The sequence below is a fragment of the Heptranchias perlo genome, unplaced genomic scaffold (genome assembly GCF_035084215.1).
Source record: "Heptranchias perlo isolate sHepPer1 unplaced genomic scaffold, sHepPer1.hap1 HAP1_SCAFFOLD_138, whole genome shotgun sequence".
Classification (NCBI taxonomy): Eukaryota; Metazoa; Chordata; class Chondrichthyes; order Hexanchiformes; family Hexanchidae; genus Heptranchias; species Heptranchias perlo.
Window position 1 is genome coordinate 867,450 of NW_027138624.1, and position 72,089 is coordinate 939,538.

Sequence of the window (72,089 nt, forward strand, 5' to 3'; positions counted from 1 at the left end):
ATTAAAACAGGCATCTGACCCTGTTTTTCTCCCCCCTCCTCCTCTTACTTCAAAATCACGTCTCGGGGGAACATAGGGTGGGCCGTAATTAGGAGCGGTTGGTCCGTTAGGGTGTGTAATATACCCATTCCCTTCTTCGTCAAACCATCCTGGGACACAATACTGAGGCTCCATCTGATATCCTGTTCTGTCTGGGGTGTGTTTTGGCTCTTCCTTTTTTACCACATACTCAGTTTTGACTCTAACCTGGGCTTGACCTTCGTGGTGCTTATTTTCCGTCCAGTAGTATTTCACTGCCCTATCCATCTGATTGGGAGTATTCTCTGACCAGTTCATATTATTAGTCTTAATTGCTTGAGCAACCTGAGTCGGCAGGCAGTTCAGTAGTGTAGCGCAGTACAGTGGTGAGTTTCTTCCCTCACGGTATGCTACATCTCCTGACTGATTCTGGTATATTTCAGAGAATCTTTCCAAATATTCGTCTGCTCCCTCGCCCTTTTTAGGCCTGGTGTCTAAGATCTTATTTAGGTCAATTGGTTTTTGTAGGGTGGTGGTCAAGGCGTTGAGTATAGACTGTTCGCGATCACCATTCTGTGCCTGAGCGTTTGCCAATTCAGTATAATTCGCATACTGTATGTGACCCAAAAACCGAATGCGTTCAGCAGGGGTTAAAATTTGCTGCACTAATGCCCACAAGTCTCTTGGTTCTGCATTATAAACGGAAATGGTAGTCCGAAGAAAGTCTACAAACCGGGTAGGTGATTTCTTTCTATCCGGCATCCCGGCGAGAATGGCCATCATCTCGTGAGGTCTCCAGGGACAGTACACATTTATCAATTGGGGGTTGCCGGGTGCTCCGAATTTAGCCAGGTCATAGGCGGGATTAAGCACCTGTTTCATCGGTAACTGATGAGGGGTCGATTCACACCTAACTAGTGTCTCAGTACGATGTTCTGAGTTTAGCAATGTCAAGTCGTCTCCTGCTGCTCCACTGTCTGTGTCTCTAAGTTCCTGACTGTCCAGTCTCTGATCTCTCTGCTTTCTAAAACTAAGTGGGCTGGCTGAGAATTGAAATGTTGGAGCCAATAATTCCGTAGTTTTACTTCTGGTACGGGAGGAGACCGGGGAGACAATTTGAGGTCTTATCGCAGGGGTTTGAACAGCCAGTTCCGTCGGCACCGAAGGATAGAGATTCCCGTACACAGGAGGAGCACTAGGACCCTGGGGAGCTACACGGGACCAACAATTCCACTCATCCAAATCATCATCGTCTTCCTCAGCCAAGCAAAGGCCAATCATTGCATTACGTAATCCACTTTTATCAAGCCCTTTTGGCTCACCCGAAGTCTTTTCAGACTTCTGTTTAGAGTGTCTCTCATTTTTACATTCTCCTTTTAGAACCTCTACAGACTGCTCCCTCAGTGAGTGTTATTCCGAACTTCAACGCGTTATCTTGCCAACTTGCTAATACCGAAGCTTCTTTCAATTCTTGACAGGACTGTCTCCATAAAGCAATTAACCCTTTGGCTGGTTTAGCTGCATTATTTTTCCAAATTACTTCCTCTGCTTTTATGGCAGTATCTAGGTCTTTAGTTCCTCCCAATGGCCATTGAACATTTCCCAGTCTTTTATTCAACCCGCCTGACAATTGTCTAAATTGTTTTGCCTTGTCTGGATATTTTTCACACAAAATCTGTAAGGCACTGCCGGGTTCTGCAGTGACATCCAGACAATTACCCATTTTATCTCTCGTTTCCCTTACGCTTAATCAACTAGTTAACACAACCGTATTATCGCCCCCCAGTCGCTTCCTGGATTTAATTATGGTCCTGACCGCTTGTGCGTCACAATCCGAAGTGCCCTTGGTGTCTGCGCCCACTTCAGGGTCCTGACCTTCGCGTGGGGGATCTCCTATCTTAACAACCAGTCTAAGGCTGAGCGTGTGACATCGGCACTTCCTTCTGTAGTCGGTCAGCACAAGCAATCAGCTCCTGTTTATATCCACTCCCCAAGTATTCGACGTTCTGGTTTATACCCAATCACCAGAGACTCGAACACTAACTCTTAGTGATATTGATCACTGACCCACCGTGTTCCAAGGTCCTGTTTATATCCAATTATCAGGAACTCGAGCCTAGTGATATTTTGATCACTAACGCACCGTATTCGAAATTCCTGTTTATATCCAGTTACCAGGAACTCGAACCTTGAATTTCAGTGATAATTTTGATCACCGACCTAAGTTTAATTACTCCCTCAGCACGTATGCTGACCCTCAGCCGAAGCTGACCCTCAGCACTTATGCTGACCCTCAGCCGAAGCTGACCCTCAGCACTTCTGCTGACCCTCAGCCGAAGCTGACCCTCAGCACTTATGCTGACCCTCAGCCGAAGCTGACCCTCAGCCGAAGCTGACACTCAGTGATGTCGAATCACTGACCTATCTCGGTGAGGGGCACAGATAGGATGGATACTAACGAGCTCTTTCCCTTCGTTGAGGGTTCTATAACAAGGGGGCATAGATTCAAGGTAAAAGGCGGGAGGTTTAGAGGGGATTTGAGAAAGAACTTTTTCACCCAGAGGGTGGTTGGAGTCTGGAACTCACTGTCTGAAAGGGTTGTGGAGGCAGGAACCCTCACAACATTCAAGAAGCATTTGGATCAGCACTTGAAATGCCATAGCATACAAGGCTACGGACCAAATGCTGGAATATGGGATTAGAGTAGACAGGGCTGATGGCTGGCGCGGACACGATGGGCCGAAGGGCCTCTATCCGTGCTGTATAACTCTATGACTCTATGACTCTATTCGCCAGACTGACCTGAATCTCGTAAGGACGCCACACGAGTGCTAGCGAGTGGACGATTCGTCGTCAGACTTAACAGATTCAGGAAATGGGAAGTGGTAAAAGAAAGCTTTACTCACCCCGGGGGCGCCTGCTCCTTCATCCGTGTCCGAGACAATCCGCCTCTTACTCCGCGAACTCTCGGTGATCGACCGTTGAGATCCTGCCGACTACGCCAAATGATGAACTCGATTCTTTTCCCTCAGTCTGGTTCAGCAAATTCGGAGTCGAACACACCGTTGCGGTTCAACAATAACTTTATTAGAGTCGAACTTGGAACTTGGTCTGCAGCATTGATCTGGACTCCCGATAGAGTCCCACCTATGCTGGCAGAACAAGACAAAGAACATACAGAAAATACATACGTTTATACAGCTCAATCGGGGTTGGAACATTGTTACCAATCATAAGCCTGGCAAAGGTTGGCCATGAGGGGTTACCTCACTACAGGCCAATCATGGACAATACAGTCAGCTGATCACGCCGCAGTGACAGACATAGATGAATGTCTCTTCATCTCCTAGCTTGGAATGTTTTCCCCCAATCATCCCACATCCTTATCAGCTAACCTGGAATGGTCTCTGGCTTCACTAAGCTCATTATTTCTATTGATCACCCAGCTGCACAGAGACACCTACACCAAACTCCCTACTCCCGAATGGCAACATGTCAATGATGAGCATAAGCAGACCCCAACATCTAACGAGTTACTCATCTCACTATTAACCTTGAAGGGGCCCATTGTTCTAACCTAGGCAGCTTCTAATTAACCCTTGCTTGTCCTATTACTATTTTTCTACTTTGCCACTGAGACATTCTCATTCTATACTTTGCCACTTATACATTCTCATACTTTTGCCACTTAGACGTCCTCATTCGTTAGACATTCTCAAACACACAGCCTTTTGATCTGGAGTCAGACCTTTGCGCCACGCACTCTGAAGACAGGATCCGAGATGCTATTATCTATATGAATGCTTCTCAAACACCGTTTCATTTATCCCACCTTGGTCAAATCTCCGCCAGGTCTCACCAGGTGTGAGACAGTATTGGAAGCAGCCTTCACCCCCAATATCACGCTGGCATTCATCGCCTGCTCTCAGCGGACTGCAATAACAGGGCTGGGAGAAATGGACTTTGTTCACATTATTCAGCAATGTGAATCGTTAAATATTTAATCATTTTTAATTGGATCAAGGTTTACAAAATGCTTTCGCCCGGTTTCGAACCGGAGACATTTTATGTATTAGGCGAATGCAATTACCACTATAGTAGAGAAACGTGATGATTGAAGTTCCGTGTTAGGGACATAACCCCTCAGCCAAACTAATTTCCGTATTACTGTCCAGGAGCTCATTTCACAGGGATACATTTACTGCGCTGTATTTAGGAAGGCTGCAGATGGCGATGGTCAGGCAGGGAATCCCAGAGCATCGCGCTCACACAAACATTTCACTGTTTTTTTTTATGTGCCTGATATCCGACGGCAGTGTAAATTATGGCGAATCAGGCATGCTCAGATCACATTGTTCACAGAGTGTTTTCTTGCAGCCAAATCACACATTAGAAAACTTGAAATGAGATTAAGAGATCGGAGCCATTTAAAGTGCTCCCAGTTACTGCAGATCAGGAATTAAAACATGGCACCGGCTTCAGGGCGATCAGAATGAGGCAATGAATTGTAAAGTGGGAAAAAAGGCGCAACATTCGTCTTTGGGTGGGCTCAAACCTCCAACTTTTACGATCAATCAGCCAAACGCTTGAACCGATTGCACCACAAAGACCGTCCGCTTCCTTGCCTTGCAAGATACACTAAAGCAGCGTATCACCTGGCCAATGTTTCATGTTGCAGTCAGAGAGAATGCAATTGACCACTATCAGTGTTACTTTTCCAGAAATATAGGATGGGACATTGTTTGTGGAAACAGGGAAACGGTCTGGTCTCGTTCATAGCATCGATATCACCGCCAACCAGCTTTTGCTGTAACCGGCGCGCCCACCGATGCTTTATTTGTTACCAAGTTGCACTGTGGGAGAGCCTTCACCACACTTACTGCAGCGGTTCAAGAAGGAATCTCACCACCACCTTCTCAAGGGCAATTGGGGATGGGCAATAAATGCCGGCCTCGCCAGCGACACCCACAGCCCATGAACGAATAAAAAAATATTAGTTTCAGGTTCTGTATCAGTTTGAGGTGCTGTATTAGATTAAGCTGTTGTATTAGTTTGAGGTACTGTATTAGTTTGAGGTACTTTATTAGTTTGATATGATGTATTACCTTGAGGAATTATATTAGTTTCAGATTCTCTATCCGTTTGTGGTACTGTATTAGTTTGAGATACTGTTTTAATTTGAGAAGCTCTATCAGTTTGAGGTGTTATATTAGGTTGGGGTATCTGTATTGTAAGGAAAGAGTTAGTCTTTACATTGAAGTAATATTAACGTTTAGCTTTTGCCTCTTAAGTAAGGAACTATAAATCTCTGTTGGGAGAATGAAACTACAATCATAAGACAGATTTGCTTCATTTTATATGCATGCATATGTTTAATATGGAGACTGGTAGATTCTGAAATCCAAAAAATCTTAGTTTGTAGCTGATATCATAATACTCGTAAGTTTAATTATCCTTTTTATATAAACAATTCTCTGACAATCATAACAAGGCCTTTAAATCATTCAGAGCTGGTGTGTATGTGTGTCAGACAGCATTGTGTGCTATTCGTCTTACCAGCTTCACAGGGAAGCAGGAGAGGTGTGACATCTGTATGATTGCTACGTATCGTTCCAAGCTGACGCAGCGGGAAAGGGCTGTACTGGTGAGAGATAAACACCATTCTGCTTTCTGGTCAATGGGCAAGACCATATGTTTTAACTATCAAGTTCAAAAGTTATAGTTATAATTAATGCCTAAAGCAGAACACCTGGCTGTGCGGAAGGAGCCTGTTTGCACCACAAGGCGACATCTAGTGGAGGAGTGGAGTTAGGTGATGAGGGAAGTGATACTCTGATAACATGGAAAATGCTGGAAACCCTCAGCAGGTCAGGCAACAGCTGTGGAGAGAGAAACAGAGTGAAGGTTTCAGGTCAATGACCTTTCATCAGAACCAAGTTGGGCAGTTGTGTTAGGTAATAGTATGAAACATGGGAATTGTTTCACTCATGTGGGCTGATTTGGGTACTTTTCTGTCTTTGGAATTTGAAGATCCAAAGCAAATTCGATCAAATCCGGGACCTCTCACATATTTGGACTAACAATCGCCAAAGCGAAAATCATACCCATTGACCAACGAGCCCACTGATAAAGACCAGTGCACTCAAGAGCCAGCCATCGGAAAACCCTTTTTGGTGGCTATCCTTGATCAGCAATTATGAGGACAGGTTGCATGGACGAGACTTGCATTCCCTTGAGTATAGAATATTAAGGGGTGATCTAATTGAGGTGTTTAAGATGATTAAAGGATTTGACAGGACAGATAGAGACTATTTCCACTGGTGGGGAGAGTCCAGAACAAGGGGGCGTAACCTTAAAATTAGAGCTTGGCCGTTCAGGGGTGATGTCAGGAAGCACTTCTTCACACAAAGGGGAGTGGAAATCTGGAACTCTCTCCCCTAAAAAGCTGTTGAGGCTGGGCATCAATTGAAAATTTCAAAACTGAGATTGATAGATTTTGGGGCTAATTCGGGAGTTTAATGACTGTGACATTTTTTCCCTGTTACTTGTGTAGTTTCGATCGATGAAATGTTCGTGAAAAGAGTCAGTGTAAAGAGAGTCAGCAGTTCATGTTTTCCTGAGACACTTCCTTCAGCCCTGAGACCGAAAAGTTTGTCGTTTCCGTAGTGTAGCGGTTATCATGTTCACCAGTTACATGCAGAAAGTCCCCGATTTGATCTCGGAGGGAAGCATTTTGTTGGGATTTGCTCCCCATAAACCTCCAGGGTCGAGTTTCTTCAAGTGTGAAAGGGGATACAAACCTTTTTAAATTTAACAGCGGCTGCACCAGATTCCTTGTATAATAAGCACTAAACATTTTTAAGCAGACTCCTAAAATACAGTATGTAAAATGGGAAGAGATAAAAGTTCATGAAATGCAAAGCGCAAATATTCATTAACGTTTCAATTGTCAGTTCGCAAACAAGTTAGCATTCCCTTCAGTGTGTAACAGAACGTATTAATGGTGATTGAAAAGAACAATAAGTGACTCACAGACTGGAATTATTTTTGCGCAATGAACTATTCCCAACCACAAGGGAACACTGCATCAATCATATATATTTAAGTAAGTAATAAGTATATATACATATATAATCTATGCCTTCAGTTAACCTCGTGGCGCAACTGTAGCGCATCTAACGCCAAATCAGAAAGCTGCGTGTCCAAATCACGTCGAAGTTACTATTTATCTTACCATTCATAGGAGCCTGGATAATTTCGGAATTAATGCTTTTTAACAATAAACGGAACTTTGGTCACTAGTTCTGCGGTGCCAGGGAGGGAAGCGTCATTTCAAAATAAACTACTGGTAGCGGTGAGCAAGTTAAGGCACAGCAGGTGTTGGGACAAGTGAGTGAACCGTCTTAGTTCAGTTGGTTGTTGCTTAAACGCCCGGGTGCTTGATTCTGACACATTGATGGGCCCGACAGACAAGGAAGTAGCAGTTTCCTCAGGCTTGGCGAGCTCAGTCGGTAGAGGCATTAACCACAGGATTGTGGGTGCGAGTTTCAACTTTTATGCTGCACTCATGAGCGGACCCCAGCGCTCCATTTTCGCTGAAATGGAGAATTTCTACGCCACCTTTTTCTTGATATCACAGTTGCTGGCGTGCGAGTGAAAAGGGCCCTCCTCTTCACTGTGAGTGCAAGAGACAAGTCTGTAGGTACCGCGTGTCGTCCAATGAATGTCAAAACTTTGAAAGAAGAGTTAGCGATTCAGGTACACAAACCTCGCTGGTGGATAATCATTTTTTTTGTCAGAGTTTCCAGCCTTGCCTTCATCTCTTGCCCTTTGCAAGGCACTTTTTCCGGTTTAAATGTACACACTGGGTGAGTTGGTGATCGGGGGGACTGCAGGAGACTCAGCGGCCCCAGGTGAGACACAGAAAAATCCGCCCTAGCCCTGTCCCAATGTAAGTTTGTGGAAGTAAACACGGGATGGGACGGTGTGACGTTCCAGTCAAACCTCCTGTCCGGGAACGCATCGATTTTAAAATTCTCATCCTTGCTTTCAAATCCCACCATGGCCCTCGCCCCACCCAACCTCTGTAACCTACAACCCTCCCAGATCATGTGGCGACAAGGGCAGGTCAGAGCATGGGTATTCAGCGGCGAGTGACTCAGCTCCTGACTCCCCAAAGCCTTTCCACCATTCACAAGGCACAAGTCAGGAGTGGATGAGTGCAGCTCCAACAACACTCAAGAAGCTCGACACCATCCAAGACAAAGCAGCCCGCTTGATTGGCACCCCATCCACCACCCTAAACATTCATTCCCTTCACCACTGGCGCACTGTGGCTGCAGTGTGTACCATCCACAGGATGCACTGCAGCTGCAGCAACTCGCCAAGGCTTCTTCGACAGCACCTCCCAAACCCGCGACCTCTACCACCTAGAAGGACAAGGGCAGCAGACACATGGGAACAACACCACCTGCACGTTCCCCTCCAAGTCACACACCATCCAGACTTCGAAATATATCGGCCGTTCCTTCATCGTCGCTGGGTCAAAATCCTGGAACTCCCTACTTAACAACACTGTGGGAGAACCGTCACCACACGGACTGCAGCAGTTCAAGAAGGCGGCTCACCACCACCTTCTCAAGGGCAATTAGGGATGGGCAATAAATGCTGGCCTTACCAGCGACGCCCACATCCCATGAACGAATTAAAAAAATCTCTGTGCTCCTCCAATTCTGGCCTCTTGCGCATCCCCGATTTTTATCGCTCCACCATTAGCGGCTGTGCCTTCGGCTGCCTCGGCCCTAAGCTCTGGAATTCCATCCTTAAACCTCTCCGCCTCTCTCTCCTTCAACACATACCTTAAAACCTACCTCTTCGACTATGCTTTTGGTCACCTGTCCCAATATCTCCATCTGTGGCTTAGTGTCAAGTTTTGTTTAAAAACGCTCCTGTGAAGCACCTTGTGACGTTTTACGACGTTAAAGGCGCTATATGAATGCAGGTTGTCTCCTCTGGTTATCGACCCTCCTGCCAATGGAAACAGCTTCTCCACATCCATTCTATCAAAATCCCCTCATAAATTTTAACACCTCTATTAAATCTCCCCTTAACCTTTTTTTCCTCCAAGGAGAACAACCCCAGCTTCTCCAGTCTCTCCACATAACCCATCCCTGGACACGATGCAAGGCGGAGGGTTGCAACCAGGTTTGCAAATTATTGCCATCGGGAGCTGGACAAATCGAAAGGAACCGAAATGACAAACAGCTTTGTGAATCTGCAGATATGCTTTGGGAAACGGAATTGGAGGCGAAGAAAGGACTGACCAGACAGGCGGCCAAGACGTAGCTGAGTCGGCATGTCCCCCTGGAACAGTTACTCTGATGTTGTGGGTGAAATTTAGAGGTCGGAGCCATTTAAAGCGCTCCCAGTTACTGCAGATCAGGGATCAAAACCTGACATCAGCATCCAGACGCTCCGAATGATTTTTCTTTATTCGTTCATGGGATGTGGGTGTCGCTGGCGAGGCCAGCATTTATTGCCCATCCAGAATTGCCCTTGAGAAGGTGGTGGTGAGCCGCCTTCTTGAACCGCTGCAGTCCATGTGGTGAAGGTTCTCCCACAGTGCTACTCAATAACAGACAAAGCACCGGTGGGCGCGCCGGTTGCAGGAGAGCTGGTTGTCGGTGATATCGATGCTGTGAGCGAGACCAGACCGTTTCCATGTTTCCACAAACAATGTCCCATCCTTTATTTCTGGAGAAGGAACACTGACAATGGACAATTGCATTTCTGTGGCTGCAACATGGAACTTTGGCTAGGTGACACGCTGCCTTAGTGTATCTTGCAAAACAAAACACCGGATGGTCTGTGGCGCAATCGGTTAGCGCGTTCGTCTGTTAATCGAAAAGTTGGTGATTCGAGCCCACCCAGTGGACGAAAATTGCACCTTTTTTCCACACTTTCGGATTCATTGCTTCATTCTGATAGCCCTGAAGCCGGTGCCAGGTATTAATTCCTGATCTGCAGTGACTGGGAGCACTTTAAATGGCTCCGATCTCTTCATCTCTTTTCAAGTTTTCAAATGTGTGATTTGGCTGCAAGAAAACACTCTGTGATCAATGTCATCTGAACATGCCTGATTCGCCATAATTTACACTGCCGTCGGATATCAGGCACATGAACAAAAACCAGTGAAATGTTTGTGTGGGCGCGATGCTCTGGGATTCCCTCCCTGACCATCGCCACCGATCCTTCTCTGCAGCCTTCCGAAATACAGCGCAGTAAATGTATCTCTGTGAAATCAGCTCCGCGACAGCAATGCGGAAATTAGTTTGGCTGAGGGGTTATGTCCCTAACACGGCGACTGCAACAACAGGTTTCTGTAGTGTAGTGGTTATCACGTTCGCCTCACACGCGAAAAGTCCCTGGTTCGAAACCAGGCAGAAACATTTTGAAACCTTGTCCCCATTAAAAATGAGTAAATATTTTACGATTCACACTGCTGATTAAATGTGAACAAAGTCCATATCTCACAACCCTGTTATTGCAGTCCGCTGGGAGCAGGCGATGAAAGCCAGCGTGATATTGGGGGTGAAGGCTGCTTCCAATACTGTCTCACACCCGGTGGGATCTGGCGGAGATTTGATCAGCCCCATCCATTCAACCAATAAATGAAACGGTGTTTGAGAAACATTCATTTCTATAATAACATCCAGGATCCTGTCTTCAGAGTGCGTGGCGCAAAGGTCTGACTCCAGATCAAAAGGCTGCGTGTTCACATCACATCGGGGTCACTGTATCTTTCACCGCTCACTTGAGACTGGATAATTCCCGAATAAAGGTTATAATTGCCTTTTCACAAAAAAAACAGATGTTTGGTCTAAACCCTGACTCAGTACCTACCCAGTGACAGGGAGGGGAGCGCCTGATACCCTCATTTATTTCATGCAACAAACTGACAAGAAAACTAGTATTGATTCAAAATCGACCTGCAGATGGACACACACAGAAAAGAGACAACAGAAACAGACAGCAATTACTTGCATATATACATATATATATATATATATATCGCCTTTAACGTGGTCAGACGATTTAAGCTCGGTGAACTTGCTTCAGCTTTCTGAAATGTACTTGTCCATCCTTCAGAGATCACGGGAAATATATTTTTTGCCTTTCGAAAAAAGACGCGAAAAGCAGAGAAATGTTATGTTTTCAATACGGCTGGTGAAATGGCCGGGCTATTATAAATTAGTAGTCGCATTTGATTCATTTAAAGGCGACTACCTAAAAATCACTTAGTGGAAATTTGAAATCACGGTTACTATTTATTTAGGTCTGAAAGAAATAACAATCAACATGTCAGTCAGTGCCCGCGGTGAGACGGTGATGAACTTGTTTGCTGCGAAGTTCACCGCTGGGCTAAAGCTGACGCCGTTTAAAAGACGCGAACCCACTCAATGTAAAGGATGAGCTCATAACCAACAGGTCCCGTCAACGTCAAACACCTTCTTTCTTGTTCAATAGAGGGAGCAGAGGCGTGTACATCATCAGACGCCAGCAACTTTAAGAAATGGAACAGATAAAGGCACAGATGCAATTTCCAAATCTTTTCAATGCAAAGTCATTTCACTTTACTTAAAGTACCGTGAGGCTGAAAACGGGTCCCAGATGATTTGCGTTCACTCGTGACTTGTTTTCCAGTGTTTGTCCATCAGGTTTGCAATTCAATTTGTATTGGATATTGAAGATATTTCAGGATGATTGCACAACATACCACGTGTAAAGCAACCATCTTGATAACTTCAATCATCACACACTCTACATCGACGCTGCAGAGGCCCCAGCACCCCTTTCAATATTGTTTCTCTTAACTCACAGTTTTCAAAAGGGAATTGGATAAACGCTTGGATGGAAACATTTTCAGGGCAATGGAGAAACAGCAGGCGAGTGGGACTAACTGGACAGCTCTTTCAGAGAGCTGGCACAGGCACGACGGGCCGAATGGCGCTGTCTTATTCTATGATTCTATTAATAGATCAATTTCCGCCTTTCACTGAACCTCCCTAAATGGAGCGCAGTAATCGTGTCCCTGTGAAATGAGCTCCTGAACAGTTATACGGAAATTAGCGTGGCTGAGCGGTTTGAAACTCTGGTTCGGCTCCTAACAGGAAATTTCCTCTCTAAGTTAAATTAGTTTATCAATTATCTCCCCCCCTTTCGATCTTAAATGACTTTACACATTTTATGATCTCTTCTTCTACTGTCATGCCCACAATACCAGTCTCCCTGGTAAATGCTGAAGCAAAGTGATTATTTATTATTTCTGCCATTTCGCTGTCATTGCCTGTGAGTTTGTCGTGTGTATCCCTTAGTGGCCCTATTCCGATCCGAAACTTTCTTTTGCTGTTGATGTCTCTGGAATACTTTGCTTTTTTTTATATTCCTTTTTGCCTTTCTAATAGTTCTTTAGACTTCTTTCCCAGTCTTTTCACATTCCCCTCTCTCCTTTATTGTCCAGTGTGTGCCTTTTTCTTTACTTTCAATTTTGCCCTTATTTCTTTATTCATCCCTGGTGTGTCATTTCTGGCTAGTTTCTTCTTGCTTTTTAGTGGGATATATTTCTTCTGGACTCTATTGATCATCGTTTTAAATGTTTCCCACTGCTGTTCTATTTCTTTGTCCAGGTCATTAATATGTCAAACATTTCACCGTTCGAAACTTCTCAAGTCACATGTGCATGACAAAGCCAGTTGCTTTTGTGGGAGGAGCAAATCAACTTGGCAGAAAAATCAGCTGCAGCCCAATCCACAAATAAAATATTTCCACGTCTCAGTAAAAGTAAGAACTGTCAGAAGTGGGATTCGAACCCACGCCTCTGGAAGAGACTGCGACCTGAACGCAGCGCCTTAGACCGCTCGGCCATCTTGACTACCGACATTGCACTTGATTCTGCATAATTTCTGCACTGTTCGCCAGTGACAGCAGCATGAAAGTTTAAAAAGGTACTCGTTCAAAGTGGGGCTCGAACCCACGACCCTGAGATTAAGAGTCTCATGCTTTACCGACTGAGCTAGCCGGGCATGCATATACGTTGCCGCCTTATCTGTTATTGCAGCAAGCAGGAGATAGACTCCATTTCAATTATTGGAACCAATTCTGAGGGACAGGATAAACTGTCACTTCGAAAGGCACGGACGAATCAAGGACAGTCAGCATGGATTTGTTAAGGGGAGTTCGTGTCTCACTAACCTGATTGAATTTTTCGAAGAGGTGACAAGGAGGATCGATGAGGGTAGCGCAATTGATGTAGTCTACATGGATTTTAGCAAGGCTTTTGAAAAATTCCCACATGGCAGATTGGTCGAAAAAGTAAAGGCCCATGGGATCCAAGGGAATGTGACTTGTTGGATTCAAAATTGGTTCAGTGGCAGGAAGCAAAGGGTAATGGTCAATGGGTGTTTTTGCGGCTTGAAGGTTGTTTCCAGTCGGGTGCCGCAGGGCTCGGTACTAGGTCCTTTGCTTTTTGTGGTATACATTAACAATTTGGACTTAAACGTAGGGGGCATGGTTAAGAAATTTGCGGGTGACACAAAAATAGGCCGTGTGGTTGATAGCGAGGAGGAAAGCTCTCGACTGTGGGGGTTCAGGCAATTTTCTGATAACAAAGCACTCCATCTATCTCTGAACGAATTTTGAACGAATATGTGTGTTTGACCCGGCACAGGCACGATGGGCCGAATGATCTCCTCTTGTGGACTAACATAATACGATGATACTAAGTGTTGTCAGTCGGAAAAGCAACACATTGCAAATAAGAGCAGAGAGAGGAAACTAGTCTAACAGCATAACAGCACGGTGAGATATTGTATTTGAGAAGGATGAGGAGGGATAGTTTATCATGGTGGTAGTCACATACGGTATCATTTGTGACTTTGATAAGGAACATTTCATGCTGCGACAGGGGCGGAAAGCTAATTGGAGAGATTCAGCCCGGGCGCGGCCCCATCGTGCGCGGTGACACGGAGGGGGGTTGGGGGAAGTGTCAGAGCTCGAGGTCACCGGTGGAAGCAACATAAAAGTTTATAACGGTACTCGCCCAACGTGGGGCTCAAACCCACTACCCTGAGAGTTTTTAAAGAAAAGGGGGAACCAGCCACTGTCTGTATCTCTTGCTAAACTTGAAACAACACATTCCAAGTACGAGCAGAGAGAGGACACCATTCAGTTGCCCATTGTGTTTCCTAAAATGCAATTGGTTTCTGTAGTGTAGCTGTTATCACGTTTGCTTTAAATGTGGAAAGTTCCCGATTCGATACAGAGTAGTAACATTATGTCGGAACTTGGTCTCCATAAACATCCAGAACGATTTTCTTCTCCTGCCAAAAAGGGAGACAGTGGCTATTCCCTTCTTCTTTGTGAGTTGCATCTTTTACTTCATTAAACAGATCACATTGAGTGAGAGAAAACTGATCCACAGTATCGCTCATTTCAAGTTTTATTCCCGTTTAATCTGGAAGGACGTGTCAGCTTTGGACAGAGTGGCTTTTGAAAGGAGTTAGTCGGGTGGGATCGACGTACCTTTTCCGCTGGTGGGGGACAAGGGAACCTAACCAATCATGTGCCAAGTTCTCCTGAATTCTAAGGTGCAATGGAAACCGACCAACAAAAGCCTTTTTATTGACCGTGGAGGTTCAGACAATTTTCTGTTAACAAAGCGCTCAATCTATTTCTCTTGTCTGTTTCTCGATGTTTCCGGATATTGTCTGCATCTCTGCCCTGTGTTTATCTCACTATGTGTCCACCTGCAGGGTGGTTTTTGAACGAAGACGTGTGTTTGTCTTCTGTTTGTTACATTAAATAAATGAGGGCATCAGGTGTTTCCCTCCCTGATAATGGGGAACCAGAGGCAGAGTTTCGAGCAGGGTTCTGTTAATTGTGAAGACGTAAAGAAAAAATTAATTGCGGAATTATACAAACCAGCTCAAAGGGAAAAAACTGTGATCCCGACGTGATTTAAACACACAACTGTTTGATCCGGAGTGAGACGCGCTACCGTTGTGCTACGAGGTGTGGGTGCTATAATGGTTGTTTGTTTATATCAATGTTTATCCAGCACCACTTTATTTCTCCGATATTCGTGGAATGTGTTGGCTTTCAAATCCCCGCCCACTCCCACCGGATGTCAGGCAGCATCAGAAGGAGCCTTCACCTGTCAGCGGCAGCATGGCGCTCGCTTGCATCGCCTGCTGTCAGCGGACTGCAGCAAATTCAATTACATTCATCCTGCACCCAGAATTATCAGATCACAGGAAAAAGATGTGGGAAACTGCTCAAGATACATAACAGGAGGGGAAACTTCTGAAAAACACGTGGACTTTCGGTGTTTCTACTTCGATTAGAACTGCAAAAAAGAACGTGTGAAAATATAAACCATGGGTGTGATGTTTATCCTTGTAGGAAACTGCTCAAAATACATCACAGGACGGGAAACTTCTGTAAGACACGTGGACTTTCGATGTTTGGACTTTGGTTAGAACTGCAAAAAAGAACGAGTGAAAATTTAAACTATGGGTGTGATGTTTATATATAAAGTGAATGTTAGCGGATTTCTCCCGTCACTGTCGCAACTATGGGTTGTTAATCCATCAACAATAAGTAACTTCCGCTTGATTTTAGTCCGAGTGGTTACAAAATAGCAAGTTTAATAGATTGACTTACAACAGAGTTGCACTACAGCTGTCTTCAACTTTACATTCAATAGTATTATTATACTACAACTGTCTACAGATTACATTAATGACAAGCAATCAACACAACCTGAACTGTCTGCGAATCCAGGTATATCAGACCTGACCTTTGCGGACTGCCTGTGGCAATCGACTTCTGACTGTCCCCTATTGAGAGCTCGAACATTTGAGAAGGGACCATGCCCTATCTTTATACGATTCGGCTGCATTGTTCTGTACGTAAGCACCACTGATCTTAACTCATGGTCGTAAACCATCCCACTTTGCTGACTCTCAGAAACCACCAAGGATTGTTTCATGTCTTAGCGTTTATTTAGCCTTTCTCTGTCATTAGGTTTTAGATGCTTATACTAGGTTAGCACAACCTGGAGTTCAGGTGTCCAGGACACCCAAGTTCTCTGTTCATCAACATTTAATAGTTTCTCACCATTTCAAAAATATTCTGTTTTTCTGTTCTTCCTACCAAAGTGAATAACCTCATATTTCCCGACATTATACTGCATCTGCCACCTTCGCGCCCACACATTAATCAGTCTATATCACTTTGCAGACTCTTTGTGTCCTCCTCACAGCTTACTTTCCCATCTAGCTTTGAATCATCAGCAAACTTGGATATATCACACTCGATCCCTTCATCAAGTCATTAAAAGTCTTCCATAGGTATATCCATAGTAAACGGGTAGTAAGCGGACGGGTGAGACCGATCAGGGGCCAAAAAGGAGATCTACGCATGAAGGCATAGGTACTAAATGAGTATTTTGGCTGAGGTACTAAATGAGTATTTTGCATCTGTCTTTACGGAGGAAGAAAGTGCTGCCTAAATCACAGTAAAAGGAGAGGTAGTTGAGATACTGGATGAGGTGAAAATTGATAAAGAGGAGATACTAGAAAGGCTGGCTGTACTTAAAGTAGATAAGTCACCTGGTCCGAATGGGATGCATGCTAGGTTGCTGAGGGAAGTAAGGGTTTAAATTGCAGAGGTCCTGGCCATAATCTTTCAATCCTCCTTTGATATAGGTTTTGGTGCCAGAGAACTGGAGAATTGAAGATGTTCCACCCTCGTTCAAAAAAGTGTGTAAGGATAAACCCAGCAGCTAGAGGCCAGTCAGTTTAACCAAGGTGATGGGAAGCTTTTAGAAATGATAATCTGGGACAAAATTAACAGTCATTTGGACAAGTGTGGATTGATAATAGAAAGCCACTGTGGATTTGTTAAAGGCAAATCGTGATTGAGTTTTGTGATGAGTTAACAGAGAGGGCTGATGAGGGCAATGTGGTTGATGTTGTGTATATGGTCTTTCAAAAGGCGTTTAATAAAGTGCCACAAAATAGGCTTGTCAAAAGGGGCGATAATGGCTGCTTCTTTATTCTTTAAAAACGATTTATTTTATTTCATTCAACAGATAACTTTGAGTGAGCGAAAACTGATCCACATTGAGGCTTATTTCAAGTTTATACCCTTTGAATCTGAAAGGATATATTGGCCTTGGAAGGAGTGCAGCACAGATTCACCAGATTGTTACCAGGGTGCAATGCGTTAAATTATGAGAAGATGTTCTATAAACTAGGCTTAAAATCGCACAGGTCACACAGCAAAATGTTTTCATTTTTGATACATACATTAATGAGCTGGACTTGGGTATACAGGGTATAATTTCAAAGTTTGAAGATGACACGAAACTCGGGAATGTAGTAAACAATGTGGTGGATCGCATCAGATTTCAGGAAGACATAGACAGCCGGGTAAAATGGACTTTATTTATCAAGGCATAGAGTACAAAAGTAACAAAGTTATCCTAAACGTTTATAAAACACTGGTTCGGCTGCAGCTGGATTATTGTGTTCACTTCTGGGCACCGCACTTTAGGAAAGAGGTCAAGGCCTTGGAGAGGATGCAAAGGAGATTTGCTGGAATAGTATCAGGAATGAGGGACTTCAGTTATGTGGCGAGAATGGAGAAGCTGGGATTATCCCCTTGGAGCAGAGAAGGTTAAGAGGAGATTATTTGATAGAGGTGTTCAAAATTATGAAAGGTTTTGACAGAGCAAATAAGGAGAAACTGTTTTCAGTGGCAGAAGGGTCGGTAACCAGAGGACACAGATTTAAGGTAATTGGCAAAAGAGCCAGAGGCAACATGAGGGAACATAATTTATGCAGCGAGTTGTTATGATCTGGAATGCGCCGCCTGAAAGGTCGGGTGAAGCAGATTCAATAGTAACTGTCAAATGGGGATTGGATAAATACTTTAAAAGGAAAAAAAATGCAGGGCTTATGAGGAAAGAGCTTATGGGTGGTGAGACATCTTGGCTACCTCTTTCAAGGAGCTAGCACAGGCACGATGGTCCGAATGATCTCCTTCTGTGTTGCAACATATTAAGTGTTGCTGGACGGAGAAGCAACACGTTCCAAATCAGAACAGAGACAGGAGACTAAGCCAGTTCCCCATTGTTTTTAATGAGATAGCAGCGGGTTCCGTAGTGTAGCGGTTATCGCGTTTGCTTTACACGTTAAAGGTTCCCGAGCGTAAACATCATGTTGAAACTTGCTCTCCATAAACATCCAGAAAGGAGTTTTTTCTCCTGCCAAAAAGGGCGACAGTGGCTGCTCCCTTATTCTAGAAAAGCTGCATCTTTTACTTCACTAAACAGATAACTTTGAGTGAGAGAAAACTGATCCTCAGTGACGCTCATTTCAAGTTTTATTCCCTTTTACTCTAAAAGGGTTTTTTGGCCTTGGAAGGACCGCAGCTCAGATTTACCAGAATGTTAGCAGGGCTCGAAGGGTTAAATTATGAGCAGCGGTTACACACTTGTATTCCCTGGAATATCGAAGGCTTTTTAGGATTTTGAATGGTAGATAGACAAACCCTTTCCACTGGTGAGGTAGTCTATCACAATATCACAATCGCTATTTCACGTGTGAAAACGGCCCGACGCATCACTGAATGTCAGAGACGAGTCTCTTGGTGTCGCGTTCTGTACAGTGAATGTCATAACTTTTAAAAGGTGCAGAAAGTGTTCGGGGTTCACATACACAAACCTCGAATGGGAATGAGATTTTGTCAGAGGTTGCAGCCTTCCCAACTTCTCTTGCCCTTTGTGAGGCACCTGTTCAGGTTTAAATTTCCGAACTGGGTGAGATGGTGATCAGGGTACAGCAGACTCAGCAGTCCCGGGTGAGACAGAGAGAAATCTGCCCGGGAGCGGCCAAAATGTGTGCGGTGACACTGCACGGGAGGTCGAGGGGGGCGGGGGAGGGGGGAGTCAGAGCTGGGATTAGTCCCTGAAAGCAACATAAAAAGTTTGAAAGAGAATGTGTCCAACGTGGGGATCGACCCCACGACGCTAAAAGGAAGAGTCTCATGCTCTCCCGACTGAGCTAGTCTGGCTTGAAAAACGCAGCCACTCTTGTCTGTAAGCTCGCTCCTGGGTGTCCATGCACAGCAATCCCAACACAACGTCCATATCATTGGCTGTGTTCATCTGTGTGTGTGTGTCCAACTGCAGGTTGATTTTGAACGAATACGAGTGTTTGTCTTCTGTTTGTAACAATAAATAAAAGAGGGCATCAGACACTTCCGTCCCTGACGCTGGGGAACCAGTGAGACAGACTTGTTATTGTGAAAACGCAAGTAAAGCATTAATTGCGGAATTATACAGATTCTTATCAGCGCCAGAAGTAGCTTTACAATATATACACCCCAATAGATAAATGCAGAATACAGATTCATGTAAATATATTTGCAACGAACAGAGTCACTAAACCAGAAATATTATTTGGACCTAATACAAACGCTCCCAGATATGTTTTAGCGCTTCCTGTGCCTTCCCACGTGGTTAGGATTCAGCGCTTTCAGCGCTGCGGCATGCGTTCGATTCCCGGTCAGGGCGTTTGCTCTTCAAAAAACAATTGACAATTTTGTCGAATCATAGCAAATTTACGGCACAGAAGGAGGCCATTCGTCCCATCGCGTCCGCGCCGGCCGAAAATGAGCCACCCAGCCCAATCCCACTTTCCAGCACACGGTCTGCAGCCTTGCAGGTTCCACCACTTCAGGTGCATATCCAAGTATTTTTGAAATGTAATGAGGGATTCTGCCTCTCCCATCCCTTCAGGCAGTGAGTTCCAGAACCCCATCATCCTCTGGGTGAAAACAAATTCTCCTCGGCTCCCCTCTAATCTTTCCACCAATCACTTTAAATCTATGCCCCCTGGTTATTGACCTTCCTGCTAAGGTAAATAGGTCCTTCACATCCACTCTATCTCGGCCCTTCATAATTTTGTACACCTCAATTAAATCACCCCTCAGCCTCCTCGATTCCATAGAAAACAACCCCAGCCTATCCAATCTTTCCTCACAGCCAAAATTCTCCAGCCCTGGCAATCTCCTCGTAAATCTCCTATGCAACCTCTCTCGTGCAATCACATCTTTTTTGACCAGTCTGCCAATTGGGACCTTGTCGAAAGCCTTGCTAAAATCCATCCAGACTACATCAAAGTACTCCAGGTGTGTTCTCACCAAAGCCCTATTTAATTGCAGCAAGACTTCCTTACTCTTATACTCCAACCTCCTTGCAAAAAGGCCAACATACCATTTTTCTCCCTAATTGCTTGCTGAACCTGCATGTTAACTTTCTGTGATTTGTTTACAAGTACACCCAACTCCCTCTGAATAACAACATTTATTGGACTCTCACCTTTTGAAAAATATTCTGCTTTTCTATTCTTGCTACCAAAGTGGACAATTTCACATTTTCCCACATTATACTCCAACTGCCACTTTCTTACCGAATCAATTAACCTGTCCACCTCCCTTTGCGTCCTCCTCACGGCATAATTTCCCACCTACCTTTGTATCATCAGCAAACTTGGATACATTACACTCGGTCCCCTCATCTAAGTCATTAATATAGAATGTAAACAGCAATTGCAACATTTATTGTCCGCCCAGGATCGAAAGCAGGGCCGTTCGCGTGTAAAGCGAACTGGTAACCACGACACCACAAAAAACCGCTGGTGACTTATTCTGAACAGAGGGGAACTGACCAGCCATCTCTGTCTGTTCTGATTGGGACAGTTTTACTTCTCTTTAAACAACATCTCTCCTGTCCCACACTAAAATCATGGAATAGAATCATCGAACATGACAGCACAGAAGGAGGCCATTCGGCCGTGTTGCCCTGCCGACTCTTTGAAAGAGCTGTCCAATTTAGTCCAAAAAACCCAGCCTTTTCCCCGTAACCTTGCAAGTCAGTCCTCTTCAAGTACCTGTCCAATTGCCTTTTGAAAGTTCCAATGAAAGCTGCTTCCACCAGCCTTTCAGGGAGTGGCTACCAGATCGGAACAACGCTCTGTGTGAAAAAAAAATCTCCTCATTTCCCCTCCAGTCCTAAAAGCTCTCAATCCTTCTCCACGGATGACTTTTACAAACATTTCATTCATCAAAACCACACAAGTTACACAGGAAAAAGTCTTTATTTTCAAGTATTTAACGTTCCGAAGGAGCTCCCTAATTTCCCTCCCCTAACCTGATGAATCAGATCATTCTCGACCGGATCCTTTTCCACATGTACTGGCCTCCCCTCCTCCGGAAGTAGCCATTCTGATTCTGTGACTGTGACCAGCTTTGTTCGGGCAGTTTGTTTGACAGGGACCTCACACCGCACCCTCCTCCCGTGTTTTCTTCCACATCCGCAGATTGGGGCCGGGCCTGGACTGATTTTTTTTTCTCTGTCTCACCCGGGGCCGCTGAGTCTCCGACTCAGATCACAAACCAGCTCTCCGACACCCGATCACCAACTCACCCAGTTTGTTAATTGAAACCGGAGCAAGTGCCTCGTCAGAGGGCAAGAGATGGCGGGGAGGCAGCAACCTCTGACAAAATCTCAAGCTCATCAGAGAGATTTGTGAATCTGAACACCGAATAACCTTCTGCTCCTTTCAAAGTTTTAGACCATTTTACGCACTTTATTTCAGGAGTCTACTTCAAAGTGTTCAGTGGTTATGAGACCAGGAATCTGGTGCAACCGTTGTTGAATGTGAAAGGATTGCAGCCCAATTTACACGAGAGAAAGCTCGCGCCTGGAAGTTTGTGAGGAGCAAGTTCCAGCAAATTTTTTCTGACCCGGGATTAAACCGGGAATTTTTCACGTGTGAGGCCAACATGATAACCATTACATCACGAAAACATTGATTTATTCCAGCCCAGGACAGATGGACGTGTTAAGGGAGAAAGTGAACTGCTGACTCCCACTTCTGGGGGATGTCCCAAAGCGCTTCATAGAGGTGTAATCAAAAAGAAAGAATCATAGAATCACAGGAGGCCGTTCGGCCCATCGTGCCTGTGCCAACTCTTTACCAGCTCTTTAAACGAAATGGTGCAATTTTAAAGGGGATGCGGGAACAGAGAGACCTGGGGCTATACGTACACAAATCTTTGAAGGTGGCAGGACAAGTTGAATAGTTTGAGGAAAAAAAAGTGTTCGGAACCGTTGACTTTATTAATAGAGGCATAGAGTACAAAGGCAAGGAACTTATGCTAAACCTTTATAAATCACTGGTTAGGCCCCAGCTGGCCACCACACAATTCTGCCCACCACACTTTAGGAAGGATGTCAAGGCCTTGGAGAGGGTGCAGAGGTGATTTACTAGAATGGTGCCAGGGATGAGGGACTTCAGTGAGGTGGAGACACTGGAGAAGCTGGGGTTGTTCTCCTTTGAGCAGAGACGGTTGAGGGGAGATTTGACAGAGGTGTTTAAAATCATGAATGGTTTTGATAGAATAAATCAGGAGAAACTATTTCCAGTGCCAGAAAGGATGGTAACCAGAGGACACAGATTTAAGGTAATTGGCAACAGAGGTGAGATGAGGAGATTTTTTTTTTACGCAGCGAGTTGCCATGATCTGGAATGCGCTGCCTGAAAGGGTGGTGGAAACAGATTCAATAATAACATTCAAAGGGGAACTGGATAAATACTTGAAGGGGAAAATTTTGCAGGGCTATGGGGAAAGGGAAGGGGAGTAGGTCCAATTGGATAGCTCTTTCAAAGAGTTGGCACAGGCACGATGGGACGAATGGCCTCCTTCTATGATGTTTCCATGCTGTGATTCTATGTTATGGAGGATTTTCTGATGCAGTGGATATTCGGGGCAGAGGACCAAGTGGGGATTGAGCTCGACGGCAAGTGTATACAGTTCGTTCAAAGGACTGAAGCCGATGGTTTCATTCTTCCCGTCGTTTAGCAGCAGGAAATTAGTCGGCCATGCTGGCGACTTTTTTTTGTCTTCAATCATGGGATGTGGGTGTCAATGGCAAGATCAGCATTTATTGCCGATAACCTAATTGCTCTTGAGAAGGTGCTGGTGAGCCGCCTTCGTGAACTGCACCTTTCGTTGACTGTGTCATTGACATTTTCTGGATAGAGAGAAACTATTTCCGCTGGTTGGGGATTCTAGGACTTGGGGGCACAGTCTAAAAATTAGAGCCAGATCTTTCAGGAGTGAGATTAGAAAACACTTCGACACACAAAGGGTGGAAGAAATTTGGAACTTTTTTCCCCTAACGGCAATTGATGTTTGCTTAATTGCAATTTTTAAATCTGAGATCGATAGCTTTTTGCCAACCGAAGGTATTCAGGGATATGGGCCAAAGGCAGGTATGTGGAGTGAGATCACAGGTCAACTACGATCTTATCAAATGGCGGAGCGGACTCGAGGGGCTGAATGGCCTACTCCTGTTCCGATGGTACATTTCCCCGAGTGTCTGTTCTCTCCATAGTTGTTGCCTTGTGTTTAAAGCATATTTTCGTTTAAAGCTCGTTTTGGGGATGAGCCGGTGGGCGGCAAAACGTGCCGTGGATCGAGACCTTGTTGCTTTTTGCGGGAAGAGCAAATCAACTGGGCCGAAAAATCAACCGCAGCTCCAGCAACAAATAAAATAGGAGTCAAAATAACTGATGTCAGAAGTGGAATTCGAACCCACGCCTCCAAAAGAGACTGCGACCTAAACACAGCGCCTTAGACCGCTCGGCCATCCTGACTTACAAATGGCTACTTCACTCGCCACCCTTTCCACATTGAGACCCCCCCGGAGAAAGTTTCACTCACTCCAGTGCTTGGTAAGATAAATGCTGCTGGAAAGGCTCGGTGAGCGGGATGCCACCTCCCCGGGTTTTCCTGAGCCTATTGTACTTTATTCCTATTTAATCACGGGAATATCCGCAATCAGGAGCTAAAAATAATTAAAAGCTGAATCACAGAGAAAGTGAAATCCATATTACATCTGATAAATTAACCAACGGTGGTCTAGTGGTTAGGATTCGGCGCTTTCGCCGCCGCGGCCCGGGTTCGATTCCCGGTCAGGGAAGCAACTTTTGAACACTTGTATTCATCGCATGAACTGACTCAAAGTCTGTGGGAAGAAAAAAAAACAATCATTGTTTTCATCACCATTAATTAACCGATAACGTTATTTTGCAGAATGAAAGGCGACTGAGGGAAGTTGGAAAACTTTAATAATTTCTTTTGTGCGATGAACTTTTTATCCCTTCTCATTTTACACACTGTATTTTTAAGGGCTCGGTTTAAAATGTTCAGTGCTCGTGAGACCACGAATTTGTGTTAAATTTAACAGACCGGCTATTTCACAGAGAAAAAATAAATTTGCCCCAACATAATGTTTCTGCTCAGGATTGAACCTGGGACTTTCCACGTATAAAGCAAACGTGATAACTGCTACACTGCAGAAACCTCTGTTTGGGTTATCAGCCAGAAGTTCGAATGACTGCATTGATTCTCTTTCATAACTATTCAGTTGATCGAAGTTGCACAAGTCACAAAAGAAAAATGTTCATTTCAAAGTTATTAAACTCCCAAATGTGGCCTGCCTTGTTTGGACATGGGTTGACCCAGACGTCACAGCCTCAACAAAGCATATTGTGAACATTTCCATTGGGAACAGGAGGAGGCCATTCAGCCCCTTGAACCTGTTCCGCCCTTCAATTAGATCAGAGATGATCTGTAACTGAAATCCATTAACCTGCCTTTGCTCCGTGTCCCTCGATACCCTTACCCAACGAAACTCTATCGATCTCAGTCTTCAAAGCTTCAATTGACTCCCAGCATCCACAGCCTTTTGGGGGACAGCGTTCCAGACTTCTTCTGCCCTTTGTGTAAAAAAGTGCTTCCTGTTTTCGAACCTGAATGGCATGGTTCGAATTTTTTAAGGTTATGTCCACCTCGTTCTTGATTCCCCAGAGGAAATTGATTCTCTCTCTCTATTCTATCGAATCATTTGAACATGTTAAACACCTCGCTCAGACCGCCCTTCAATCTTCCATACTCGATGGAATACGAGCTCAGTCTATGCAGCCTGTCCTCATAATTTAACCTTTTTAGCCCCGGTAACATTCTGGTGAATCTGCTCTGCACCCCCTCCAAGGCCAATCTATCCTTCCTGAGGTGCAGTGTCCAAAACTGAACGCAGTTACTCCAGACGCAGTCTAACCAGAGCTTTATATAACTGGAACATAACTTCCACTTCTTTATATTCCAGCCCCCTCAGATAAAGGCTAACATTCCGTTAGCCTTTTAAATTATTTTTGGACCCGCCCGTTAGCTTTTACTGATTTATGTGAATGAACCGTTAATTCTCTCTGCTTCTCCACAGTTCCGAGCTTCTTACCATTTGGAAAATACCCTGACCATCGGTCCAAAGTGGATAACCCCACATTGAACTCCATCTGCCATAGTTTTGCCGACTCACTTAATCTATCAATGTCCCTTTGCAAATTTCCAATCGCATTCCACACTACTTACTGCACCACCTAACTTAGTGTCATCAGCAAACTTGGATATACGACTCCCTGTTCCTTCATCTAAGTCATTGATAAATATGGTGACAAGCTGAGACCCCAGTTACAGATCCCTGGGGGACACCACTAGTCGCATCCTGCCAATTGGAGTATGTACCCATTATCCCTACTCTCTGTCTCCTATCTCCTAACCAATTCTCTACCCATGTCAATACATTGCCTCAAGTTCCATACGCTTTCATTTTTGCCAACAGTCTCTTGTGTGGAACCTGATCAAATGCCTGTCGGTATTCCATATAAATAATATCATAGGAACATAGGAACAGGAGTAGGCCATTCAGCCCCTCGTTCCTGCTCCGCCATTTGATAAGATCATGGCTGATCTGTGATCTAACTCCATGCACCCGCCTTTGGCCCATATCCCTTAATACATTTGGTTGCCAAAAGCTATCTGTCTCAGATCTAAATTTAGCAATTGAGCTAGCATTAATTGACGTTTGCAGAAGGGAATTCAAAACTTCTACCACCCTTTGTGTGTAGAAATGTTTTCTAATCTTGCTCCTGGAAGGTCCGGCTCTAATTTTTAGACAAAATGGTGGCAAGTTCGCCGGACATCTTGGACAAAATGGCTGTAAGCACGGTGGCCATCTTGGACAAAATGGCGGCAAGTCCTTCGCGGCTGTTCGACAGGAACAGAAGGAGGCCATTAAGCTCTTCAAGCCTCTTATATGGGAACTGAAGGTCATTCAGCCTCTGAAGGATGTTACACAGGAAAAGGAGGAGGCCATTCAGCCCCTCAAGCCCGTTACATCGTTACTGGAGGCTGATCATCCCCTCAAGCCTGTTATATAGAATCAGGAAGAGGTCATTCAGCACTTCGAGCCTGTTATACAGCAACTTGAGGCCAATCAGCCCCTCCAGCCTGTCAAATCGCAAATTGAGGAGGCCATTCAGCCCCTCGAGCCTGTTATTTGGTACGGAAGGCCATTCAGCCGTTCGAGCCTGTTATACATGAACTAGACGCCAATCAACCCTTCAAGCCTGTCAGATAGCAACAGGAGGAGGCCATTCAGCCCCTCGAGCCCCTTACACCAGATCTGGTGACAAATCAGCCCCTCAAGCTTGTTACATAGGAACAGGAGGAGGCCACTCCGCCCCTCGAGCGTGTTATACGGGAACTGAAGGCCATTCAGCCCCTCGAGCCCATTACACCGGAACTGGAGGCCAGTAAGACCCTCAAGCCTGTTACATAGGAACAGGAGGAGGCCATTCAGCCCTTCGAGCCTTTTATACAGGAACTTGACGTCAATCAACCCTTCCAGCCTGTCAGATAGCAACAGGAGGAGGCCATTCAGCCCGGATCGCGTTACACCAGACCTGGAGGCCAATCAGCCCCTCAATCCTGTTACATAGGAATAGCAGCAGGCCCTTCAGCCCCTCGAGCGTGTTATACGGGAACTGAAGGCCATTCAGCAGCGCGAGCCTGTAACACTGTAATAGGATTCGGTAAATAAGCCCCTCGAGCTTGTTGCACTGGAACAGGAGGGGGCCATTCAGCCCTTCGAGACTGATATACAGGATCGGGACGCCATTCAGCCCCTCGCACATGTTACAAAGGAACAAGATGAGTCCATTCAGCCACACGAGCCTGTTACATAGGAACAGGAGGAGACAATTCAGCTCCTCAACTGTTCCGCCATTCAATTAGATCATGGCTGATCTGTATCTTAACTCCATCTACCCGCCTTGGTTCCAGAATCCTTCATACCCTTGCCGAACAAAAGTCTATCAAACTCCGTTTTGAAATTTCGTATTGAGCCCCAGCCTCAACAGACTTTTGTGGGAGAGAGTTCCAGATTTCCACGGCCCTTTTGTGAAGAAGTGCTTCCTGACATCACCCCTGGACGGCCTAGCTCTAATTTTAAGGTTATGCCCCTTTGTTCTAGACTCCCCCAACAGAGGAAATAGTTTCTCTCTATCTGCCCTATCAAATCCTTTCATCATCTGAAACACCTCAATGCAGTCACGTCTTAATCATCTATATTCAGGGGAATACAAGCCTTGTCCATTCAACCTGTCCTCATAATTTAAACCTATTCGCCCCGATATCATTCTGGTAAATCTGTGCTGCAGCCCTTCCAAGGCCAATGTATCCTCCCTGAGGTGCAGTGCCCAGAACTGAATGCAGTCCTCCAGATGGGCTCTAACCAGTGTTCTGTACAGCTGGAACATAACTTCCACCTCTTTATATTCCAGCCCTCGAGAAATAAAGACCGACATTCCATTAGCCTTTTTAATTATTTTTGTAACTGTCCACTAGCTTTTAATGATTTCTGTACTTGGACCCCTAAATCTCTCTGCTCCTCCACAGTTCCGAGCTCCTCACCATTTAGAAATCTCTCTGATCTATCTTTCTTAGATCCGAAGTGGATGACCTCGCATTTCCCCACATTGAACTCCATTTGCCACAGTTTTGCCCACTCACATAATCTCTTAATGTCCTGGGAATGCTTGGTGCTTTTGTTTGGTTGGAGAATGCTTCATATCAGATCGTTATTTTAAAAAGATTACATTGATTTTTATTTTGTACAGTTTGAACAAGTTCATTATTCCCCGATCAGTAAAATGTCGGTGGTTTTCATATACTGGTGACAGTTCAGAGATAGTTGCCTTTTTGCCTAATTTAATGAAGTCAAATTTTTCTTATTTAAAATCAGTTGTATTTCTAAGCTTGAAAAGCAGCTCCTCTGTTAGGTGAGGCTTCACTCCCAATGTCTCAGTGTTTCCACTTGTCCTGATATCAATGTAACATTTGAAGGGCTCCAGGTAATGAACAGTGAAACCCCTTCAGATTATCTCAGCCCACTCGTTCTATCCAGTGCCTAATAGTGCCTGCTCTTCAGAGGGTGACAGAGTCACACTACACTGGAGCTTGTTTTAGACTTTAACTGACAAACAAATTGATGAAACAGTAAGAGAGAAACAAATAGTAGCAGTAAGACGACAGTTTTACTGTAAAGCTCAACCAGATCCTGATTGGAAAATAAAGTAATAAATAATTCACAAATACTATACGGAACTGTGACCGAACCTTTTAACATCCTGGTTCTTTGTTGTCTTTTTCTCACAGACTGTGGAAACTGTCGACTTGATTAACATTCTCAGAGATTCCAAACAGACTCACCAGTTTGAAAAAGACAGGCTGATAAATGGCTCCAAAACAGTGACTGGGAGCCAGTCACTTTCAGCAATGATCTGTTTAATTCAAAAGAAGCTGCCAATCAAAACTGTACGAGAAGAAATGACCCCGGAGGTTTGTATCTCAATCAAATCTTTGACTTTGTAAGGTGCAGCCTGCCTTTAAGAGGTGCAGCCTTCCTTTAAGAGGTGCAGTTTGCCTTTAAGAGGTGCTAATCACTCACGCAATATTGCCCCCCTTGCTGGTGAGAAGCCGCTCAACAGCGCAGCCAGGTCTGACTGCTCGCAGGAATCAGGTAAATCATCAGGCAGCACCAATCTCACGGACTGTCTGCATCTCAACGACCGGGTGCAGGTTAATCATGTGGGGGTTAATCGCCCCCCGCGCCCGGATTCGGGGTTATCGAATTTAACCCCGTGCATATCTTTATATATATTTTACATGGAATACAGCACGGCACAGAAACAGGCCATTCGGCCCATCTGGGTGAAGAAGTCTCTCCGGGGTTCCCAATTTTACTCCAACAACAACAACATTATATATCTTTGTATACTACATAGAATTACACAGAATGTACAGCAGAGAAACAGGGGCCATTCGGCCCAACTGGGTAAATAAGTATCCCATGGAGTCCCCACAGTGACTCAGTGATTCCACAATGCACCCAGTGATAGTGTCCCATTGATCCACAGTATCCCAGTGATCCACAGTGCACCCAGTGATAGTGTCCCATTGATCCACAGTGTCCCAGTGATCCACAGTGCACCCAGTGATAGTGTCCCATTGATCCACAGTGTCCCAGTGATCCACAATGCACCCAGTGATAGTGTCCCATTGATCCACAGTGTCCCAGTGATCCACAGTGCACCCAGTGATAGTGTCCCATTGATCCACAGTGTCCCAGTGATCCACAGTGCACCCAGTGATAGTGTCCCATTGATCCACAGTGTCCCAGTGATCCACAGTGCACCCAGTGATAGTGTCCCATTGATCCACAGTGTCCCAGTGATCCACAGTGCACCCAGTGATAGTGTCCCATTGATCCACAGTGTCCCAGTGATCCACAGTGCACCCAGTGATAGTGTCCCAGTGATCCACAGTGTCCCAGTGATCCACAGTGCACCCAGTGATAGTGTCCCATTGATCCACAGTGTCCCAGTGATCCACAGTGCACCCAGTGATCCCTCAGTGATCACAGTGACCCGGTGATCCAGCTGCACAACCAGTGATAATACCACAATGCTCCCTAATTGATCCCAGTGATCCCACATTGCAGTCAGTAATTCCACAGTGCACCCAGAGGTCCCAGTATCCCAGTTTACTGCATTTGTGTAAAAGTTTGAGAGACTGTCTTTATATACAACAACTTGCGTGTATAAAATAACGTGTGTGTATTTATATATATATATATATATATGTATATATATATAACATTTCTGTATTACATAGAATGGGTAAAGTAGTTTCTCCTGGAACCCCATGAAGCTGAAACAAAATGGCGGCCAGTAAGGCGGCCATCTTAAACAATATGGCCGCCAGTTTCCCAGTGATGCCACAGGAAGCCAATGATCCCACAATGTCCCACTGATCCCACAATGTCCCACTGATCCCACAATGTCCCAGTGAACCTGCAGTATCCCACTGATCCCACAATGTCCCACTGATCCCACAATGTCCCACAATGTCCCAGTGAACCTGCAGTATCCCACTGATCCCACAATGTCCCACTGATCCCACAATGTCCCACTGATCCCACAATGTCCCACTGATCCCACAATGTCCCAGTGAACCTGCAGTATCCCACTGATCCCACAATGTCCCACTGATCCCACAATGTCCCACTGATCCCACAGTGGCCCACTGATCCCACAATGTCCCAGTGAACCTGCAGTATCCCACTGATCCCACAATGTCCCACTGATCCCACAGTGGCCCACTGATCCCACAATGTCCCAGTGAACCTGCAGTATCCCAGTGATCCCACAATGTCCCACTGATCCCACAGTGGCCCACTGATCCCACAATGTCCCAGTGAACCTGCAGTATCCCACTGATCCCACAATGTCCCACTGATCCCACAGTGGCCCACTGATCCCACAATGTCCCAGTGAACCTGCAGTATCCCACTGATCCCACAATGTCCCACTGATCCCACAGTGGCCCACTGATCCCACAATGTCCCAGTGAACCTGCAGTATCCCACTGATCCCACAATGTCCCACTGATCCCACAGTGGCCCAGTGATCCCACAATGTCCCAGTGAACCTGCAGTATCGCAGTGATCCCATAGCAACCCATGATCCCACAGTGCTCCCAGTGATCCCACAGTGACCCAGACACAATTCACGTGAGCCCCATTGGGTGCAGCCTGTGGTGAAGGCCTCGGTCAGTCCCCTGTGGAGAGAAAACTTCTTGTCCAAGGAATCCTCCTCCTCCCAAAAATTCTCTTTCCACAACTTCATGTTACAGCAATTCCACTAAAAAATCCTTTAATTGATTAAAAACAAAGCAAACGATTAAAAAGGCACAGCAAGAGCCCAGAGCTCCCTCACACTCACTCACACACACACATTCACACTCAGTCATTCACTCATTCCATTCCATAGGCAGGCAATCTCTCAGCAAACACCACTGACAAACACACTCCCCAGTTACAAAGCAGAGAATCTGAAGAAGAGGAAGAAAAGTTGGGACAGAGAGAGACAGAAAGACACTCAGGCAGACTGAAGAGCACATATTGCTTTTCTCTCTCTCTAATACAAGTTTGCAGGGTTTTCTCTCCTGCTTTGCCAATCACTCCCTCACCCACCCCATCCCCCATCACCCCTCCCCTTAAAGGTGTTGGTCTGTCTGCCTGTCCTGGTTAGTGTTCGCTGCAGCGTCCAAATTGCCCCTGTGCTCATTTTCTCTTCTGTTCCTGGAGCAGGCAACAAAAAGCCCGGGCATTTTTTTCTACTTCACCCTTTATGTTGCAGTTTGCAAAGGTGAACGAACTTTCCCTTTGCTCTTTTCTCTTGTTTTAATTAGCAGTGGACGAAAGCCCAGTAGTTTGTGTTCAGCTTACAGTTTGTGGCTTTTTCCAATTAGCCAAAGATTTCAAATAAATTCATGACATATAAAAGAGCCAAAGCAATTTTTTAAAAACCTAATATACAGCAAGATCCCTCACTCAGTTACAGGGACAATCTCTCAGCAACATTCATTTACACAGAAACAAAGCCCAATTTATAAACGAGAAGAATCGAAAGAGTAGAAGATTGAGAAACAATCTTTATCGACAACAACAACTTATATATACATATATATATAAGAACATAAGAAATAGGAGCAGCAGTACGCCAATCGGCCTCTCGAGCCTGCTCCACCATTCAATAAGATCATGGCTGATCTGATCCTAACCTCAAATTCATGTCCAATTTCCTGCCCGCTCCCCGTAACCTCTAATTCCCTTCACTTCTAGAAAACTGTCTATTTCTGTTTTAAATTTATTTAATGATGTAGCTTCCACAGCTTCCTGGGGCAGCAAATTCCACAGACCTACCACCCTCTGAGTGAAGAAGTTTCTCCTTATCTCAGTTTTGAAAGAGCAGCCCCTTATTCTAAGATTATGCCCCCTAGTTCTAGTTTCACCCATCTTTGGGAACATCCTTACCGCATCCACCCGATCAAGCCCCTTCACAATCTTATATGTTTCAATAAGATCGCCTCTCAATCTTCTGAACTCCAATGAGTAGAGTCCCAATCTACTCAACCTCTCCTCATATGTCCACCCCCTACAACAGCAAATTGTATCCATATGTATATATATATATATATATATATATGTGTGTGTGTGTATTATCAAAACTACTATTACAAGCATCCATGAGGGCTGTGGGGGAAAAGCAGAGCAGGAAATGGGAATGATTGAATCGCGCTTTCAAGGAGCTGGCACAGGCAGGGTGGGCTGAATGGACTCCTCTTGCACCGTGCCTGCTATCAAAATGTGAATCGATGAACAACAACTTCAACGCCATGAACCTGAAACAAAATAGCACCCGAAAGGCGGCCATCTTACTGAGGGGCAAGGTGGAGCTTGTTGTGATGAGAGACACAGAGAGGGATAATTTGCATTTTCTGTTGAATCACTGTTGCACTGTAGTTAAAAATACAAACTGAGTGAGAATGGCACGAGCTGGTGTTTAACATAAAGACAGCGGTGCAGTGAGGGAATTAAACATCAAAACGTGAACTTCTGCCAAAAAAATGAATTCACATTTGGTTATTTGGACTGAATGGTGACAGAAAAGGAGAGACCAGACATTCGGAGGAAAGGTCCAATCAACCATTTTTTGTAGAGAATGTAATTCTAGCTTCTATTAAATAAATCAGAGTAAAATTGGACTCAATCTGAATGTAGTTCTGATCTGGGATTTAATTCATTTCTCCATTATTCATATTTTTCTTTAATCTGAAACAATAACAGTATTTTAACAGTAACAGAACAGGAGAGTGCTATGGGACCCTGTCCAGTTTATTAACACTGCAGAAGGGGTAAAAATACATATTATTTATTGCAGAATTCAGCAGCTCACTGGGAAAGTAACACATGGTACAGATGGAGGAGCAAAAAGGTGGAAAGTGATTTTACACTTTAATTTGGAGCAATAACTTTTTATCTCCACAAGGTTTAGTTTTACATTTAATTAATGGGCTCTTTATCCTAAACAAACTTCAGGCACAAACCATGGCTTTATAAAGAAAGCAATCATTTATTATTAATTCAATAGAAAAAATGAGATTAGAATTTAAACATCATCTTGGGTTTATGCCCGATTTAGAATTGCTTTAGCTAAAATTAAACAACACATTCTCAATTCTCAAAATGAATAACCGTTTGGAAATCAAATGTTTATCGTAGACTAAGCCCATAACGAAAGTTTTAGACTTGCCGAGAAGATTCCAGGTATTTTGATGGATACCGTTGTAGTGTAGTGTGACTTTCTCTGTTAGACAGGTCATCTGCTTCACAGGCAATCTGTAAACCAGCATCGAGGCATCAAGCTGGGAGATAGCGAGCAGTCAGGAAGATTCCAGGTGAGGTGGTGCTGCCAGGAAGCGAAAGGTGATGTTGGAGCAGTTATGGTGGATCTGTGTCTCTCTCCACTCAAATTCTGCCCAGCTTTTTAAGACCGTTTTCATAGAGAATCACACTTCTGGGACGGTGGCTTCTCAACAACAGGTTCCTACAAATACAACCCACGATTGATTGACACTTCACTTGTTTTCTCTCAGTGTCCACAACGTAACCAAGTTAAGTCGGCAGGAGTTCAAACGACCTCGAGCCCTCCTCGAATCGTTCTTGTTGCTATGGTGATCTCTCCTCTGCTGTGTGATCTTTTACAATGTGTCATTAACAATCCTTCTAACAGTCCTTCCACCTTTTAAGCGTCCTTTTCCTTCAGACATGCTGAAGCCGATTTAATCTCAGGCTTTCGATTATCAGATGAATTTTTACTACACAGAGCAGCTGGGAAACTCCTGCAGTAAGTAATGGTCAGGGTCAGGTACACAAGACTGAGTGACTTTATTGTGCAGCTCAAGGCATCACCTTTAGAAATGGCAAAATTAAATCCACAAGAGTGTTGGCCCAGAACAAACATGAACTGTCTGGCCTGCTTCATCTGCTGCTGTTCTGCTGGTCAGCACTCTCACACACTCCAGGCTGATTACACAGTTATTTTTGTCCGTCTTTCAATGTGTCTGTTCTCTGTTTATGTCGTTTGTCGCTCTTTATTTTCTGTGTGTGTTTCTATCTTGTTATTTCCACTTGTACTTCCATCAATTTGTAATTCTTTCTCAGTCTCTCTCTTTCGTTCCATCCATGTCTGCTTGCTCTCTCTCTCATTATATACATATATATATGCTTTCTTTCACTCTTTCTTTCTCTCTTTATTTTTTCTCGCCAGTCTAACAAACTCACTTTATTTATCTCCAGCTCTGTGTACCGCCTCCTCTACCCCTCTTTGTTTCTATCTCTCTCTCTTTGTCACAGACACTCTCCCTTTTATGTGAACCTGTTTTAATTTTCTGCGCTATTTAATCATTATATTTCTTTTGCCCTGTGTTCTCTGTCTCAGTCCCCTCCTCTCTCCATCTCTCCCTCCTTCTGTCTTTCTCTGTCTCTCTCCCAGTCTTTCTGTCTTTCTTACTCTCTCTGTCCCACTATCTCCCTGTCTTTCTCTCTGATCTCTCTCACGCTCTCCCCGTGTCGCTCTCTGCCTCTCTCTCTCGCTCTCACTCTCTGTCTCTCCCTCGGTCTTCAGGTCACCATCTCGCTCTCTCTCACTCTTTTGTAGCTGTATGTTCCGCTCTGTCTCTATGTCAGTCACTCTCCCCTCTCTCCTTCCCTCTCTGTATCTCTGCCTGACTCAGTCTCTCTCTCTCTCTCCCTCTCCATTTATTTGGAGTGCACCCATTCTGATCTGGCCCAAAGCAGCTACTTTGATTCCCAGCTTTGCACATTTTGCTGGATGACCATTTAGTTGAAGTCCAGCTGGGCTCTTTAGTGCTGCCATTTCGAGCAAAAATGAATGTGTCGTCTGCAGAATAAATCCTGCCTTAATTGGTCAGATTTTCAATAAAATGTAACATCAGAAACATATTTCAGCTCATTTAATGACTCCATGCTGCTGATATAAAATGTACTTTCCATCCCTGGGAAGTGTAGGGGATGGAGTATGAAATGGGATTTAGTTCGAGTGATTGAAACCCTTCAGCTCTTTCTATGATTTCACTAATTTAACAATTAGATTGAGTGGGTATTTCACCGCGTTCTTCAGCTCCTCTCTGAATTTAGTCTGGGTCAGGACATAAATACAAGTGTTTGTGCAGGAACTTAGAAGCTGCAGCATCTTTGCTGTGCGATCTGTGAGATAAACAGGGTCAGTGTAGGAGTAAAAATACCGAATGTCTGCAATTCGCACATAAATGTAAAATACAACCTGTGTCAGCCACAACAGTATAAAACTTCCCGATATACTGAAGAGTAGAATGATGGATTTCTTTCGGTTCTCCATCTCTGGATCACTCTGATTCTCTCCATTGCTGCGGACCCGGAGTCCCCTGCGGACTCGACTGGACATTAAAATACGCCAGACTGTCAGAACATTGAACAGCAAAATCAGACAGAACGGGACACAAGGGGTTAAAATGAGATGAAACATGTCAAATGCGGCCCATGCGGGGGAAGTACGGAAGCTCGATTTAGTATTACAAAACCAGGGAACATTATCAATTATATATAAAGGTTCAAATGTAAAGTACCAGGGGACACTTTCTAAACAGCCCAGCACACTCACTGTTCCCAGAACCACAGCCGCCGTTCTCTCGGTGCAATATTTAGTTTTCAGCTTCTCACAACAAATGGCCACAAATCGATCAAAGGTGAAAGCGATTGTGAACCAGACGGAAACATCCGTGGCTGCACCACTCAAGAAGATAATAGAACTACACACGGGAGTAATGAACAGGAATGAACCTTTGAAATACATCCCACCAATCCACACCAGTATCACACGAATGATAACGACCAGAAGATCGGCCACTGCCATTCCCACCAGGTAGACACTGATACATTTGGAGAGGCCGCACTTTCCTCGGGACAGGATCACAATCGCCACCAAGTTAACTGGAAGAGAGAGAAAAGGAAGCAGAGAAATTACTGCTCAAAACTCGCGCCAAAGCAGCAGTTTGAGAGGATCTGGAGTGAAATTTCCAGCTCTGTTGCTGCTTCGAAGGGTGGAAAGTGATTGATTGACCTGGGCAGCGCTTTCGGGCAGAGAGATGTTTTTTAACACAATGATCAATAATGAATTGGGAGATGGATACAGAAAGTGAATAAAGTGAGTATCAGATCCACTGGAAGGGCTGAGTGAGGGCGCAGTGCCGGTGGGGAAGGGAGAAGGAGTTTTACACACCGGGAATCCAGCGGATTAAAGCCAGATTTGGGCTCCAGACGGATGGAAAAGAGAGGGAAGTGTCGGAAGGTGAGGGGACGCGGGAGGTGCAGCTTGTGTGTTACTCTGGGTTAAGAGAGCTGACAGTGAGTGAGATTGGGAGGGAGTCAAGGAAAAGAGTCGTGTGAATGGATGAGTCGGAGCTCGAGAGGTGTCAGGAGCAGATGGTTTGGGAGAACGGACAAACTGAAGGAACTGACGAGACAGAGGATTCATTGCAGTGAGAGCAGAGGCTGGGATTCATAGGGAGGGACTGTACACAATCCAACTATTACATTCAACAGTTCATTTCTGTAGTTATTGGTGTCAGGGAACCTGTGTTTGATACAAAATGTGTTTAATAAATTTAATTTGCAAATTCAATGAAACTTAAAATGAAAAGTATTAATAAAATTCATCACGTTGTTATTGAACTGATCCGAGCTTGAAAAATACAGTTTCCGAATAATTGATTACAATCAAGAAATTTCTGATTCTATTTTTGAAGTACATTTTTCATTATGTTTACTGTTAAGTTGGAAAGTAAGGAACATTCACAAAAACAGTCTGAGGACCTGACAATGATATGAACATGAGGAGCAAGTCCCACAGTAAAAACTCACCCAATCTGACCACATCATAAAAACACCTTCAAATCACATTTTCTCTGTTTAATTGTACTGGAAGTTTCAGCAGTTCATTCGGATGAATTATTCACACCACAGCCTCTCGCTTTCCCTCTCAGTCGCCCTCTCTATCACTCACTCTAATCCCTATCTCAAGTCCATTTTCATATCGATTAAATCCTATCATCCTGTGCCTGCATTCTGTTCACCAGCCCCGTGTTCCACCGATCCTATTCTCAGTGTCAGTTTATTAAATAGTGAAGCCTCTGTGGAATAGTTTAATGTTTCTACAGATCATTCAATTCTCCACCTGTTCAACAACACTGTTCACTTCATCTACAAATCATGGAATAAACAGAATCGAATGCCTCTCCGAGGCTGATCTCACAATAATTGTGATTCCTTCTCCTGTAATTATAAAGTAAAGTGATAGATGGCGGGATTGTTCAATTAACAAAACGCCAACATCACACTTATAATCTACAGATACATAGAAGGCCTCCTGATTCCAACAGGGACAGTGCAAATTGAGACAACAAAACATCAAAACATTTCATTTTACAGTGATGTCCAGTGACAGTCAGTGAATTCATCCACAGTGAAGCAGAGAAGGAGATGTGAAAGAGGCAGCAGCAAACTCAGTTCAGTAACCAGACATCTGAAGCGGCGTCAGATACACACATAATGAAATAATATTTCATAACAGTGATCACCAATAAATACATTGAAATCCCAGTTAAACTGAAGCATGTTATTGGGGAGTGAGGACATTGCACTGCCTCCTTGTAACACTGAGACCGTGAGCTGTCTCATTATCAATCACTGAAAACACATTGATGAAAACATATTCCAGGGCAGGTTAGTTCCACAACAAGAAAACCTTAACAGCTCCTGATAGTATGATACCAACTCTTCGCCCAGAATCCAGATTCCAATATATTCAGTACAGAGAATGATCCAGGAAGAATGCCAGTGTTGGATATACAACGTTCATGACAGATATAATGCACCTCCTACATTCCACCATTCAACCAATAGTACAAAACAGGTGACTGTGAAATATACAGGGGGAAAAACAATTTGCCAAGTACAGCAGCAGAGTTAACACCGATTTACACCATTAACAGCTGAAAGAACGGCTTACCCGGAACTCCAACGGCTGCAAGAACAGGATAATAAATACGTTGTATCTGAATCATCACTGGATATTCCATTTCTGTGAGAAGCACTGACTTCTGTTGGCCTGGAAACCACAGCTCCAGCAGGCACACTGAGCTGATCCATTCCAACAAGCCCTGATTTATACAGGGGATAAGTCTCCACTGACACGGTTATACTCCTGATCATTGTTATTAGTTGCAGTCAGTTTAACAAACACATTATATCAGCAGCTTTGACTCCGATGTAAATAATGTGGTGAATGTAACACAAACATCTCAAAGCCCAGGTTATCAACTTAATCAGATCTCTCTCAGGAATAAAGTTTAAATCTGATCTCATACAGGACTGATCCAACAATAATGAGCAGCTCCATTTACAGTTTTTATATAATTGTATTGACCATGTTCACTCCTGGAGATTCAGTTATAATTTAGACCGATTTCTCCGCTGTGTAGACTGAATCCAGGGACAAAAGCAGACCCGTTTCACTCTGTTCCTGCAGTTTCCCCAGTTAGAATATGAATTGTGAGTCTTTGACAGAAATGACTGTGGGTGATATTAGGGGACGTACACTGAACGTGTCCCATTGACATTCCTCTCTCCGCTATTTTACTGCAGATGTTTACTCGTTTATTCCACATTGGTTAACGGCTCCAGTAAAATTGTCCCCGTGCAACACCGAGATCAGCTCATGACCCGATTTGACCTCCTTCACATAGGCCCCATGATTTCCTCACCCGCCTCAATTCCTTCTTCAGCCCATTGCCATTGAAACCCTCATTAATGCCTCAGTTCCCTGCACCCTCCCCCCCCCCCCCCCCAACAGACTCCATTCCTACGGCACTCCTGGCCGGCCACCCAACCTCCACCTTCCATAAACGTGAACTCATCCAAAACTGTGTAATCCGTGTCCAACCAGCACCAGGTCCTGCTCGGCCTCCCTGACCCTGACCGACTCCCAGTTCCATATCCCTTAAATTTAAAATTCTCATTCCTGGGATTAGATCTCTCCATGGCCCACCCCGCCTTACCGACAGAAAACCCATCCAGTTACCTCCTCATTCTCCAGACACTGGCCTCTTTTGCTGGGACTACCCTCAATTGGTTCCACTCACCTATCTGATCATAGTCAGGAGAAGCTTCTCTTCCCAATCCTTGGCTCCCTCCTCTTCGTCATCTACATGCTGCCCTTTGGTGACACAGTCCACAGACATGGAGCAGCTTTCAGATGGACGCTGACAAAACCACCGCCTCCCTTGACCCTTCCAATGTCTTTGTGTTGTCAGACCCACACCCTGATTGAGATGAGACACAATTTCCTCCAGTTAAAAATTGGGAAGTCATGATCTTTGGCCCCAAAATCTTCACATCCTTGCCACAGATTCCATCCCCACCGCTGGCTTTTTGATTGGTGAGTTGCTCACCAATCACCAAAGCCCTTACTGACCTGCGTTGGATTCTAGTCTCCAAAGCCTGTCGCTTATTTTTATTCTTTCTTCCATTCAAATCCATCAGAGCCTCACCACTCCCTGTCTCTGTCACCTCCTCCATTCCGATACCCCCTCCCAAACACTCTGCTCCTCCATCTCTGGCCGCTTGTGCATCCGCAGTCCATTTGCCCTACTTTTGACAGCAGTGCCTTAAGCCATCTCAACGTTCCAGAAAGCCCAACCTAAGTCGCTCCATCTCTCTCTCCCCCTTTCAGGTGTCAGACGTGGATCAGTGGTAGCAGTCTCGCCTCTGAGTTAGAAGGTTGTGAATTCAAATCCAACTCCTGAGACATGAACACATAATACGGGCAGACACAACAGTGCCATTCTGAGGCAGCGCTGCACTGTCAGGGGGGCAATACTGAGGTAGTGCTGCACTGTCGGAGGGTCAGTACTGAGGGAGTGTTGCACTGTCGCAGGGACAATACTAAGGGAGGGATGCATTGTCGGAGGGGCAGTATGGACGCACTGCTGCACTGTCAGAGGGTCAGTACTGCAGGAATGCAACACTGTCAGAGGGTCAGTAGTGAGGGAGCACTGTACGGTCGGAGGATCAGTACGGAGGGAGCGCTGTACTGTCGAATGGACAGTATCGAGGTAGTTCTGCACTGTGGCAAGGTCAGTAGTGAAGGAGCGCTGTACTGTCGAAGGGGTAGTATTGAGGAAGTGCTGCACTGTCGGAGGGTCAGTAGTGAAGGAGCGCTGTACTGTCGAAGGGGCAGTATTGAGGAAGTGCTGCACTGTCGGAGGGTCAGTAGTGAAGGAGCGCTGTACTGTCGAAGGGGCAGTATTGAGGAAGTGCTGCACTGTCGGAGGGTCAGTAGTGAAGGAGCGCTGTACTGTCGAAGGGATAGTATTGAGGAAGTGCTGCACTGTCGGAGGGTCAGTAGTGAAGGAGCGCTGTACTGTCGAACGGGTCGTATTGAGGAAGTGCTGCACTGTCGGTGGGTCAGTAGTGAAGGAGCGCTGTACTGTCGAACGGGTCGTATTGAGGAAGTGCTGCACTGTTGTGGATGCCGCCTTGCAGACGAGACATTAAACTGAAGCCCCATCTGTCTTCCCAGGTAGATGAAAAAGATCCCACGGCACGATTCTAAAAGGTGCAGGCGAGTTCTACCCGGTGTCCTGGTCAATATTTATCCCTCAACCAACATCACTAAAACCGATTTTCTGGTCATTCATCTCATTGCAGTATTTGGGATCTTGCTGTGTACAAATTGGCTGCAGCATTTCCAACATTACCACAATGACTACACTTCAAAATCAGAGAATCATACATTTGTTACAGCACAGGAGGAGGCTATTCGGCCTATCGATCCCGTGCCGGCTCTTTGTAAGAGCAATCCGTTAGAACCAATCTCCCGCTCTACCCTGTAGCCCTGCAACGTTTTTCACTTGAAGCATTTATCCAATTCCTTTTTGAAGGCCATGATTGAATCTGCTTCCACCACCCTTTCAGGCAGCGCATTCCAGATCATAACAATTCGCTGCATTAAAATGATTTTTCCTCATGTCGCCTTTTGTTATTTTGCTAATCACCTGAAATGATTTTGAACGCTTCTATCAAATCACCTCTTAACCTTCTCTGCTCGAAGGAGAACAATCTCAGCTTCTTCAGACTCTCCACGTAACTGAAGTCCCTCATCCCTGGGAACATTCCAGTAAATCTTGTCGGCACCCTCTCTATCTTCTTCACTTCCTTCCTAAAGTGTGATGCCCAGAATTGGACACAATACTCAAGCTGTGGTCGAACCAGCGTTTTATAAAGGTTCCACATAACTTCCTTGCTTTTGTACTCCATGTCTGCATTTATAAAGCCCGAGACGCCACATGTTTTTTTAACCGATTTCTCAAACTATCCTGCCACCTTCAAAGATTTGTGCACATATACCCCCAGGTCTCTGTGTTCCTGCATCCCCTTTAGAATTGTACCATTTAGTTTATATTGCTTCTCCTCTTCCTGCCAAAATGTATCACTTCGCACATCTCTGCGTTAATTTCATCTGTCATGTGTCCGCTCATTCTACCAGCCTACCTATCTCCTCTTGAAATCTATCACTATCCTCCTCACTGTTCACTACACTTCCAATTTTTGAGCCATCTGCAAATTTTGAAATTGTGCCCTGTGCACCCAATTCCAAGTCGTTAACATATATCAAGAAAAGCAGTGGTCCCAGCACCGGCCCCTGGGGAACACTTCCTCCAGTCAGAAACACAATCGTTCACGACGACTCTCTGTTTACTGTCACTTAGCCAATTTCGTATCCATGCTCCCACTGCCCCTTTTATTCCATGGGCTTCAATTCTGCTGACAAGCCTATTATGCGGTAATTCATCAAACAACTTTTAAAAGTCCATATACACATCAAATGCAATCCCCTCATCAACCTTCTGTTACCTCATCAAACAACTCAGTCAAGTTAGTTAAACACGATTTGCTTTAAACAAATTCGTGCTGGCTTTCCTTTATTAATCCACACTTGTCCAAGTGACAATTAATTTTGTCCCATATTATCGTTTCTAAAAGCTTCCCCACCACCGAGGTTAAACGACTGGCCAATAGTTGCCGGGTTTATCCTTACACCCTTTTTTGAACAAGGGTGTAACATTTGCAATTCTCCGGTCCTCGGGCACCACCCCCATATTTAAGGATGATTGGAAGATTATGGCCAGAACCTCTGCAATTTCCACCCTTACTTCCCTCAGCAATCTTGGATGCATCCCAGCCGGACCGTGTGACTTATTTATTTAAGTACAGCCAGCCTTTCTAGTAGTTCCTCTATCAATTTTTAGTCTGTCCCATATCTCAACGACCTCCTTTTTTTCTGTGAGTTTTCTTCTTCCTTGGTAACGACAGATGCAAAGTACTCATTTAATACCTCAGCTAGGACGCGGGGACTTGGCCTAACATTCAGAGCCAGGACGTGCAGGAGTGAAGTTAGCAAATGCTTCGACGCACAAAGTGTGGGAAAAGTTTGGAACGGTCTTCTGTAAAACGGCAGTTGATGTTAGCTCAATCAAGAATTCTAAATCAGAGATTGATAGATTTCTGTGAACCAATGGTATTACGGGATATGGGGTTAAGGCGGGTATATGAAGTTAGGTCACAGGCCCACACTGATCTGATCGAATGATGGAATAGGCTCGAGGGGCAAAATGCCACCGCCACTTGCTGCCTCCTGATATGTGCCAGCTTCTCCTGCAAGAAAGCGGGATGTGTGTCTGGTGATGTTCCTATGATGGTGAATAGCTGCCAGTGTGTGTGGCCTGTGAGTTGTGGCTGAGCGGCTTGCAATGTTGGTAATGTGTTAGGGCGAGAGGGTTGAGTACTGATGGAAAGAGTGTGTTGGTATATGGGTGAAGGGGTGTGTCGTGCGTGGAGCAATGGGTGCGGCTAGTGGTGTAGTTGGTAGGAGGCCCAACTTGAAAGTTGACCTCGCTCATCTTGACCACTCATGTCAAAGCATTGAACTTCTTCCTGTACTGCATCCGTGTTCATGATACTGTGCACCTGGCATTGTCCTCATCCCCTACTGCCTCCCACTACCTTTTGGGTGTATGTCTGGAGGACCTCTTGCCTACCGTGGATATAGGATGTCCCTCCTTCAGTCCACCTCTTGCACCAAGAGATTCAGCAGAGAAACTTGGTGCACGTGTTCTCAGACCGGCAGATTGGTGAGTTCTGGCATGCAGATTGGAGGATGTGGGATTGAGTGGTGTGCAACCTTTATTCGATATTTTAAATTAACTCATCAGTATGTCAAAATAGGGATGGGACCTGCATCCGTGGTATATGTGTGCGATGTCTCATCTCCGTTCAGACTCCTTGCAGACAGCAGGCTGTTATATTCAGCAAATAACAGGTACCAGCTACCTTTAATAGATTTCTAACAGACAGCCTGCCTTTAAGAGATTGGAGCTTCCCCCTGCTGGTGGAAAGTGCGAATTTCATGCAATCCTCGTTCAACGCTGATTTCCAACGCAGATTGCAGGTGAGTCCTCAGGCCTGACGAAAATCTCGTCCTGCCTGCGCAGGGACCATTGGGCACGGGGTAATAGCGGATCGTGCTCCTCCCGCCCAAAAATAGGCCCTATCTAAATTTCCTCCTCAGTGTCCAGGTAACATTCTCGTAAATCTGCGCTGCACTCCCAAGACCAATATGTCCTTCCGAAGGTGTGGTACCCACAACTGAACACTGTACTCTCAGTGTGTTCTAACCAGGGCTTTGTATAGTTGTAGCATAACTTCTACCCCATTTTATTCTGGTCTTCCAGATATAAAGGCCAGCATTCATGAGACTTTTATGCTTATTTTCTGTACCTGCCCATGACATTTTAATGATCTATACACATGGAACTCGAAGTCTCTTGTGATTTTGTGATTTCTGTTCCCACTGCTGTTTCTCTGCACCAGTTACAAAGTACAGTCCTGATCCCATTGCTGCTGAGACCCTGTGCTTCTGCCATCTCAAGCCTTCATTTCTCCAACACTTTCATCGCCTCACATATTTAAATTAGCCGAGCCAGGAAATACCACCTGGAATCACACAGCCTTTCCCTGAGATCTCACGGTGTCACCCGTCCAGTAAAAGGGGCCTCACCCTGTGATCTTACGGTGTGATCCGTCCAGTTAAAGGCACTTCACCCTGTGATCTCACGGTGAGACCCGTCCAGTTAACGCGGCCTCACCCTGAGGTCTCACGGTTTGACCCGTCCAGTTAAAGCAGTCTCACCGTGTGATCTCACGGTGTGACCCGTCCAGTTAAAGGGGTCTCACCCTGAGATCTCACGGTTTGACCCGTCCAGTTAAAGGTGTCTCACCCTGAGATCTTATGGTGTGACCCGTCCAGTTAAAATGGTCTCACCCTGAGATCTCACGGTTTGACCCATCCAGTTCAAGTTATCTCACCGTGAGCTCTCACGGTGTGACCTGTCCAGTTAAAGCGGCCTCACCCTGAGATCTAACGTTGTGACCCATCCAGTTAAAGAGCCTCAGCCTCTGATCTCACGGTTTGACCCGTCCAGTTCAAGGGGCAAGAGAGAGACAGAGGAAATTGTCCCAGCTCCATTAAAGCGTGCAGGATCTGCTCCAGCTGCAGTCGATGGGGATCGATGTCGGGGAGGAACTCAGGGAGTTGCAGGGCCAGAAAGTCTCACTCTTCGCCTCCGAGGCCTCGAAGATCAGCTTTCGGTCCAGAGTCCGCTCCGTGGGGCAGGGCGAGAAGTGTTTGCGCTTCTTCTTCCAGAAGCTGCACAGAGAGACCTCTGTGATCAGCAGCCTGAAGGAGGAAGAGGGCTCGGTGACGTCTTCACAGACCGACATACTGAGGATCAGTAAATCCTTTTAGCTGGACTGTATGACGCAAAGCTCAGAGACAGCACGGCGTCCCAACCCTTCCTGTCCTCTATTACGGAGGCCTAAGAGGACAGCGATTGACAGAGCCTGGATCGCCCACTGACCTTGGTAAAGCTGACAAAGGCCGTCCGGTCCTTCGACAATAGTAGAAATCCGGGGAATGATGTTTTACCGGTTGAGTTGTACTCGGCTCTGTGGGACTGGATAGGCCCAGGCCTCCTGGATGTGTAGGGGAGTTTGCTTCTGGCAGGCAGCATTTCAGAGTCCATGACGAAAGGCATCATCACCCTCATCTACAAGCAGAAGGGGGAGAGGGAAGAAATAAGAAATTGGCGACCCATTTCCTTGCTAAATGCCGAATGCAAGATTCTGTCCAAGGTCATCGCCAACAGGCTCAAGTCTGCTCTGGAGCGGGTGATCCACCCGGATCAGACCTGCACTGTACCCGGCAGGAAGAGTTCAGATAGCCTTGAGCTGCCCAGGTATACGATCGCCTACGTGCAAGAAAGGCGGTGAACATCTGCCTCATCAGCCTGTACACGGAGAAGGCCTTTGACAGGATATTCCACACGTACATGATGGACGTGGTCTTCAAAACAGGGCTTGGGGAGGGAATCCGCGATTGGATCCGACTGCTTCTTCGCGGACATCCATAGAGCATTCTCAATCAATGGGCGGGAGTCAGAGAGTTTTCCAATCAGCTCTTGGGTCAGGCCGGGCTGTCGACTCTCCGTGGTCTTGTTCATTTACCCCGTCCATCAGGAAGTACACAGGTGTCAGGGGTTGACGATCCCATGCAGTGCAGATTCTCGGGATTGGGCCACCCTGTACATGGATGACGTCACCGTATTTTGCTCCAATCAGCAGTCGGTCCACAGACTGATGTGCATCTGCGAACGTTTCGAGCTGGCCTCGAGGGGGCCACAGTGAACCGCAGTAAGAGTGAGGACATATTCTATGGCAGGTGGGAGACCCGATCCTTTGTCCCTTTAACCGTCAGGTCCGGCTACCTGATGATGTTGGGGATCGGGTTCGGGGGGCCCCAAGCCTCCACCAAGAAATGGGAGGAGCGGGTCGCCATAGCCAAACAGAAGCTTGGTATGTTGGGGGGACGCTCTCTCTCCATAACCAACAGGCACCTGATGAAGAAGTGTGAAGTACTCGCGGTGTTGCTCTACGTGGCCCAGGTCTGGCCCATTCCCCATAGTTCCTTCGCAACAGTCACCCGAGCTATCTTCCACTTCGTCTGGAGGTCCAAGGTAGAACGTGTCCACAGGGACACCATGTACAAGTCCCCAGGCAAAGGGGGCAGAAGCGTCCCCAATGCTGCCCTGATCCTGATGGTCACCTTTGCATTTGGCGGCCTCAGGATGTGTGTAGAGACCCGGTACAAAAATACCAAATGTCTCTACGTGCTGAGTTTCTACCTGTCCAATACACTGAGAAAACTGGGTCTGGTCATGGTAGCCGAACAGACGCAGGACGTCCCGTCCAGCTGGACCGTCCCCCACCACTGTCCCAGGTGGAGAGGTTCCTGAGGAAGAAACACTTCGACCACAAGGCCGTCAGACAGTGGAACGTTCTGGGGGTCCTGCAGGAAAAGGAGAGGGTGGATCCGATCGGTCAGTTCCCATTTGGCAGAACGTCTCGTCGCCAGAACTGACACCAGGATGTGGGCTGGATGGTGGTGAGAAGGGCCCTTCCCCTGCAGTCCTTCCAACATGTACGGTACCTCAGCACCACCTCAAGCTGCCTTCAAGGCTGCAACGGGACTGAGACCGTCGTCCGTCTCCTGGTGGACTGGACCTTTATGCAGAAAATTTGGAGAGAGATGCGTTGGTGTGTGTCCCGGCTGATCCCCAACACCTCAGTAACACAGGACGCTGTGCTCTAATGGACTGTTCTCTGGCAGGCACACCGAGACAGATGTCAGCTGCTGCTGGAAGACCATCAACTCGGTGAAGGAGGCCCTTTGGTCCGCCCGAAACCTGCTGGTCTTCCAGCTGAAGAAGCTGTCCACGACCGAGTGTTGCCGACTGACACACTCCAAGGTCCAGGAGAACATGCTGCGGGACGCACTGAGGCGCGTTGTGGCCTACGAAAGGGCCCTATGGGGAAAGAGCACCGTGTAAAGCCATCACACCTTTATTTATACAGAATGTATTCTAAGACATGTACTGTGTATTGTATTGAAATAATGGGATCATCGTGTGTGCGATATGTTTTGTATTGTTTTGAATTGAAATTGCGAACTTCAACGCTGAACTGTATGTATCATTAAATTTATGAAATAAAGTATATTTCGAATATTTTTTTTAAAATTGCTGCTCAACGGCACTCCTTTGAGCAGCGAGAGACCTGTCCAAAAGACTGACAGAAGTCTTTTTTGCCTGAAAGTGAGTGCGGTTTGACGTGTTGTTGCTCAAAGGCACTCCCTGCTGGTGAGCAGAAGCAAATGTTCGAGTAAAACAGCTTTCAGGTTTGAGAAAGGAAAAGCGCCAACATTTTAAGCAGTAAGCAGTCTGTAAAGTTAAGAGAGCGGCCTTGAGCTCAATACCGCTTACTCCGAAAGCACGTTCACTATTTTGAGCCAGAATTAAACCAACGATTAAAGAGTGATTTTGCTTTCAAGTTTTAATCTCCACAAGTTTTCCACACTACCAGCTGAGCTATCGATGGGAAGCAGCAAAGGTCCCTCTCTTTGGTGATTGTTCACCGTGTGCCTTTTGACACTCCCGGACTCGTGGAGTCGTGTGGGCATGACCGAGACTGACTCGGTATCTGCTCATACCGCAGCGCTGTGAGAGTGTGAGCTCCGACTTACTCGACACACCGTTGGCCAGTCGAGCAATGGGGAACGTGTCTGACCAAAATTCAGAAGGTTGTTGGTTCGATTTCCAACTGGATGGAGAGGTTTTGCAAACTGCCGATTCGTTTATGATTTTACACCTTGCAAACTGTCCTACTTGGTAGTGCTGCCTGGATATTTATGCATCAAGTGCCTTCTTAGCGCAGCAGGCAGCGCGTCAGTCTCATAATCTGAAAGTCCTGAGTTCAATGCTTTTTTTTTCCATCTTTGCTCAAGACCAAAATCAAGAATTTTTGCTTCCTGCAGCACACCAAAAGATTTGCTGCCCCTTGACATCTCTGTACCGTAGCATGCAGTGAAGCTTAAGAAGGACATGGACCATGGGCTCGCTGAAAACTGACACCACTTTTGTTTCTGGACAATTGACCCAAGTCAAAAGGTGAGTGGAGAATGCAAGAATCTATCCTGCTATCTCTCACATGCTCAGCGAGCACTCGACTAGAATCAGAGAAAGGTTACAGCATGGAAGGAGGCCATTCGGCCCATCGAGACCACACCAGCTCTCTGCAAGAGCAATCCAGATCGTCCCACTCCACCGTCCCATCGTTTTTCCTGATGTCATCTTTGGTGCTTTTGCCAATCACCTTATATCTATGTCCTCTGGTCCTTCACCCTTCTGCAAATGGGAACGATTTCTCTCTATATACTCTGTCTAATCCCTTCATGGTTTTGAAAATCTCTATCAAATCTCCAGCATCTCCAGTCTATCCACGTAACTAAAGTCCCTCATCCCTGGAATCATTCTAGTAAATCTCTTCTGCACCCTCTTTAACGCCTTCATATCTTTCCGAAAGTGCGGCGCCCAGAAGTGGACATAATACTCCAGTTGTGTCTGAACCAGTGTTTTCTAAAGGTTCATCATGACTTCCATACTTTAGTACTCTCTGCCTCTATTTATAAAGCCCAGGATCCCGTATGCTTTTTTAACCACTTTCTCAACCTGCCCTACCACTTTCAATGATATGTGCACATATACCCGCAGATCTCTCTGTTCCTGTATCACTGTTAGAATTAAGCCCTCTAGTTTATATTGCCTCTCCTCGTTCTTCCTACCGAAATGCATCAATTCGAATTTTTCATCGTTAAATTTCATTTGCCATGTGTCCGCCCATGCAACCAGTCTGTATATATTCTCCTGAAGTCTATCACTATTCTCCTCACTGTTCTTAACCCTTACAAGTTTGGTGTCATCTGCAAAATTGGAAATTGTGCCCTGTACACGCAAGTTCAAGTCATTAATATATGTCAAGGAAAGTAGTGGTCACAGCACCGACCCCTGGGGAACACCACTGTTCACCTCCCTCCAGTCCGAAAAAACAACCGTTCAGCACTACTCTGTTTCCTGTCCCTTAGCCGATTCTGTATCCATGTTGCTACTGCCCCCTTTATTCAATGCCCTTCACAGTGGTTGTTTCGCACTCGCCTCCAAGCAGCTCCACGATCAGCAGAGAAATCTCGCCTTGGGTTGGCCCCCTCCCTGACGATAATCAATACTTTGCTCCAATTGGTGGTATCGAGCATTAGCAAGTGAGCAACAGTCGAACGGGAAGCCACAGTAATCGTGAATGATGCTGAGAAGATCCCAAGCTTGCGGAAGGTAGACGAGATCACACGAAAGGAACAGCGGCCCCGAGCTTGAGGGAGCAGCGAGAGCCCTGTCTGTCTGACTGACAGAAGACTTTTTTTGCCTGAAAGCGGTTTGCCGTGTTGTTGCTCAATGGCACTCCCTGCTGGTGGGCAGAGGCAAATGCTCGAGCAAAACAGCCGTGTTCGGGCAGACACAGAAAGCTTTAAGGTTTGAGAAAGGAAAATTGGTCTCCTGTGCCTCAGCGCCAACATGTTAAGCTGTCGGCTGCCTGTAAAATTAAGACAATGGCCTTGAGCTACTTACTCCAAAAGCACGTTTATCACTTCGAACCAGCAACCTTTGATCTGTTAATTGTACTAAATCCTCTGCTCTACAAGCTGAGCGATCGAAAGGAAGCAGCTTCTGTCTCTCTCTTTGGTGATTGTTCACCGTACACCTTTTGACACTTCCGGACTCGCGGAATCGCGTGGGCATGAACGAGACTGACTCGGTAACTGCTCATTCTCCAGCGCTGTGGGAGTGTGAGTTACTGCATGCTTTTTCAAAACTGGGCCAGTGGAGCAATGGATAACGTGTGGAGGTTTGATTCCAGTTTGATTCGAAAGTTTCTGCGAATATTTTTTTATTACAAAACATACATTACTGCATAAAATTTAAGAATACACAGAGTTAAAACTAAATTTCACAATTTCGAAGCAATACAGACCGTATCTCACGGTATGAACTGTCCAGTTCAAGGGGCCTCATGCTATGATCTCACGGTGTGAACCGTCCAGTTCAGGGGGCCTCATCCTGTGATCTCATGCTGTGAACCGTCCAGTTAAAGGGGCCTCACCTTGTGATCTCACGGTGTGATCCATCCAGTTAAAGGGGCCTCAAAGATTATCTTTCGTTCCAGAGTCCGCTCCGTGGAGCAGGACGAGAAGTGCTCGCGCTTCTTCTTCCAGAAGCTGCTCAGGGAGACTTCTGTGATCAGCAGCCTGAAGAAGGAAGAGGGCTCGGTGACGTCTTCACAGACCAACATACTGAGTCCACCCGACCTTGTAATTTGCTAATTTACCTCATGCTCATGCTTTAATATTGCATTTTTTTGATAAAGATTAGAAAGCTATTTGATAAACTTGAGTAATGAAGAAGGAGAGACAGAAAGCGATATAGAAACAACAACAGAGCAATAAACAGGTGGAGGGAGATAAAGGTAAACAGATAGATAGCTATATAGATAGATAGATGGACAGATAGAGATAGATAGATAGGTAAGTAGATATATAGATAGATGGCTAGAGAGATGTATAGATAGAGAGAGTTGGATAGAGAGATATATAGATAGATGGATGGATAGATAGATGGATAGAGAGATATATAGATAGATAGATGGATGGATGGATAGATGGATGGATAGATAGATGGATGGATAGATAGATGGAAAGAGAGATATATAGATAGATAGATATTTAAATAGATGGATGGATAGACAGAGAGATATATAGATAGATAGATGGATGAATAGATAGATGGATGGATAGATAGACTGATAGAGAGAGAGATAGGTAGATAGTTAAATAGATGGATGGATAGATAGATGGATAGAGAGATATATAGATAGATAGATGGATGAATAGATAGATGGATGGATAGATAGATTGATAGAGATATATATGGATAGAAAGATAGATAGATAGGCAGATGGATAGAGAGATAGATGGATAGAGAGATATATAGATATAGAGATAGATGAATGGAGAGGTAGATGGATAGAAAGATAGATAGATAGAAAAAATACATTTAAAGCAGTGGAGAGACAATGATACATTCGAATCGGTCGAAGGAGATTGATATTGATTTTTAATAAGGTGAAAATAACAATGGATATAGTTGAAAGAGATAACGAAACATAAAATTAGTAGAAAGAGAGCACGATGGACAGATTTATAATTAGAGACAGAGTTAGAGATTGGCAGAAGCAGCGATGGAGAAATGGAATAAGTTGGAACATTGATGGTGGCGGGGGGGGTGCGGGAATAGTCCGTCTTTTTGTGATAGTTTAATTGAAATGATTTGAGTCAATTGAAGATCAATTAGCAATGGACAGCTACAAATTTCCCGGTACAAACTCAAATACCCCTCGCCCCAATGAAGCTATTCTGGTAAAGAAACAACTCGATTCAAACCCAAACTGAACTGCAACAAATCAGCAAAGGTTACTTGAAAGGCATCTGGTGATGAGCTTCAGACGAAATGTACTGGGGATGTTGCACTGAATTAGGCCGACAATGGAAGGCCCTGCGGTGATATTACGCACCACGTGTTTCTCTGCTCTAATGTTGAGAAAAGACTCGAAATTAATTGCATACAATTGCAGTTCCTCAACGGGACTTTCTCCTGCAGCTCAATGTCCTCTTAACAGATCCACCGCCCATCAAGGTCAACCTGCTTCTCCTGTTCGGACTTTGACATTTCAGTTAATGGTTAGTTTTGGGGTACTGTATTAGTTTGAGGTGCTGGATTGTTTGAGGAACACTATTAGTTTGAGGTGATGTATTTGTTTGAGGAACACTATTAGTTTGAGGTGCTGTATTTGTTTGAGGAACACTATTAGTTTGAAGTGCTGTATTTGTTTGAGGTACAGTATTATTTTGAGGTACAGTATTATTTTGAGGTACTGTATTTGTTTGAGGCACTGTATTAATTCGAGGTACAGTATTAGTTTGAGGTGCTGCGTTAGTTTGAAGTGCTGTGTTAGTTTAAGATGCTCTACTAATTTGAGGTAATATATTAGTTCGAGGTATTGTATTAGCTTGAGGTGCTGTATTATTTTAAGATGCTGTACTAATTTGAGGTAATATATTAGTTCGAGGTACTGTATTAGCTTGAGGTGCTGTATCAGTTTGAGGTGTTGTATTAGTTTGAGGTGTTGTATTAGTGTGAGGTGCTCTATTAGTTTGAGGTGTTCTGTTAGTGTGAGGTGCTGTATTAGTTTGAGATATTATATTAGTTTGAGGTGTTGTATTAGTTTGAGGTGTTCTGTTAGTGTGAGGTGCTGTATTAGTTTGAGGTGTTGTAGTAGTTTATGGTGTTGTATTATTTTCAGAATCTGTGTCATTTTGAGGTACTGTATTAGTTTAAGGTACTGTATTAGTTTGAGGTACTTTATTAGTTTGAGATACTGTATTAGATTGAGATGCTGTATTAGTTTGAGGTATTCGATTAGTTTCAGGCTCTGTATCGGTTTGAGGTATTTATTAGTTTGAGATGATGTATAAGTTTGAGGTACTATATTAATTTCAGGTTCTTTATCGTTTGAGGTACTTTATTAGTTTGAGCTACTGAATTAGATTAAGATGCTGTATTAGTTTGAGGTATTATATTAGTTTCAGGTTCTGTATCGGTTTGTATTAGTTTAAGGTGTTGTATTTGTTTGAGGTACTGTATTAGTATGAGACGATGTATTAGCTTGAGGTATTATATGAGTTTCAGATTCTCGATACGTTTGAGGTACTGTATTAGTTTGAGATACTGTATTAGTTTGAGAAACTCTATCAGTTTGAGGTGTTATATTAGTTTGGGGTATCTGTATTGTAAGGAAAGAGTTAGTCTTTATATTGAAGTAATATTAACCTTTAGCTTTTGCCTCTTAAGGAAGGAAGTATAAATCTCTGTTGGGAGAATGAAACTACAATCATAAGACAGATTTGCTTCATTTTATATGCATGCATATGTTTAACATAGAGACTAGTCGATTCTGAAGTCCAGAAACGCTTGGATTGCAGCTGATATCATAATACTCGTAAGTTAATTGTCCATTTGATATAAATAATTCTCTGACAATCATAACAAGGCCTTTAAATCATTCAGAGCTGGTGATTATGTGTGTCAGACAGCCTTAGTAATTAGGGATGGGCAATAAATGCTGGCCTCGCCAGCGACGCCCACATCCCATGAACGAATAAAAAAAATCTCTGTGCTCCTCCAATTCTTGCCTCTTGCGCATCCCCGATTTTAATCGCTCCACCATTTGCGGCTGTGTCTTCAGCTGCCTAGGCCCTAAGCTCTGGAATTCCATCCTTAAACCTCTCCGCCTCTCTCTCCTTTAACACATAGCTTAAAACCTAACTCTTCGACTAAGCTTTTGGTCACCTGTCCCAATATCTCCTTATGTGGCTCAGTGTCAAGTTTTGTTTAATAACTCTTCCTGTGAAGCACTTTGTGAGGTTTTACTGCATTAAAGGTGCTATATAAATGCAGGTTGTGTCCTCTGGTTATCGACCCTCCTGCCAATGGAAATAACTTCTCCCCATCCATTCTATCAAAATCCCCTCATAATTTTGAACACCTCGATTAAATCTCCCCTTAACCTTTTTTTTTGCTCGAAGGAGAACAATCCCAACTTGTCCAGTCTCTCCACATAACCCATCCCTGGACACGATGCAAGGCGGAGGGTTGCAACCAGGTTTGCAAATTATTGCCAGTCGGGAGCTGGACAAATCGAAAGGAACCGAAATGACAAAGAGCTTTGTGAATCTGCAGATACGCTTTGGGAAACGGAATTGGAGGCGATTAAAGGACTGACCAGACAGGCGGCCAAGACGCAGTTGAGTCGGCATGTCCCCCTGGAACAGTTACTCTGATGTTGTGGGTGAAATTAAGAGGTCGGAGCCATTTAAAGCGCTCCCAGTTACTGCAGATCAGGCATCAAAACCTGATATCAGCGTCAGGACGCTCAGAATACTTTTTCTTCATTCGTTCATGGGTTGTGGGCGTCACTGGCGAGGCCGGCATTTATTGCCCATCCCTGATTGCCCCTGAGAAGGTGGTGGTGAGCCGCCTTCTCGAATCGCTGGAGTCCGTGTGGCGAAGGTTCTCCCACAGTCCGACTCAATAACAGACAAAGCACCGGTGGGCGCGCCGGTAGCAGGAGAGCTGGTTGGCGGTGATATCGATGCTGTGAGCGAGACCAGACCGTTTCCATGTTTCCATAAACAATGTCCCATCCTTTATTTCTGGAAAAGTAAGACTGATAGTGGACAATTGCATTTCTGTGGCTGCAACATGTAACTTTGGCTAGGTGACACGCTGCTTTAGTGTATCTCGCAAGAAAAAGCACCGGGCGGTTTCTGTGGCGCAATCGGTTAGCGCGTTCGGCTGTTAACCGAAAGGTTGGTGGTTCGAGCCCACCCAGGGACGAAAATTGCGCTTTTTTTCTTCCCACTTTCGGATTCATTGCCTCATTCTGATCGACCTGAAGCCGGTGCCAGGTTTTAATTCCTGATCTGCAGTAACTGGGAGCACTTTAAATGGCTCCGATCTCTTCATCTCATTTCACGTTTTCTAATGTGTGATTTGGCTGCAAGAAAACACTCTGTGAACAATGTCATCTGAGCATGTCTGATTCGCCATAATTTACACTGCGGTCGGATATCAGGCACATGATAAAAAACAGTGAAATGTTTGTGTGGGCGCGATGCTCTGGGATTCCCTGCCTGACCAGCGCCACCGATCCTTCTCTGCAGCCTTCCTAAATACAGCGCAGTAAATGTATCCCTGTGAAATGAACTCCTGGACAGTAATGCGGAAATTAGTTTGGCTGAGGGTTTATATCCCTAACACGGAGTTTACAGCATCAGGTTTCCGTAGTGTAGTGGTTATCACGTTCGCCTTACACGCGAAAAGTCCCCGGTTCGAAACCAGGCGGAAACATTTTAAAACCTTGTTCCCATTAAAAATTAGTAAATATTTAACGATTCACATTGCTGAATAATATGAACAAAGTCCATATCTCCCAGCCCTGTTCATGCAGTCCGCTGAGAGCAGGCGATGAAAGCCAGCGTGATCGTCGGGGTGAAGGCTGCTTCCAATGCTGTCTCATTCCCGGTGGGATCTGGCGGAGATTTGATAAGCCCCATCGATTCAACCAAGGTGGGAGAAATGAAACGGTGTTTGAGAAACATTCATATAAATGATAACATCCAGGATCCTGTCTTCAGAGCGCGTGGTGCAAAGGTCTGACTCCAGATCAAAAGGCTGCGTGTTCACATCACATCGGGGTCAGTGTTTCTTTCACCGCTCACATGAGACTGGATCATTCCCGAATGAAGGTTTTAATTGCTTTTTCACAAAAAAACCCAGAAGTTTTGTCTAAACCCTGACTCAGTACCGACCCAATGGCAGGGAGGGGAGCGCCTGATACTCTCATTTATTTCATGCAACAAACTGACACGAACACTGGTATTGATTCAAAATTGACCTGCAGATGGACACACATATAAAAAAGACAGCCACAGAAACAGACAGCAACGACTTGCATATATTACATATATATACATATTTATATATATGTATATAGCGCCTTTAACGTGGCCAGACGATTTAAGCTCGGTGAACTTGCTTCAGCTTTCTGAAATGTACTTGTACATCCTTCAGAGGTCACGGGAAATATATTTTTTTTCCCTTTCGAAAAAAGACGCGAAAAGCAGAGACATGTTTTGTTTTCAAAACGGCTGGAGAAATGGCGGACGATCATAAATTAGGAGTCGCCTTTGAAACATTTAAAGGCGACTACCTAAAAGTCACTTAGTGCAAATTTCAAATCACGGTTACTACTTATTTAGGTCTGAAAGAAATAACAATAAACATGTCAGTCAGCGCCCGCGGTGAGACGGTGATGAACTTGTTTGTTGTGAAGTTCACCGCTGGGCTAAAGTTGACGCCGTTCAAAAGACGTGAACCCACTCAATGTAAAGGATGAGCTCATAACCAACAGGTCCCGTCAACGTCAAACATCTCCTTTCTTGTTCAATAGAGGGAGCAGAGGCGTGTACATCATCAGACGCCAGCAACTTTAAGAAATGGAACAGATAAAGGCACAGATGCAAGTTCCAAATCTTTTCAATGCAAAGTTATTTCACTTTAGTTAAAGTGCCGTGAGGCTGAAACGGGTCCCAGATGATTTGCGTTCACTCGTGACTTGTTTTCCAGTGTTGGTCCGTCAGGTTTGCAATTCAATTTGTGTTGGATATTGAAGATATTTCAGGATGATTGCACAACATACCATGTGTAAAGAAACATCTTGATAACTTCAATCATCGCAAACTCTACATTGACGCTGCAGAGGCCCCAGCACCCCTTTCAATATTGTTTTTTTAACTCACAGTTTTCAAAAGGGAATTGGATAAACGCTTGAATGGAAACATTTTCAGGGCTATGGGGAAACAGCAGGCGAGTGGGACTAACTGGACAGCTCTTTCAGAGAGCTGGCACAGGCACGATGGGCCGAATGGCATTCGAATGGCGCTGTCCTATTCCATGATTCCATTAATAGATCAATTTCCGCCTTTCACTGAGCCTCTCTAAATGGTGCACAGTAATCGTGGCCCTGTGAAATGAATCTGAACAGTAATACGGAAATTAGCGTGGGTGAGCGGTTTAAAACTCTGGTTAGGCACCTAACAGGAAATTTCCCCCCTCAGTTTGATGAGATTATCAATTATCTCCCCCCCTTTCGATCTTAAATGTCTTTATATTTTTTTGATCTCTTCTTCCACTGTCATGCACTCAATGCTGGTCTCCCTGGTAAATACTGAAGAAAGGTGATTATTTAATATTTCTGCCATTTCGCTGTCATTGCCTGTGAGTTTGTCGTGTGTATCCCTTACTGACCCTATTCCTATCCTAAACTTTCTTTGGCCGTTGATGTGTCCAGAATACTTTGCTTTTTTTGATATTCCTTTTTGCCTTTCTAATAGTTCTTTAGACTTCTTTCCCAGTCTTTTCACATTCCCCCTCTCCTTTATTGTCCAGTGTGGGCCTTTTTCTTCAGTTTCAATTTTGACCTTATTTCTTTATTCATCCCTGGTGTGTCATTTCTGGCTAGTTTGTTCTTACTTTTTAGTGGGATATATTTCTCCTGGACTCTATTGATCACCGTTTTAAATGTTTCCCACTGCTGTTCTATTTCTTTGTCCAGGTCATTAATATGTCAACCATTTCACCGTTCGAAACTTCTCAAGTCACATTTCCATCACAAAGCCAGTTGCTTTTGTGGGAGGAGCAAATCGACTTGGCAGGAAAATCAGCTGCAGCCCAATCCACAAATAAAATATTTCCACGTAACAGTAAAGATAACAAATGTCAGAAGTGGGATTCGAACCCACGCCTCCAGAAGAGACTGCGACCTGAACGCAGCGCCTTAGACCGCTCGGCCATCCTGACGACCGAATTTCATGTTTCATTCTGCATCATTTCTGCACTGTTGGCCAGTGAAAGCATCATAAAAGTTTAAAATGTTACTCACCCAACGTGGAGCTCGAACCCACGATTAAAAACTTCGTGCTCTGTCCGACTGAGCTGGCCGGGCCTGAGTATTGTTCACCGCCTGATCTGTCATTGCAGCAAGCAGGAGAAAGACTCCATTTCGAATTATTGCAATCAATTCTGAGGCATCGGATGAACTGTCACTTCGAAAGTCACGGACTAATCAAGGACAGTCAACATGGATTTGTCAAGGGGAGGTCGTGTCTGACTAACCTGATTGAATTTTTCGAGGAGGTGACAAGGATGATCAATGAGGGTAGCGCAATTGATGTAGTCTACGTGGATTTTAGCAAGGCTTTTGAAAAGTTCCCACATGGCAGATTGGTCAAAAAAGTAAAGGCCCATGGGATACAAGGGAATGCGGCTTGTTGGATCCAAAATTGGCTCAGTGGCAGGAAGTTAATGGCCGACGCGTGTTTTTGCGGGGGAAGGCTGTTTCCAGTGGGGTGCCGCAGGGCTCGGTACTTGGTCGTTTGATTTTTGTGGTATCCATGAACGATTTGGACTTAAATGTCGGAGGCATGATAAAGACATTTGCGGGTGACACAAAAATAGGCCGTGTGGTTGATAGCGAGGAGGAAAGCTGTAGACTGTGGGGGTTCAGGCAATTTTCTGATAACAAAGCACTCAATCTATCTCTGAACGAATCTTGAACGAATACGTGTGTTTGACCCGGCACAGGCACGATGGGCCGAATGATCTCCTCTTGTGGACTAACATAATAAGATGATACCAAGTGTTATCAGATGGAAAAGCAACACATTCCAAATAAAAGCAGAGAGAGGAGACTAGTCTAACAGCAAAACAGCACGTTGAGATATTGTATTTGAGAAGGATGAGGAGGGTTAGTTTATCATGGTGGTAGTCACATAGGGTATCAATTGTGACTTTGATAAGGACCATTTCATGCTGCGACAGTCTCTGGTACTGTGTGTGAGTGTGGGATTCATTCTGTATCTGTCTGTCTCTGGTACTGTGTGTGAGTGTGGGATTCATTCTGTATCTGTCTGTCTCTGGTACTGTGTGTGAGTGTGGGATTCATTCTGTATCTGTCAGTCTCTGGTACTGTGTGTGAGTGTGGGATTCATTCTGTATCTGTCAGTCTCTGGTACTGTGTGTGAGTGTGGGAGTCATTCTGTATCTGTCAGTCTCTGGTACTGTGTGTGAGTGTGGGATTCATTCTGTATCTGTCAGTCTCTGGTACTGTGTGTGAGTGTGGGATTCATTCTGTATCTGTCAGTCTCTGGTACTGTGTGTGAGTGTGGGATTTATTCTGTATCTGTCAGTCTCTGGTACTGTGTGTGAGTGTGGGATTCATTCTGTATCTGTCAGTCTCTGGTACTGTGTGTGAGTGTGAGATTCATTCTGTATCTGTCAGTCTCTGGTACTGTGTGTGAGTGTGGGATTCATTCTGTATCTGTCAGTCTCTGGTACTGCGTGTGAGTGTGGGATTCATTCTGTATTTGTCAGTCTCTGGTACTGTGTGTGAGTGTGAGAGTCATTCTGTATCTGTCAGTCTCTGGTACTGTGTGTGAGTGTGGGATTCATTCTGTATCTGTAAGTCTCTGGTACTGTGTGTGAGTGTGGGATTCATTCTGTATCTGTCAGTCTCTGGTACTGTGTGTGAGTGTGGGATTCATTCTGTATCTGTCAGTCTCTGGTACTGTGTGTGAGTGTGGGATTCATTCTGTATCTGTCAGTCTCTGGTACTGTGTGTGAGTGTGGGATTCATTCTGTATCTGTCTGTCTCTCGTACTGTGTGTGAGTGTGGGATTCATTCTGTATCTGTCAGTCTCTGGTACTGTGTGTGAGTGTGGGATTCATTCTGTATCTGTCAGTCTCTGGTACTGTGTGTGAGTGTGGGATTCATTCTGTATCTGTCAGTCTCTGGTACTGTGTGTGAGTGTGGGATTCATCTGTATCTGTCACTCTCTGATACTGTGTGTGAGTTTGGAATTGATTCTGTATCTTGTCAGCAGTGTGTGTGAGAGTTTGTGATTAATTCCTTATATAAAACTGTGTGTTAGTGTGGGAATCTTTCGGTATCTGTCAGTCTCTGGTACTCCATGTGTGTGTGGGATTCATTCTGTATATACAGTCTCCAGTACTGTATGTGGGAGTTGAATTCATCCTAGATATGCAGTTACTCATACTGCATGTGATTGTGGGATTCATTCTGTATATACAGTCTCCAGTACTGTATGTGGGAATTGAATTCATCCTAAATATGCAGTTACTCATAATGCATGTTAGTGTGGGATTCATACTGTACCTGTCAGTCTCTGGCACTGTGTGTGAGTGTGGGATTAACTGTGTGTCTGTCAGTCTCTTGTACTGTATGTGAGTTTGGGATTCCTTCTGCATCTGTGAGAGTTGGAGTCATTCTGTGTCTCTGTGTCTCTGGTACTGTCTCTGAATGTGAGATTCATTCTGTATCTGTACGTAATTATTCTGTACAGATTACATTATGGCGTTCAATATTGTAGCTTTAATATCTCGATGTTTAAATAGTTTTACTCATTGTTTAATTGGTAAATATGGACATACTTTAGGATATGATGCTGCAGGTTTTAATCCGATAATTTGTGTGCTTTTTGGAGTACTATTAAATCTGTATCTATGTGAGTACTGTTGTGGATATTAATGTATCTTTCAAACTGATAAGGTGACATTTTTGAATTGGTATGTAATGTGTAGATCAGTCTGTAGAAATAGAATTGACACCGTATCTTTCAATCTAATATTGTATGAGATTTTTGGACTGGTATGTAATGTGTATCTCAGTCTGCACTAATAGAATTGACAATCTATCTTTAAATCTCATTCTACGAGTACATTCTGAACAAGTATCTAATTTGTTTCTCAGGTTTACTATCTTTCAATATTTCTCAATCTGATACTCTACCTGAGTTTTGGACTTGTGTGCAATTTGTATCATATGATACACTTTTCGAATGGATATTGCATGTATTAAAGTCATGTGTGAGAGTTCTGGGCCAGTATTCAATTTGAATCTCGGGGTACATTATTGGGATTCATTCTGTACCTTTGAATCGGGTACCATGTGTGATTTCTATCTGGTATTTAATTCGTAGCTAATTTTGCTCTATTGTGAGATTGACACAGTGCCTTTCACTCTGAGAGTGTGATTTTGGACTGGGATTTTTGTATCTACCTGTCAGCGGGACTGAGTTAGGGGGAATGGAACAGTGCCAGCCTCACCTACTCTGCTTGACTGTTGGATTGAAAATGTGTCTCTGGAAATTGTGATCAGTGTGGGACTGACTACTTCTGCTGTCTGAGACTGTGGAACTGATGACCTGTCTGTGTCTCTGTGCTCTGTGAGTGATAATATACCGACTGTGTGTGAGAAGGAGCTGGCTGCACTGTTCCTTCTGCCTCGGGCGGAGGAAGCATCACATTTATTCTGGATCGTTCAAGGGTTTGCCTGGAGAAAGAAAACTATCTCTTGTTACTCAGGAACACGTGAGGTAGAAAATACAGAAGTGATCAGTTTAATATCTCTGTTAATGATCATTTTGAATATCCACAAATGAAATCCAGTGATACAAACAGTGTCAGTGTCTGACTCCACTGCAGTACTGCAGCACTCAGCTTCTGCATACCAGGTGTGTTGGGCTGTTTTACAACAATTTAATGACATCCAGACACGGCCCAACCCCTGCACCGATCCATGAATGGGACGACCCGATGGGGCAGGGACCTTTGTACAGGTCAGGTTTCTAATCCCCTCTCCCATGGGACTAACCGTTCAACCGAAACCAAACAGCCGCTGTTTAAAATGTGAGCTTCACACTTCTCAGCTGAAGCCTGCAATAGATGCTCTTTGTATAACTCCCCACATCCTTACTGTCCGGCTCTGTTTCCACTCTTCACTATCCAATCACAATAAATAGGGTGAGGCTGGAAATAAACCAGGGCCATTCATTACTGGTTTGGGGAGAGAAAGCAGCAATGATTTTAATAGCAGGTTCTTCCCATTCTCTCTCCCTTCCCCTGGACACACCCTGTACACACACAGCCCGAGAATGACCTCTCCCTTCCCCCCTCTCAATCCATGTTCAGGGACCAGTTCCTGATCCACTCCGCCTCTTACAAACAGCCCCCCGGACTCCCCCTGAACTTCCCCCGGACTCAATGCCGATCTCTGAGCCCACCCGCGGACACGGTCCCGAAGCGATGAACTGCTGTAACGAGGCTGCTCTTTGCTCCCTTCCCGCGGGGGCCGTGATCTCTCCATTCCCGGCTGCTTCAAACCATCTTCTTCCGCTCACTGAGGGAATGGCGCCCACAATTCCCAATCCAAAAATCGATGGAAACTTTCCCCCATTGGAATTTTTCCGAGTCTGATGAAAGGAAGTGGGTCTGGGGGAAAGGTCAGAGGGAATGGAGTCCACAGGCAGTGCAGGAACAGGCACCAGAATGGGAAACAGATATGATTCCACCAGTGCCTAACGCTGGAATCCAGACTGACTTTACAATCTCCAACGATGAAACTAGATGTTTCCATCCCTGCTGTTTCTCTCGGGGTCTTTTGATGGTAAAGAGCCTTTCAGAGATAAAGTGAGCGGCTGTGAAATCAGCCAATGGATTCTCTTCATTAATGGCCCCTATAATGTGTGACTGAGAGAGGATTTCCCAAACCAATCCTGGAGAAACATGGGAGGAAAGTGGGAGTCGGTGTATTTGCTGGGACCGTGTAGGGTTAATATCAGGCAGCAACAGTCGCAGATTAATTTAACCGGAGTGAAACTGTAGGTCACTGAGAGTAATATCGAACAGCCCTGAGCTGTAAAACTGCAGATAGTACAACAGGCATCAGAGGGTTAAATGTGACCCATTGTTTCTGTCCCTCTCTCTACTGTCCCTGAGTGTGGGATTAATAGTGTGTCTGACCCTTGTACAATATCAGTGAGAGATCAGATTGCATCTTCTGTCTCTCCAACGCAATCTTTCTGGATAAAACGGCACTTTACCGGTCAGTCCGGAACTAATACTGTTAACGTCTGTCTGTCACTGTGTCTCACCGCTCTCTCTGTCTCTCTCACCGTGTCTGCCTCCCTCTCTCTCTCTGCTGCTGTATATGAAGGTGGATACTGATATTGAGCGTGATTTGGACACAGTTCGGAAGTGTAAGACTGATACTGTCTCTCTCTCTCCCTCTCTCTATTGCTGGACATGAAAGTGGGATACTGTCTGATATAAAATAGAGAGAATGAGATGTCCGGGCCGGGCCTCACTGTAACTCGGGATGTGTTCGGCTCCAGTCCCAGTTCATGGTCATAATCTTTTCACAGATTCAGGGCGAGAGTCTCTGTGAGATGGTAACACTGGCGGAGAAACTCCGCGTCATAACTCAAACCCCAACACATGAGATTCTCCAAATAAGCTGGAATAAGGTGTTTGTGAAACGCTGAACCCGTCTGGGAGGGGATGTGTGGGGAGATAGAACAGGGAAACAGACTGAAATGGAGGAGCCGAGTTCACTTGTTATTGAATGGACTGTATTTAGGCAGGAATATTAACGATTTCTCATTGTAACGGGGCTTATTTGAAAGCTTCGGGTTTTGAGAATCCTTGAATATGAAGCCCGGGTCTGTCAGGGTTTGTGCGGAGCGCTGAGGTTCGGTTCTATTATCGATAAACGGTTTGAAACTGTCGGATGGAGAGAACTGGAGGTGGAGCTGGAAGATCAGAGGCCGCTCTCCGCTCTGTCACTCTGACTGTCTCCTCCCCTCCCGATTTCTCTGTTTAATCCCCCATATGGAACCAAAGCGGGTCGGTGGACTCTAAACACGGTTTACTCGTTAACAGGTCGAAAGGCGAGTCATGTTCCTGATCTCCTGGGCACCAGGCAATTCACTGTTATTTGTTTCTGTACAGAGTTACATTTCAGTGATTCCCCAGTGAGTTTGATGCGTTCTGTAAATAATCCAACAAAATAGAACAGAAACGGAGCGAAGCGCTGAATTCCACAGATGTAGAAAGGTTATTCGAGCAGTTCTGGTGATTCTTTACGAGCCCAGCATGGCAAGTAGTTTAAATAAATACAAGAAATCTGGTGATGTCTGGGCTGGGGTCTATAAGTCACCGTTTAAAGTCCCGGACTGAGGTCACTGCCCCGAATCCAGTCCCATTAATACCTCATCTCGTCCACAACGAGACAAAAGCAGCTCAAAGCCACACTGGTAGCATGATATCAGGGTCTCCCTTCACACAGTAACCAGTCCTTTCACAGATACAGAGGGTGGCTCTGAAAAGAGCCTTTACATCGAGTTACATTGAAACTACAGCACAGAAACAGGCCATTCGGCCCAACTAGTCTATGCCGGCCTTTATGCTGCTCATGAGCCTCCTCCTTCCTTACTTCATCTAACCCTATCGGCATATCCTTCTATTCCTTTCTCCCTCATGTGCTGATCTATCTTCCCCTTAAATGCCCCTCTGTTATTTGCCTCAGCTGCTCCTCGTAGTTGCAAGTTCCACATTCTAACCACTCTCTGGGTAAAGCAATTTCTCCTGAATTCCCTATTTGATTTATTAGCGACTATTTTATATTTATTACCTGAAGGTTTGGACTCCCCACAAGTGGAAACATTTTCTCTACGTCTATCCCAGCAAACCCTATCATTATCTTAAAAACGTCGATCAGATCAACCCTCAGCCTTCTCTTTCTACTGAAACGAGACCCAGTCTGTTCAGTCTTTCCTGATAAGAATATCCTCTCATTTCTGGTATCATCCTTGTGAATCTTGTTTGCACATTCTCCAATGCCCCTATGTCTATAATATGAAGACGAGACCTGTTCACAGTATTCCAAGTCTGGTCTAAACAAGGTTCTGTACAAGTTTAATATAACTTCTTTGCTTTTGAACTCTATCCCTCGAGAAATGAATCCTAGTGTTTGATTTGTCTTTTTATGACCTGATGAACCTGGGTCGCTACTTTCAGTAATTTGTGTATCTGTCCCACGAGATCCCTTTGCTCCTCTATCCCGTTTAGACTCTTATTATCCAAGCAGTATGTGACCTCCTGATTGTTCATTCTGCAAGTTTATTAATGTCCTCTTGCATTTTGATGCATTCTTCCTTTGTATTAACTAAATCCCCCAATTTGGTGTCGTCCACAAATTTTGGAATTGTACTTCCGATTCCCGAATCCAAATCGTTCATGTAAATTGTGAAGAACAGTGGTCCCAGCAACTGGAACTCCACTTCCCACCTTTTGCCAGTCTGAGTAGAGACCCTTAACCTCTATTCTCGGCTTTCAGTTTTGAAGCCAACTTACTATCCATTCTGATCATCCTTCGATACGGAGGTGGTGCCAGAGGACTGGAGAATTGCAAATGTTACACCCTTGTTCAAAAAAGGGTGCCAGGATAAACCCATCAACTGCAGGCTAGTCAGTTTAACTTCGGTGGTGGGGAAGCTTTTAGAAAAAATAATCAGGGACAAAATTAATAGACACTTGGACAAGTGTGGATTAATGAAGGGACGAACTGGAAAGCTCTTTCAAAGAGCTGGCACAGGCACAGTGGGCGGAATGGCCTCCTCTTTTACCGTACCTACTATGAAAATATGAAACTATGAACAACAACTTTAACTCCATAACACTGAAACAAAATGGTAGCCAGTGAGGCAGCAATCTTACTGAGGGGCAAGGCAGCAATCTTACTGAGGGGCAAGCTGGACATCTTACTGAGTTGCAAGGCGGCCATCTTACTGAGGGGCAAGGCAACCAACTTTTCGGCGGGCAAGGGGGCGATGTCAAACTAATTGGCCGCCATGAATCTTAAACAAAATGGCCACCCTGATCCTGCAACAAAGTGGCCACCAGTAAGGCAGCCATCTTACTGAGGGGCAAGGTGGAGCTTTTTATGGTGAGAGACACGGAGGGTTCGTTTGCTGGTCCTGTTAAATCACTGTTGCACTATAGTTAAAGATACAAACTGTGTGAGATTGGCACTAGCTGGTGTTTAACACAAAGGTGGCGGTGCAGTGAGGGAATTAAACACAAAAATGTGAACTTCTGCTAAAAAAATGGAATAACATTTGATTATTCGGACAAAATAGTTACCGATAAAGAGAAACAAGACATTCGGAGGAAAAGTCAAATTAGCCATTCTGTGTCGAAAATGCAATTCTAATTGTATTAAATAAATCAGAGCAAAATTGGACTCAATCTGAATGAAGTTCTGATCTGGGATTTTGTTTGTTTCTCCTTATTCAAATTTTTATTTAATCTGAAACAATAACAGTATTTGTAACAGTAACAGAGCAGGAGAGTGCTGCGGGACCCTGTCCAGTTTAGTAACACATCAGAACGAGTAAGAGTACATTATGATTTATTACAGAATCCAGCAGCTCACTGGGAAAGTTACACATGGTACAGATGGAGGAGCAAAAATGTGCAAAGTGATTTAACACTTTAAATTGGGGCAATGACTTTTTATCTCCACAAGGTTTAATTTTGTATTTAACTTAAAGGGTTCTTTTTCCTAAAGAAACTTCAGGCACACACCACGGCTTCATAAAGAAAACATTCAGTTCTCATCGATACACTAGAAAAATTACAATTTGAACAACATCTTGGGTTTATGCCCGATTTAGAATTGCTTTAACAACAATAAAACAACACATTCTGAATTGCTAAAATGCATAACCGTTTGGAAATCAAATGTCCATCTTAGACTAAGCCCATAACAGCAGTTGTATCCTTATGGTTGGCTCAAGCGTGCCGGGAAGATTCCAGGTATTTTGATGGATAATGCTGTAGTGTAGTGTGGCTTTCTCTTGTGTGTTTGGGTCATCTGCTTCACAGGCAATCTGTAAACCAGCATCGAGGCATCAAGCTGGGAGGTAGCGAGCAGTCATGAAGATTCCAGGTGCGGTGGTGCTTCCAGGAAGCGAAAGGTGAGGTTGGAGCAGCCATGGTGGATCTGTGGCTCTCCCCACTCAACATCTGCCCAGGTTTTAAACACCGTTTCTGCACAGAATCGCACCTCTGGGGATGTTGGCTTGTCAACAACAGGTTCCTACAAATACAACCCACGATTGATTGACACTTTACCTGTTTTCTCTCAATGTCCACAACGTAACCAAGTCAAGTCGGCAGGTGTTCAAACGACCTCTAGCCCTCCTGGAATCGTTCTTGTTCCAAAGTGATCTATCCTCTGCTACGTGATGTTTTACAATGTGTCATTAACAATCCGTTTAACGGTCCTTCCTCCTTTTAATCGTCCTTTTCCTTCAGACATGCTGAAGCCGATTTAGTCTCAGGCTTTCGTTTATCAGATGAATGTTTATTACACAGAGTAGCTGGAAAACTCCTGCAGTAAGTAATGGTCAGGGTCAGGTACACAAGACTTAGTGACTTTATTGTGCAGCCTCCAGGAATCACCTTTCGAAATGTCAAAATTAAATCCACAATAGTGTTACCCCAGAACAAACATGAACTGTCTGACCTGCTTCATCTGCTGCTGTTCTGCTGGTCAGCACTTTCACACACTCCAGGCTGATTACACAGTTTGTTTGGTTCTTTAGTGCTTTCTGTGTTCTATTCTCACTCCTGTCTCTCGTCACTTTATATGCTCGTCCGTCTTTCATTGTGTCTGTTCTCTGTTTATGTCGTTTGTCTCCATTTATTTTCTGTCTATTTCCACTTCTACTTCCATCATTTCGTAATTCTGCTTGCTCTCTCATTGTATATAATATAAATATATATATATATATATATATATACATATCTATACATGTATACATATATGCTTTCTTTCACTCTTCTTTCTCTCTTTATATTTCCCTCCTGTCTTGTAAACTTTCTTTCTTTATTTCCTTCTCCGTTAAATCTGTCTCTATCTCTCTTTGTTTCTATCTCTCTCTCTTTGTCACAGATCCTCTCCCTTTTATGCGAACCTGTTTTAATTTTCTGCACTATTTAATCATTCTACTTCTTTTATCCCTGTGTTTGTTTTTCTCTCGGTCCCCTCCTCTCTCCGACTCTCTTTTTCCCTCTGTCGCTCTCTGTCTCTCTTTCCCTCTGTCTCTCTCTACCTCTCTCTCTGTCTTTGTCTATCTCTCTCTCTGTCTCTGTCCCACTATCTGCCTCTCTTTCACTCTGTTTCTCTCTGACTCTCGCTCACTTTCTCCCTGTATCGCTCTCTGCCACTCGCTCTCTCTCTTTCTCGCTCTCAGTCTCACTCTCTGTCTCTCTCTCGCTCTCTGTATCACTATCTCGGTCTCTCTCTTACTCTCTATCGCTGTATGTTTTTTCTCAGTCTCCATGTCACTCACTCTCCAACTCTTTGTTTTCCTCTCTGTATCTCTCCGTGTCTCAGTCTCTCTCCCTATCCCTCTTTCCCCATCTCTCTGTCTTTCACTCTCTCGCTCCCTCTCTCCCTCACTCTCGACCCCTCTCTCTACCTCTCTCTCTCCATCTCCATTTATTTGGAGCGCACTCATTCTGATCTGGCCCGCAGCAGCTACTTTGATTCCCAGCTTTGCAAATTTTGCTGGACCTCTATTTAGTTGAAGTCCAGCTGAGCTCCTTCGTGCCGTCATTTCGAGCAAAAATACATGTGTCGTCTGAAAAATAAATCCTGCCACAAAAGTTCAGATTATCAATAAAATATATCAGAAGCATATTTCAGATCATTTAATGGCTCTGCGTTGCTAATATAAAATGTACTTTCCATCCCCCGGGAAGTGTAGGTGATGGAGTATGAAATGGGATTTAGTTCTAGTGCTTGAAACCCTTCAGCTCTTTCTATGATTTCACTAATTTAACAATTAGATTGAGTGGGTATTTCACCGCGTTCTTCAGCTCCTCTCTGAATTTATTCTGGGTCAGGACATAAATACACGTGTTTGTGCAGGAACTGAGAAGCTGTAGCATCTTTGATGTCTGTTCTGTGAGATAAACAGGGTCAGTGTAGGAGTGAATATACCGAATATCTGCAATTCGCATATAAATGTAAAATACAACCTGTGTCAGCCACAACAGTATAAAACTGCCTGATATACTGAAGAGTAAAATGATGGATTTCTTTCGGTTCTCCATCTCTGGATCACTCTGATTCTCTCCATTGCTGCGGCCCCGGAGTCCCCTGCGGACTCGACTGGACATTAAAATGCGCCTGACCGTCAGAACATTGAGCAGCAAAATCAGACCGACCGGGACACAAGGGGTTAAAATAAGGTGAAACATGTCAAATGCGGCCCATGCGGGGTAAGTACGGAAGCTCGGTTTAATCTTACAATCCCAGGGAACATTATCAATTATATTGTCAGGTTCATATGCAAAGTACCAGGGGACATTCACCAAACAGCCCAGCACACTCACTGTTCCCAAAACCACAGCCGATATTTTCTCGGTGCAATATTTTGTTTTCAGCATCTCACAACAAATGACCACAAATCGATCAAAGGTGAAAGCGACTGTGAACCAAACAGAAACATCCGTGGCTGCATTACTCAAGGAGGCAATAAAACTACACACGGGAGTAATGTACAGGAATGAACCTGAGAAATAAATCATACCAATCCAATTGAATATCACACCAATGATAACGAGCAGGAGATCGGCCACTGCCATTCCCACCAGGTAGACACTGATACATTTGGAGAGACCGCACTTTCCTCGGGACAGGATCACAATCGCCACCAAGTTTACTGTAAGAGAGAAAAGGTGCAGAGAAATTACTGATCAGACCTGGAGCCAAGGCAGCAGTTTGAGAGGATCTGAGGTGAAATTTCCAGCTTTTTTGCTGCACCGAAGGGTGGAAAGTGATTGATTGACCTGGGCAGCGCTTTCGGGCAGAGAGATGTTTTTAAATACAATGATCAATAATGAATTGGGAGATGGATACAGAAAGTGAATAAAGTGAACACCGGATCTACTGGAAGGGCTGAGTGAGGGCTCAGTGCCGGTGGGGAAGGGAGAAGGGGTTTTACACACCGGGAATCCAGTGGATTAAAGAAGGATTTGTGCTCCAGACTGATGGGAAAGATGGGGAAGAGGCTGTATGGTGCGGGGACAGGGGGAGGTGCAGCTGGTTTGTTTTCCGGGTTAGAAGAGCCAACAGGGGCTGGCACTGAACGGGAAAGTCGGCTCAAGACCGTCCCAGTGAGTGAGATGGGAGGCAGACAAGGAAAAGGACATGTAGGAACTGGAGCGGAGTCAGGAGCAGATAATTTGGGAACTTGGACAAACTGAAGGAACGGATGAGGGAAGAAATGCTTCAGTGAAGTGGGAGGAGAGGCTGGGATTCATAGGGAGGAAATCTAATCTATAGGTCCCACTAAAACAATCCAACTATTACATTCAACAGTTCATTTAAGTGGTTATTGGTGCCAGGGAACCTGTGTTGTGTATTAATTAAATCAACCTCGGTATTTATTGAATTTAGCCGAGCTTTTAAAGCACAGAATCCTCATAATCCATCACGATGAAAAAGTCACTTATTTTTTTCTGAAGTAAATTTTAATTTTGTTTAGTGCTAAGTTGGAAAACAAGGAACATTCACAAAAACAGACTGAGGACCTGACAGGAATATGAGGGGTGAGTGCCACAATAAAAACTCACCCAATCTGACCACAACGTAATAACACTTACAAGTCACATTTTCAATCTTTAATTGTATTGGAAGTTTCAGCAGTTATTTGCACCACAGCCTCGTGCTTTCCCTCTCAGTCGCCCTCTCTATCACTCCACTCTCTTTCTCAAGTCCATTGTAATATCCAAATCAATTTTCATATCCGATCAAATCCTATCATCCTGCTTCTGCATTCTGTTCCCCAGATCCGTGTTCCACCCATCCTATACTCAGTCAGTTTGTTAAGTAGTGAATCCGCTGTGGAATAGTTCAATGTTTCTGCAGATCATTCAAGTCTCCACTTGTTCACCTACACTGCTCACCTCATCGACAAATCATGGAAAAAACAGAATCCCAGGCAGATCTGACAATAATTGAGATTCCTTCACCTGTAATTACGAAGTAAAGCGATAGATGGCGGGACTGTTCAATTAACAAAACGCCAAAACACACTCGTGATTTGCAGACACAGAGAAGGGCTCCTGATTCCAACAGATACAGTGCAAATTGAGACAACATAACAACCAAACATTTCATTTTACAGTGAAGTCCAGTGACAGTCAGTGAATTCATCCACAGTGAAGCAGATAAGGAGATGTGAAAGAGTCAGCAGCAAACTCAGTTCAGTCACCAGACATCTGAAGCGGCCTCAGATACACACATAATGAAATAATATTTCATAACAGTGATAACCAATAAATACATTGAAATCTCAGTTAAACTGAAGCATGTTATTGGGGAGGGAGGACACTGCACTGCCTCCTTGTAACACTGTAACACTGAGCTGTCTTATTGCACAATCACTGAAAACACATTGATGAAAACATATTCCAGGACAGGTTAGTTACACAACATGAAACCGTTAAAAGCTCCTGATGGTCTGATACCAACTCTTAGCCCATACACCTGATTCCAATATATTCAGTGCAGAGATAATCCAGTAACAATGTTAGGGTTGGATATACGATGATCATTACAGATATAATGTAACTCCTACAATATCGAAAGTTTGGAAGTTAAAGTGATATCATTATTCAACAATACATTCAGTACAGAGAATAATCCAGTAACAATGCCAGAGTTGGAGATAAAAGGGTCATTATCGATATAATGCAGCTCCTACGAGATCAAAATAGCAGAGATTTAACATAGTCCATCATTCAACCGATAGAACACAACAGGTGACTGTGTTAAACACGGTGGGAGAAAAAATCCAATGCCAAGTACAGCAGCAGAGTCAACACTGATTTACGCCATTAACAATTGAGATAACGGCTTACCTGGAACTCCAACCGCTGCAAGAACAGGATAATAAATGTCT

General features: G+C 44.6%; 1 protein-coding gene and 7 non-coding genes across 8 annotated transcripts; 3 read left to right on the plus strand and 5 right to left on the minus strand.

Moving 5' to 3' along the window:
* Positions 1-10,393: 10,393 nt before the first annotated feature.
* On the plus strand, positions 10,394-10,466 carry trnav-cac (transfer RNA valine (anticodon CAC)). The gene has a single exon. It is a non-coding gene; the product is annotated as a tRNA-Val (tRNA).
* Positions 10,467-12,866: 2,400 nt separating this feature from the next.
* On the minus strand, positions 12,867-12,949 carry trnal-cag (transfer RNA leucine (anticodon CAG)). Its single transcript has one exon. It is a non-coding gene; the product is annotated as a tRNA-Leu (tRNA).
* A 78-nt stretch (positions 12,950-13,027) lies between these two features.
* On the minus strand, positions 13,028-13,100 carry trnak-cuu (transfer RNA lysine (anticodon CUU)). Its single transcript has one exon. It is a non-coding gene; the product is annotated as a tRNA-Lys (tRNA).
* Positions 13,101-23,724: 10,624 nt separating this feature from the next.
* Positions 23,725-23,807, minus strand: trnal-uag (transfer RNA leucine (anticodon UAG)). Its single transcript has one exon. It is a non-coding gene; the product is annotated as a tRNA-Leu (tRNA).
* An 11,754-nt stretch (positions 23,808-35,561) lies between these two features.
* LOC137308701 (probable G-protein coupled receptor 139) lies at positions 35,562-38,595 on the minus strand (the record flags this gene model as incomplete). The annotated part of the gene is made up of 2 exons (XM_067977263.1): positions 38,526-38,595; positions 35,562-36,448 (listed from the first exon to the last, which is right to left on the minus strand). Coding segments are annotated over exons 1-2 (957 nt in total), but the record flags the coding sequence as incomplete, so codon positions are not given.
* Positions 38,596-54,955: 16,360 nt separating this feature from the next.
* trnan-guu (transfer RNA asparagine (anticodon GUU)) lies at positions 54,956-55,029 on the plus strand. The gene has a single exon. It is a non-coding gene; the product is annotated as a tRNA-Asn (tRNA).
* A 440-nt stretch (positions 55,030-55,469) lies between these two features.
* Positions 55,470-55,542, plus strand: trnav-uac (transfer RNA valine (anticodon UAC)). Its single transcript has one exon. It is a non-coding gene; the product is annotated as a tRNA-Val (tRNA).
* Positions 55,543-57,970: 2,428 nt separating this feature from the next.
* Positions 57,971-58,053, minus strand: trnal-cag (transfer RNA leucine (anticodon CAG)). The gene has a single exon. It is a non-coding gene; the product is annotated as a tRNA-Leu (tRNA).
* Between the last annotated feature and the right edge of the window lie 14,036 nt (positions 58,054-72,089).